The 72,089-nt window shown below is 38.6% G+C and overlaps 1 long non-coding RNA gene across 2 annotated transcripts; it reads left to right on the top strand.

The window, feature by feature from the left end:
• Window positions 1–51,176: 51,176 nt before the first annotated feature.
• LOC129619738 (uncharacterized) lies at window positions 51,177–56,622 on the top strand. 2 transcript variants are annotated; one of them, XR_008698071.1, is made up of 4 exons: window positions 51,177–51,307; window positions 52,071–52,172; window positions 55,560–55,840; window positions 56,075–56,622. It is a non-coding gene; the product is annotated as an uncharacterized LOC129619738 (long non-coding RNA). The 2 variants fall into 2 exon arrangements; XR_008698072.1 differs by lacking the exon at window positions 55,560–55,840.
• The last annotated feature ends 15,467 nt before the right edge of the window (window positions 56,623–72,089 follow it).

The following is a 72,089-nucleotide window of genomic DNA, read 5'->3' as shown; positions in this document are numbered from 1 at the left end:
CAAAATTGTGTAAAACAATTGCTTCAAAAATTTAAATCATTTCCTAAATGGTAAATTACAAGACAAATGTGAAAGAGATCATAATATTCGCATGAGAAGGGTTTTCCCCAAATTTAGGATGTAAATCTAGAATTGAGCAGCAATAAGCTGTGACATTTTCAAAAGCTCAGAAATATGAGCTGGCCCCCAATAAAGGACACCATCTGGCTATGTCTTTGTTAGAGGTTTTCTTTTCGATTACATTTTCTGTCATTTTTGCATAAAAATGCTTCTCTCAGTGCATTTCACGCACATGTTTGGAAGGTTCTATGTTGGGTTGCATTCAGCCCGTTTAGCTGTATTGTGCAGGCATTTAGCTCTAAGCTTTAGGCATTTAGGCAGGTGTGTTTTCAACTTAAATACTGACAGGGAAGAGGTAATATGGAGTTAGGAGTTCAGGGACTACACAGGCAGGTTGATTATCATGACCTAAGACCTGGAACACATCCCTGGAAACAGAATGCTGTCGGACATTAGAAAATGTCTTTTTTACTGTCCTTCTTTGGCTAGCTGATTGCTTGCATGAATGTGCAATCAGATATGTCAATTCCTTTTCTGAAAAATCTAGTTTGGCTTTTGTAAGATGTATTTAAGTTGTAATATTTTTGCCATGAGGATCTGAATTCATTGCCAAGCTAACAATACATAAATGTGTTTCTTTTCCTTTCAATATTTGACATTTTTTTTGCACTACTCATTAAGAGAATTGAAGCCATGCAGAAGTTGTTCATAAAGATAGGGGAAAATAATTTTGGCCAAAATTCTAGCAAGACTGTCACTCATTTTGAGTCAGGAAAGCACTTATTTTACAACCTCGGAGTATATGATGAATATATGCAGGATTTTTCCACAGCAGAGTTCGTTATGTGGAAGTCATTATTTTAAAGTTACGAAACTCCTCTATTTTTTGGATTGCGCAAATATGACAAGCTCCATGGAATTCACTCTGGGGTTGTTGATGGCTTTTCTATGTGACTGTTATATGGTTTCTAATGCTTTTCTATAATATAATCAGGAATCTTCTCTTCACTCCCTTTTCTCACATAATCTAGTCATAAGTGCAACAATCCATCGATCAATAGTGCAGGGAGCTCAGCTTGGTGCTCTGTGTTGACCTGGAGGGGTGGGATGGGGTGGGTGGGATGGAGGTCCTAGAGGGAGGGGATTTATGTATACATATAGCTGATTCACTTTGTTGTACTGCAGACATTAACACAACACTGTAAAGCAACTATACCCCAATTTAAAAAATTGCAGAAATAACTTTTTGCATTTGTAGTCATACTAACCTTTTATGTAGGTTTCCATTATTACAACAGCTAAGGCCAAATATCTGTTGACAGGCACTATAATACTTAACTCGACTCAACTAGGTCCACAGGGCATTTTATGTCAGTAATCTGTTTTCATCATTCTTTTTGGGGAAGATGAGAAAAAAATTGATTTGTAAGAGAAAAGGAAGGGGTGCATCGACGGTAATTGGGCAGAAATGTAAAGAATTAGTTTGTAAAGCAAACTTCAGGCAACATTTTGATTAGATTCATCATTGTCAAAGAGTTTCTGTCAATTACCTTCAAATGGAGCCAGGCATTTGGGTAGAAATATATTAGCTCTTATTTTTGATGTTGTAGCCTTTTGTCAACCCATTACTGGCATCAAGTGGCAGGGCCTTGTCTATTTAAATAGACTAAGAAAGGTCCGTCTAGTCAAGGCTATGGTTTTTCCAGTGGTCATGTATGGTTGTGAGAGTGGGACTGTGAAGAAAGCTGAGCACCAAAGAATTGATGCTTTTGAACTGTGGTGTTGGAGAAGACTCTTGAGAGTCCCTCGGACTGCAAGGAGATCCAACCAGTCCATTCTGAAGGAGATCAGCCCTGGGATTTCTTTGGAAGGAATGATGCTAAAGCTGAAACTCCAGTACTTTGACCACCTCATGCGAAGAGCTGACTCATTGGAAAAGACTCTGATGCTGGGAGGGATTGGGGTTAGGAGGAGAAGGGGATGACAGAGGATGAGATGGCTGGATGGCATCACTGGGTCGATGGACGTGAGTCTGAGTGAACTCCGGGAGTTGGTGATGGATAGGGAGGCCTGGCGTGCTGCGATTCATGGGGTCACAAAGAGTCGGACACGACTGAGCGACTGAACTGAACTGAACTGAAGAAGGCATTTGTTAGAGATAACATTTTAACACATTTTCAGGATATATTTGGATTATAACAGGGTATATGGAATAAGAATACAAATAATCTTAATACTAATAAATTGCTACCTGCCTTGTAATCAATCATGCCATATGTGTAGGGATAGACAGAGAAAAACTTAAATTGTAGTCAGTGTCAACCTTCCAGCCTATTTTGTTTCACTTAGATGTAAACTCAGAACACTCTAGGAGACCTCCCAAGTTCTGTTACTCCCACTGGACATTAACTGTGACTTAAGTTTCATTCTGTTTTTATTATATTTGTTACTGAATGATTGTTTGCAGAAAGTAGGAAGAAAAAAATGATAGAAAAATATACTGCCTTTGCCACCCCTGCAGTGCTTTTCTTTTCTTTTTCTTTCTTTCTTTTTTTTTTTTTTAAGGAAGCACTTAAAAAGGGTATTTTAAGTAATTAATTTGTTTATTTTTGGCTGTGCAGGGTCTTTGTTGCTGTGCACAGTTTCTCTAGTTGCAGAGAACAGGGCCTACTCTTTGTCGTGTGCACGGGCTTCTCGTGGTGGCTTCTTAGTGGGCTTCAGTAGTTGTGGCCAATGGGCTCAGTTGCCATGTTGGATATTCCCAGACCAGGTATCAAACTGGTGTCCCTTGCCTTTCAAGGCAGACTCTTAGCCACAGGACCACCAGGGAAGCCCCCTTTTCCTTTCCCTGTAAGCCCAGGAAACTGCTTTGCCAGTGTCTTTGTCTCTTTCTTTGCTCAATAAGTACATCTAAAGAGTATCTACCTCAAAAACTCTCTCTCTCATTATCTCTCTTTCCCTTTCTTTAACATGATTTATTCATTTCACACTCCCCAAACACTGTTGCATTTTTTAACAGTCATTTTATATTCTGTATTTCAAAATGTAGGACCGTATTTGAAGAATAAGTAAAATGGCCAGTTTTTTCTTTGGAAAGACATAAGACATTTACTACATGCTATCTGTATTAACATAGAAGCAAACATTTTCACTACAGTATTTGAAAGATTAGATATGCATACCCTGAAATGATGTTGTCCTATTTTCAATTTAAATTGTTTGATCCATACAGAGAAGATGGGGATGGAAGTGGGCGAGGGGGCTAGAATGGAAGGAGGATATTTAACACATTTCTAATTTCTTTCTTGGTGAATGCAGAACAAGTTGGCGTTCTCCTCATAATTATACTTTCTATATTCAACAGCAAGTCACCTTGCAGTCGATTATTCTCTAGTTTAAATAATTCCAATTCAATTAGGTTTTCCATGTGAAGGCTATTGTTTAACTATTACATGGCCTTCCCTTTTCCCTCTTTAAAATTTATATTTTTCTCTATGACTTTAAAGGATAGGCATTATGCTATATACTATTAAGTATATGGAAAATTTGTAATACATTGTTAATTATGGATTATAGGTTATATATGGGCTTTTATTGTTAATCTAAAAATGAAAAGGTAGGCCTTGGATAAGAACATGACTACTTAATTTGACTTTTCACTTTTGAATTTCCGCTAGAAATAGCTAGAAGCATATAATTGAATGCAAGTCTACTAGGAAGGTCATTTCATATCATTCACAGGGGAAGACATAGCTGAAAAATGACCTTAGGATTATTCATTGCATTAGGCAAATGCTCTCAGTGTTTAAGCAGTCTTCTGATATCTCTTCACAGTACTGTATTCTTTATTTTACTGATTGCTGCTGGATTACTTAATAAATGTCATTGCTTCTATTCACTAAATGACTTATGAAATATGCTAGTACAGATTCCAGAACTGAGACATATAATCCAGGAGAGGAGTTTATGCTTTAGGAGAATCTGATGCCACTTTATCAAACAATTCACTAATTCAGCTTTTCTTAAAAAAACAAACAAACAAAAAAAAAAACCAACTTCTATGGCATGGTTTGACATTGCAAAAAAAAAAAAAAATCCTGAATTTCATGGTTTTGACATGAACTTTATGTTTGCATGATAGATATTAGGCTCAGTTAAGATACACAATCTCCTTACATTTAGATAAAAAACTGGCAGGGACTAAACTTGTTTCAAATTAAGAAGGCACTCTGAAATAAAATTATGTATGAATTATATCACAAGAGAATAACCACTGGCTAACTGCTCATCATAGCCAGAGAAAAGTAGATCTGATAACCTTTTTTTTTGGCAAGATATGCAGTATCCCAATGTAAGTAAGAAGGGAAATCCAAAATGTGTCTAATTATACTTTGTGTAAGAGAAGATTGACAGACTAGCTTCATTGGGATTCTGAAATGTGATGAATAAAATACTTTCAAGAGAGGCTTGTCAAGGCCTCAACAGGAAGTCCTGTTGCAGAATTTGAACAAATACATGAACAAATATATATTAGATGAATGCTGCTGCTACTGCTGCTGCTAAGTCGCTTCAGTCGTGTCTGACTCTGTGCAACCCCATAGACAGCAGCCCCCTAGGCTCCTCTGTCCCTGGGATTCTCCAGGCAAGAACACTGGAGTGGGTTGCCATTTCCTCCTCCAATGCATGATAGTGAAAAGTGAAAGTGAAGTCGTGTCCGACTCTTAGCGACCCCATGGACTGCAGCCTACCGGGCTCCTCCATCCATGGGATTTTCCAGGCAAGAGTACTGGAGTGGGGTGCCATTGCTTTCTCCTATTAGATGAATAAAGGTATTTTATTCTGACCTGATTGGAATTTAAGAGATTGCTTTTTAATGAAAGAGGCAAATTACATTGAAAATTCCTCAGTAAACTATCTTTGTTGGCAAGGTAAAAGCCCTCATACTATGTTCTTCTGAAAAGGTTTTCAATATGATGCCTAGGTTTAAGGATGAAAAGTATTTGCAAGGTGAAGGGGAAAGACTTCCAGGTGTAGACCCCAAAAGTTTTAGTTCTCTAAAAGGGATAAAAATTTTTGTGATTGTTCTGCAAATACGCACAGGAGTTTCATCTTCTTATGTCATAATACTAATTTGAGAAATATAAAATACCACATTCAGTTTCCTGCCCTACATATTTTATAACTTTTATATTGGTAAGCATTAAATTCTTCCCTAGAGTCCTTGTGCATATGTTTTATTTAGTTTCAATATTTTCTGATTGCCTACAATGATAGAAAGTGTAACAGGCCATTTACTAATGATAAGTTTCAAGTAATTACCTTTAATTTGACATATTTACTTAGACTCGAACTTTTACTGACTGACAAAAGAGCTCCAAGAATGATATGTCATACTCAGTAATGACCAAGATGCTGAAGAGACCACTAGAAAATAAAATCTGAACGTCAAATGTATTAGGACAATGTAATGATTTTTGAGGGACTCCACTTATGGCCTGTTACACAGACATTTTTTCTCTAGAAATATTCACCTTGAAATGTGTTAGTTTCATGTTTAATCCTTCAACTTGTACATCATGATTTTCTCTTGATATGAGGAGAACATAGAATGGAATTTTAAATTTCAAAATATTATCTACATTATGTCATACCATGTTATTTAAAAAATACTATAAATCTATATATTTATTTAAAATATACTTCTGAAAAGCTGTAACAATAGTATATATAAAGAGCTTACATTCTTGTATAAAAGAACTTTCTAGAGCCATGAACTTATAATAGGGAATGGGAAGTACTAAGTAACAATTTAGATGTTTAGGATCTTTAATTAATCTGAATTTTCACAGGTGGGTTTCATTTTATAAATGTCTAGATGACACCAGAGGTAAAGAACCCACCTTCCAATGCAGGAGACCTAAGAGAAGGTTAGATCCCTGCTTTGGGAAGATACGCTGGAGGAGACAATGGCAACCCCTCTAGTATCACCTGGAGAATCCCATGGACAGAGGCGCCTGGGTGGGCTGTGGTCCATAGGGTCACAAAGAGTAGACCACGACTGAGTGACTTGGCACAGAACAAACTGCCTTTAGTTCATCAAAGCAATAGTACATAAATATGAACTTTGAAAGAATACTTTTGTAAAGTTAGTTAGAAATACTTTTTAATTTATTATACTTGAAATTAGATAATAAAAAGTGATACAGTATGGTTTATGCTGCTGCTAAGTCGCTTCAGTCGTGTCTGACTCTGTGTGACCCCATAGATGGCAGCCTGCCAGGCTCCCCCGTCCCTGGGATTCTCCAGGCAAGAACACTGGAGTGGGTTGCCATTTCCTTCTCCAATGCATGAAAGTGAAAAGTGAAAGTGAAGTCACTCAGGTTGTCTACTTGAAAGTTATACAGTCGTGTCTGACTCCTAGCGACCCCATGGACTGCAGTCTACCAGGCTCCTCTGTCCATGGGATTTTCCAGGCAAGAGTACTGGATTGGGGTGCCATTGCCTTCTCCGAATATGGTTTATATACATTATTATTGATTTTTATTGAAAAGATCAAGGTCTACCCCACTCTATAAATAAATGCTACATTTAGCATTAAATACAAATTCTAGGACTGGGTCAGGAAATATATAATGACCCTAGAAGATTTTATGGTGTCAAGAGGTAAGAAAGTGGTAAAAACAAAAATTCAGCAATTATGTGGTTTTATTAAACAGATACTCAAACCAGCCAACAGCAATTTCAATGGCCAACGCAGGAAAAATTTGATCTAATGTAGGATAGGATTATAATCCAAAATACGAAATATTTATGAGTTCACATTGATACAAATAAATGACTTAATAAGTTAAGTAAATAAATATCACATTTCCCTTGTAGATGAATTCAAAATAATTTATGTAGATACTTCATCTCAAGAAGATGGAACTCTTCATTTCTTAAGTGCTGGTTGCACAAAGTGGATTTTTTCCACAGAGTTTACTATGGAAAGGGAGAAAAAAAAAATACGGTGGAGAAATCTGATAAACCCTGCATCAGCCAAGTGACTAAGGTCAATACTAGCAAGGATAAGTCATGTTGATAGTGTGTGTAACCTCGATTTTTGGGAGAAAAATGGTACTTTACTTCTGTGGTCTTTCTCACAAAACCCATAATCCCAGCAAAATCATCAGTAAAATATCAGAAAAAATATCTATTGAGAGATTTTTCTTTTCTTTCTTTCTTTCTTTTTTTTTTTTTTTTTAACAAAAATCTGACTTGTAATCCTCAAAACTGTCAAGGTCATCAAAAATGAAGTCAGAGAATCTATCACAGTCAAGAAGGCATGGTGAATGAATACCATGTAGAATTTCAATGGGATCCTGGGTGCGGGGCGGGGGTGGGTAAGATACATACCTACCTGCTATAATTTGAGCATGATAGTATGAAAAATACTAAGCTCAATTAAGATACAGTACTCTACATTTCATGATCTGAGCCACAGTCAGCTCCTGGTCTTGTTTTTGCTGACTGTATACAGCTTCTCCATCTTTGGCTGCAAAGAATATAATCAGTCTGATTTCGGAGTTGACCATCTGGTGATGTCCATGTGTAGAGTCTTCTCTTGTGTTGTTGGAAGAGGGTGTTTGCTATGACCAGTGCATTCTTTTGGCAAAACTGTATTAATAGCCTTTGCCCTGCTTCATTCTGTACTCCAAGGCCAAATTTGCCAATTATTCGAGGTGTTTCTTGACTTCCTACTTTTGCATTCCAGTCCCCGATAATGAAAAGGACATCTTTTTTGGGTGTTATTTCTAAAAGGTCGTGTAGGTCTTCATAGAACCGTTCAACTTCAGCTTCTTTGGTGTTACTGGTGGGGGCATAAGCTTGGATTACTGTAGTATTGAATGGTTTGCCTTGGAAATGAACAGATCATTCTGTCGTTTTTGAGAACTCCTTATTGCCAAATTCAGACTTAAATTGAAGAAAGTAGGGAAAACCACTAGACCATTCAGGTATGACCTAAATCAAATCCCTTATCATTATACAGTGGAAGTGAGAAATAGATTTAAGGGACTATATCTGATAGACAGAGTGCCTGATGAACTATGGACGGAGGTTTGTGACATTGTACAGGAGACAGGGATCAAGACCATCCCCATGGAAAAGAAATGCAAAAAAGCAAAATGGCTGTCTGAGGAGGCCTTACAAATAGCTGTGAAAAAAAAAGAAGCAAAAAGCAAAGGAGAAAAGGAAAGATATAAGTATCTGAATGCAGAGTTCCAAAGAATAGCAAGAGGAGATAAGAAAGCCTTCCTCAGCGATCAGTACAAAGAAATAGAGGAAAACAATAGAATGGGAAAGACTAGAGATCTCTTCAAGAAAATTAGAGATAGCAAGGGAACATTTCATGCAAAGATGGGCTTGAGAAAGGAAATAAATGGTATGGAACTAACAGAAGCAGAAGATATTAAGAAGAGGTGTAACAGGAATAGAAGGAACATACCTCAACATAATAAAAGCTATATATGACAAACCCGCAGCAAACATTATCCTCAGTGGTGAAAAATTGAAAGCATTTCCCTTAAAGTCAGGAAAAAGACAAGGGTGCCCACTTTCACCATTACTATTCAACATAGTTTTGGAAGTTTTGCCACAGCAATCAGAGCAGAAAAAGAAATAAAAGGAATCCAAATTGGAAAAGAAGAAGTAAAACTCGCACTGTTTGCAGATGACATGATCCTCTACATAGAAAACCCTAAAGACTCCACCAGAAAATTACTATAACTAATCAATGATTATAGTAAAGTTGCAGGATATAAAATCAACACACAGAAATCCCTTGCATTCCTATACACTAATAATGAGAAAACAGAGAAATTAAGGAAACAATTCCATTCACCATTGCAACGGAAAGAATAAAATACTTAGGAATATATCTACCTAAAGAAACTAAAGACCTATATATAGAAAACTATAAAACACTGGTGAAAGAAATCAAAGAGGACACTAAATAGATGGAGAAATATACCATGTTCATGGATTGGAAGACTCAATATAGTGAAAATGAGTATACTACCCAAAGCAATTTATAGATTCAATGCAATCCCTATCAAGCTACCAACGGTATTCTTCACAGAGCTAGAACACATAATTTCACAATTTGTATGGAAATACAAATAACCTCGAATAGCCAAAGCGATCTTGAGAAAGAAGAAGGGAACTGGAGGAATCAACCTGCCTGACTTCAGGCTGTACTACAAAGCCACAGTCATCAAGACAGTATGGTACTGGCACAAAGACAGAAATATAGATCAATGGAACAAAATAGAAAGCCCAGAGATAAATCCACGCACATATGGACACCTTTGACAAAGGAGGCAAGAATACAAAAAGACAATCTCTTTAACAAGTGGTGCTGGGAAACCTGGTCAACCACTTTTAAAAGAATGAAACTAGAGTACTTTCTAACACCATACACAAAAATAAACTCAAAATGGATTAAAGATCTCAACGTAAGACCAGAAACTATAAAACTCCTAGAGGAGAACATAGGCAAAACACTCTCTGACATACATCACAGCAGGATCCTCTATGACCCACCTCACAGAATATTGGAAATCAAATCAAAAATAAACAAATGGGACCTAATTAACCTTAAAAGCTTCTGCACAAGAAAGGAAACTATAAGCAAGGTGAAAAGACAGCCTTCAAAATGGGAGAAAATAATAGCAAATGAAGCAACTGACAAACAACTAATCTCAAAAATATACAAGCAACTCCTATAGCTCAATTCCAGAAAAATAAATGACCCAATCAAAAAATGGGCCAAAGAACTAAATAGACATTTCTCCAAAGAAGACATACAGATGGCTAACAAACACATGAAAAGATGTTCAACATCACTCATTATCAGAGAAATGCAAATCAAAACCTCTATGAGGTACCATTTCACGCCAGTCAGAATGACTGTAATCCGAAAGTGTACAAGCAATAAATGCTGGAGAGGGTGTGGAGAAAAGGGAACCCTCTTACACTGTTGGTGGGAATGCAAACTAGTACAGCCACTATGGAGAACAGTGTGGAGATTCCTTAAAAAACTGGAACTAGAACTGCCTTATGATCCAGCAATCCCACTGCTGGGCATACACACTGAGGAAACCAGAATTGAAAGAGACACATGAACCCCAATGTTCATCGCAACACTGTTTATAATAGCCAGGACATGGAAGCAACCTAGATGTCCATCAGCAGGTGAATGGATAAGAAAGCAGTGGTACATATACACAATGGAGTATTACTCAGCCATTAAAAAGAATACATTTGAATCAGTTCTAATGAGGTGGATGAAACTGGAGCCTGTTATACAGAGTGAAGTAAGCCAGAAAGAAAAACACCGATACAGTATACTAACGCATATATATGGAATTTAGAAAGATGGTAACAATAACCCTGTGTACGAGACAGCAAAAGAGACACAGATGTATAGAACAGTCTTTTGGACTCTGTGGGAGAGGGAGAGGGTGGGATGATTTGGGAGAATGGCATTGAGATATGTATAATATCATATATGCAACGAATCACCAGTCCAGGTTCGATGCACGATACTGGATGCTTGGGGCTGGTGTACTGGGAAGACCCAGAGGGATGGAATGGGGAGGGAGGAGGGAGGAGGGTTCAGGATGGGGAACACATGTATACCTGTGGCGGATTCATTTCGATATTTGGCAAAACCAATACAATATTGTAAAGTTTAAAAATAAAATTAAAAAAAGAAAAGGTGGAAAGAATACACAGGAGAACTGTATAAAAAAGATCTTCATGACCCAGATAATCACGATGGTGTGATCACTCACCTAGAGCCAGATATCCTGGAATGTGAAGTCAAGTGGGCCTTAGAAAGCATCACTACGAACAAAGCTAGTGGAGGTGATGGATTCCAGCTGAGCTATTTCAAATCCTGAAAGATTATGCTGTGAAAGTGCTGCACTCACTATGACAGCAAATTTGGAAAACTCAGCAGTGGCCACAGGGCTGGGAAATGTCAGTTTTCATTTCAATCCCAAAGAAAGGCAATGCCAAAGAATGCTCAAACTACGGCACTATTGCACTCATCTCACACACTAGTAAAGTAATGCTCAAAATTCTCCAAGCCAGCCTTCAGCAATACGTGAACCATGAACTTCCAGATGTTCAAGCTGGATTTAGAAAATGCAGAGGAACCAGAGATCAAATTGGCAACATCTGCTGGATCATGGAAAAAGCAAGAGAGTTTCAGAAAAACATCTATTTCTGCTTTATTGACTATGCCGAAGCCTTTGACTGTGTGGATCACAAGAAACTGTGGAAAATTCTTCAAGAGATGGGAATACCAGACCACCTGACCTGCCTCTTGAGAAATGTGTTTGCAGGTCAGGAAGCAACAGTTAGAACTGGACATGGAACAACAGACTGGTTCAAAATAGGAAAAGGAGTTCCTCAAGGCTGTATATTGTCACCCTGTTTATTTAACTTATATATAGAGTACATCATGAGAAATGCTGGGCTGGAAGAAGCAGAAGCTGAAATCAAGATTGCTGGGAGAAATATCAATAACCTCAGATATGCAGATAACACCACCCTTATGGCAGAAAGTGAAGAGGAACTCAAAAGCCTCTTGATGAAAGTGAAAGAGGAGATTGACAAAGTTGTCTTAAAGTTCAACATTCAGAAAACGAAGATCATGGCATCTGGTCCCATTACTTCATGGGAAATAGATGGGGAAACAGTGGAAACAGTGTCAGACTTTATTTTTTTGGGCTCCAAAATCACTGCAAATGGTGTTGCAGCTATGAAATTAAAAAATGCTTACTCCTTGGAAGGAAAGTTATGACCAACCTAGACAGCATATTAAAAAACAGAGATATTACTTTGTCAACAAACGTCTGTCTAGTCAAGACTATGGTTTTTCCAGTGGTCACGTATGGATGTGAGAGTTGGACTGTGAAGAAAGCTGAGCACCAAAGAATGGATGCCTTTGAACTGTGGTGTTGGAGAAGACTCTTGAGAGTCCCTTGGACTGCAAGGAGATCCAACCAGACCATCCTAAAGGAGATCAGTCCTGGGTGTTCATTTTAGGACTGATATTGAAGCTGAAACTCCAATACTTTGGCCACCTCTTTTGAAGATTTGACTTATTGGAAAAGACTCTGATGCTGGGAGGGATTGGGGGCAGGAGGAGGAGGGGAGGACAGAGGATGAGGTGGCTGGATGGCAGCACTGACTCGATGGACATGAGTTTGAGTGAACTCCGGAGTTGGTGGGCAGGGAGGCCTGCCGTGCTGCGATTCAGGGGGTTGCAAATAGTCGGACGTGACTGAACTGAACTCTACATTTAAATAACAATGTGGCAAGGAACATCCAACAGAGATATTACAAGCCAAGAATACTATAACAAGTTCCCATCACAAAGATGAAATACTCCATATTAAAATACTAGCATTTCAAATCCAAAAAATACAAAAAAGATAATACATTGATAATGCATCAAGTATTGTTTTTCCCTAAAATGTAATATTGGTTTAACTTTCAAAATTTTAATTAACATAATTTACGTCATCAACAGAATAGAAAATGATGTAATCATTTAAATAGATGTAGAAAAGGCATTAGACAAATTTTAAAGAGCACTCATAATAAAACCTCTTGGTTAAAAAAATGACATTTTCTCAACCTGATACATTTCATGTAATAAAAACCTATAGTAAATATCATATTAAATACTGAAAGAAAAATGCTTTTCCTCTAAGGTCAAAACTGAGACTATAGTATTGATCTTATCAGTTAGAGCCAATGTTTTACTATAAGTTCCAGCCAGTGCAATAAGTAATACAAGAAAAATAAATACTAAAAGCAGATTAGTGGTAACATGCTAATCTATATGAACTATATAAAAGAGTCTATTTAAAACTACTCAAAGTAATAGCACCCCACTCCAGTACTCTTGCCTGGAAAATCCCATGGATGGAGGAGCCTGGTGGGCTGCAGTCCATGGGGTCGCTAAGAGTCGGACACGACTGAGCCACTTCCCTTTCACTTTTCACTTTCACGTACTGGAGTAGGAAATGGCAACCCACTCCAGTGTTCTTGCCTGGAGAATCCCAGGGACGGCGGAGCCTGGTGGGCTGCTGTCTATGGGGTCGCACAGAGTTGGACACGACTGAAGCGACTTAGCAGCAGCAGCAGCAGCATATTTATAAGTAAACTTGGTAACATTGTACAATATATGGTCAATATATATTATAACTATGTATGCTGCTACCGCTAAGTCGCTTCAGTCGTGTCGGACTCTGTGCAACCCCACAGACGGCAGTCCACCAGGCTCCCCTGTCCCTGGGATTCTCCAGGCAAGAATGCTGGAGTGGGTTTCCATTTCCTTCTCCAATGCATGAAAGTGTAAAGTGAAAGTGAAGTCGCTCAGTCATGTTGACTCTTAGCGATCCCATGGAATGCAGCCTACCAGGCTCCTCCATCCATGGGACCCTCAAGGCAAGAGTACTGGAGTGGGGTGCCATTGCCTTCTCCTTCAGTTCAGTCGCTCAGTCATGTCTGACTCTTTGCGACCCCATGAATCGCAGCACGCCAGGCCTCACTGTCCATCACCAACTCCCGGAGTTCACTCAGACTCAGCGTCCATCGAGTCAGTGATGCCATCCAGCCATCTCATCCTCTATCGTCCCCTTCTCCTCCTTCCCCCAATCCCTCCCAGCATCAGAGTCTTTTCCACTGTGTCAGCTCTTTTCATGAGGTGGCCAAAGTACTGGAGTTTCAGCTTTAGCATCATTCCTTCCAAAGAAATCCCAGGGCTGATCTTCAGAATGGACTGGTTGGATCTCCTTGCAGTCCAAGGGACTCTCAAGAGTCTTCTCCAACACCACAGTTCCAAAGCATCAATTCTTTGGCGCTCAGTTTTCTTCACAGTCCAGCTCTCTTACTGCTGCTGCTGCTAAGTCGCTTCAGTCGTGTCCAACTCTGTGCGACCCCATAGACGGCAGCCCACCAGGCTCCCCCGTCCCTGGGATTCTCCAGGCAAGAACACTGGAGTGGGTTGCCATTTCCCTCTCCAATGCATGAAAGGAAAAGTGAAAGTGAAGTCACTGGGTCATGTCCGACTCTGTGCGACCCCATGGACTGCAGCCTACCAAGCTCCTCCGTCCATGGGATTTTCCAGGGGAAAGTACTAGAGTGGGGTTGCCATTGCCAACTCTTTTAACTATGTTTAAATAGTTGGAAATTGAAAATAAGTATCATTTATAAAATTATCAATAAACAGTAAACCTTTACAGATAAATAAAAACAAATGTGCTATACTAGTGAAGTAAAAAGTATAAAAATTGATCATAAAAATTAAGGAAAATTTAAATAAAGTGTAGAAACATTCCATGTTTATGGATTGGAACACTTACTATCAATGCAAACTGATCTACAGATATAATGCATTTCTAATAAATATTTTATCAGAGTATTTTGTAGAAATAGCCAAGCTTCAGTGAAATAAAGTTCAGAAAAAAAGCCAATGTACAGATGGTAATTGATTTGGAATAAAGTGCCATGGAGATAACATTTGAAAAAAAGTCTTTCCAACAAATGCTGCAATCCTTGGAATTCTGTGATAAAAAATTTTGTCATACAGTTTTCAAATTTATCTCATATGATGTACAGAAGTCACCTTGAAACTAATCAGAGTTTTATTTTAGAAAACAGTTTTTACATAGAACACAAGCATAAACAACAAAATAGATAAATTATACTTAATCAAAAAATTTCTAAAGTCATAGTTAGAAATATGAAAATGTAATACAAAGATTAGAAGAATATATTTGTATTACACTGACAAGTTGATAAAAGTATGCTTAACATCATTATTTACTGAAAATGTAAATTAAATCACAATGAAATATTATATATACTCATTAGACTGGCCACAGTTTAAAGAACTGCCGTGAATAGGTGTTGTTGAGATGGCAGAGCAAGTGGAAATCTCATTACATATTTTTGGTGGAAATGTGGAATGGTATAACCACTTTGGCACATAAATCAGCAGTTTCATATAAAATTAACCATGAACTAACTCATTGGTTATTTCACTCTTTCTACACAAGCACAGTATGTAATTTTTTAATAGCAGTTTCATCCATAATATAAAAGTCTTAAAACAACTGAAATATTTGTCAACTGGTAAATTAAAAAATGACCAACTCTCAAGTCTATACAAGAATACTGAAAAAAACCGGTTTTGACTATATGGACCTCTGTTGGCACAGTGATATCTTTGCTTTTTAATACATTTTCTAGGTTTGTCATGATGCCTCCAAAGGTCCACATGATTTCACATTCCAGGATGTCTGGCTCTAGGTGAGTGACCACACCATCGTTGGTTACCCAGGTCATTAAGACCTTTTTTGTATGGTTCTGTGTATTCTTGTTACCCCTTCTTAATACCTTCTGCTTCTGGTAGGTCCATATAATTTCTGTCCTTTATTGTGCCCATCTTTGCATGAAACGTTCCCTTGGTGTGTCTATTTTTCTTGAAGAGATCTCTAGTCTTTCCCATTCTATTATTTTGCTGTTTATTTTCATTAATCACTTAGGCAGGCTTTCTTATCTCTCCTTGATATTTGGAATGCATTCAAATGAGTATATCTTGCCTTTTCTTTTTTTGCCTTTCACTTCTCTTCTTTTTTCAGCTATTTCTAAGGACTCCTCAGACAGCCATTTTCCTTTTTATGTTTCTTTTTCTTGGGGATGGTTTTATCACAACCTCCTGTACAATGCATGAACCTCCATCCATAGTTCTTCAGGCACTCTGTCTATCAGATCTAATCCCTTGAATCTATTTCTCACTTCCACTGTATAATCATAAGGGATTTGATTTAGGTCATACCTGAATGATCTAGTGGTTTTCCCTACTTTCTTCAATTTAAGTCTGAATTTGGCAACAAGGAGTCATGATCTGAGCCACAGTCACCTCCTGGTCTTGTTTTTTGCTGACTGTAAAGAGTTTCACCATCTTCGGCTGCAAAGAATATAATCAGACTGATTTTGGTATTGAACATCTGGTGATGTCCATGTGTAGAGTCTTCTCTTGTGTTGTTGGAAGAGGGTGTTTGTTATGACCCAGTGCATTCTCTTTGCCAAACTCTATTAGCCTTTGCCCTTCTTCATTTTGTACTTGAAGGCCAAATTTGCCTGTTACTCCAGGTATCTCTTCCTACTTTTGCATTCCAGTCCCCTATGATAAAAAGGACGTCTTTTTTGGTGTTATTTCAGAATGTTCTTGTAGGTCTTCATAGAACCGTTCAACTTCAGCTTCTTTGGCATTAGTGGTTGGGGCATAGACTTTGGATTACTGTGATATTTACTTATTTGCCTTGGAAACGAATTGAGAGCTTTCTGTCATTTTTGAGATTGCACCCAAGTTCTATATTTGGAGTCTTTTGTTGACTATGATGGCTACTCCATTGCATCTAAGGGATTCTTGCTTACAGTAGTAGATGTAATGGTCATCTGAATTAAATTCGCCCATTCCAGTCCATTTTAGTTCACTGATTCTTAAAATGTTGATGTTCACTCTTGCCATCTCCTGTTTGACCACTTCCAATTTACCTTGATTCATGGATCTAATATTCCAAGTTCCTAAGCAATATTGTTCTTTAAAGCACGGGGCTCTGCTTCCATCACCAGTCACATCAACAAATGGGCGTTGTTTTCCCTTTGGCTCTGTCTCTTTACTGTTTCTGGAGTTATTTCTCCTCTCTTCTCCAGTAGCATATTGGACACAAACCAACCTGGTGGTGGTGGTGGTTTAGTTGCTAAGTCGTGTCCAACTCCTGCAAACCCATGGACAGAGGAGCCTGGCAGGCTACAGTCCATGGGATTCTCCAGGCAAGAATACTGGAGTGGGTTGCCATTTCCTTCTCCAGGGGATCTTCCCAACCCAGGAATTGAACCCAGGTCTCCTGCATTGTAGGCAGATTCTTTACCAACGGAGCTACAAGGGAAGCCCAACCAACCTGGAGAGTTCATCTTTGAGCATCATATCTTTTTGCTTTTCATGCTCTTCAGGGGTTCTCTAGGCAAGAATACTGAAGTGGTTTGTCATTCCCTTCCCCAGTGGACCACATTTTGTCAGAACTCTCCACCGTGACCTATCCATCTACAAGGCATGGCTCATAGTTTCATTGAGTTAGACAAGACTGTGATCCATATAATCAGTTTGGTTAGTTTTCTGTGATCCTTTTCATTCTTTCTACCCTCTTGTGGATAAAAGGCTTATAGAAGCTTCCTGATGGGAGGGGCCACTGTGGGGGAATCTGTCTTGTTCTGATGGGCAGGGCCATGCTCAGTAAATCTTTAATCCAATTTTCTATTGATGGGTGGAGCTGTGTTCCCTCCCTGTTGTTTGGTCTGAGGTCAAACTATGGTATGGTGAAAGAAAGAAAAGTGAAGTCATTCAGTCCTGTCCAACTCTTTATGACCCCTTGGACTGTAGCCTACCAGGCTCCTCTGTCCATGGAATTTTCCAGGCAAGAGTATTGGAGTGGGTTGCCATTTCCTTCTCCAGGAGATCTTCCTGATCCAGGGATCGAACCCAGGACTCCCACATTGCAGGCAGACACTCTACCATCTGAGCCACCAGGGAAGCCCATGGTATGGTAGACCTCCTTCAAAAGGATTTATGCCTGCACTGTTGTATTCGGTGCCCCTGGCCCCGCAGCAGGCCATGTCAACCCACACCTCTGCTGAAGACTGCTGGACATTCACAGGCAAGTCTGGCTCAGTCTCTTGTAGGATCATTGCTCCTTTCTTTTGTAACAGTGCAAGAACTTCTTTGATATGATCATTCTCCAGTTTGTGGGTCATCTGCTCGGTGGTTCTTTGGTGGGGTTAATGGCAACCTCCTCCAAGAGGACTTCTGCCCGCATGTGGTGCCTCCCAGGTCTTCTGCAGCCAAAACCCCGGGCCCCATGGCAGGCCACTGCTGACCCATGCCTCCATAGGAGACACTCAAAAAGGCAGGTCTAGCTCAGTCTCTTTGGGGTCTCTGGGCCCTGGTGTGCACAAGGTTTTGTTTGAGCCTTCCGAGCATCTCTGGTGGGTATGGGGTTTGATTCTAAATGTGTTTTCCCCCTTCCTATTATCTTGTTGGGCTTCTCCTTTGGCCTTGGACACGGGGTATCTTTTTCTTGGGGGGATCCAACATTCTCCTGTCAGTGGTTGTTTAGCAGCGAGTTGCAATTTTGAAGTTCTCACAGAAGATGAGGGCAGGTCCTTCTACTCCACCATCTTACATCTTACAAATGTAAGACTATATGCAAAATTATATGCAAAACTATAAAACTCCTAGCAAATAACATATAGAAGAAAATCTATATGACCTTGGGTTTGGCTGTGACTTTTTAGATATGATATCAAAGGCAAGACCTATGATAGAAATAACTGAGTGTCTGGAAGTCACTAAAATTAAAAATTTCTGCTCTGTGAAAGATGCTGTCAAGGGAATGAGAAGACAGCCACATCTGGGAGAAAATATTTATAAAATGCATATCTGATAAAGGATTATTTTTCAAAACATACATGAAACTCTTAAAATTGAATGACAGGAATATGAACAACATTAAATTAGGCCAAAGATCTTAATAGATGGCTTGCCAAAGAAGATATACAAATGACAAATAAGCATATGAAACTATGTTCAACTCATATGGTTAAACAATAATGTGATGCCTTTGTGCATCTATTGGAGTGGCAAAAATCCAAAACACTGACAGTAACAAATGCTGAAAAGGATGGGGAAACTCAGGAACTCTTATCATTGCTGGTAGGAATAGGTGGTGCTAGAGGTAAAGAACCCACCTGGTAATGCAGGAGTCATAAGAGACTCAGGTTCGATCCCTGGTTCAGAAGGATTTCCTGGTAGGCATGAAAGCCCACTCCAGTGTTCTTGTGTGGAGAATCCCATGGACACAGGAGCCTGGTGGGCTACAGGCTACTGGATCACAAAGAGTCAGACACAATTGAAGTGACTTAGCATGCATGAATGCAGGGTTGCAAAATATTACAGTCACTTTGTAGAACAGTTTGGCTCTTTCTTAGAAAACTAAAAATACTTGTGTCACATGATCCAGTAGTTATACTCCTTGGTATTTTCCCCAACTATCTGAAATCTTATGTCCCAACATAAACATAAAGCATTCTGTATTGATGTTTATATCAGCTTTATTTGTATTGCCTAAACTCTGAAGCAACCAAGATTCATAATTGTCAATACTTGAAAATAACTTCCTGAGTGAATGGATAAATAAATTGTGGTAGATCTGGACAGTAGAATATGATGAAAAGAAATAAGCTATCTAGCCATGAAAATACATGATGGAGAAGAAGTAAAACTCTCACTGTTTGCAGATGACACGATCCTCTACATAGAAAACCCTAAAGACTCCACCAGAAAATTACTAGAGCTAATCAATGAATATAGTGAAGTTGCAGGATATAAAATCAACACACAGAAATCCCTTGCATTCCTATACACTAATAATGAGAAAATAGAGAAATTAAGGAAACAATTCCATTCACCAATGCAATGAAAAGAATAAAATACTTAGGAACATATCTACCTAAAGAAACCAAAGACCTATATATAGAAACCTATAAAACACTGGTGAAAGAAATCAAAGAGGACACTAAATAAATGGAGAAATATACCATATTCATGGATCGGAAGACTCAATATAGTGAAAATGAGTATACTACCCAAAGCAATCTATAGATTCAATGCAATCCCTATCAAGCTACCAACGGTATTCTTCACAGAGCTAGAACACATAATTTCACAATTTGTATGGAAATACAAAAAACCTCAAATAGCCAAAGCAATCTTGAGAAAGAAGAATGGAACTGGAGGAATCAACCTGCCTGACTTCAGGCTCTACTACAAAGCCACAGTCATCAAGACAGTATGGTACTGGCACAAAGACAGAAATATAGATCAATGGAACAAAATAGAAAGCCCAGAGATAAATCCATGCACCTATGGACGCCTTAACTTTGACAAAGGAGGCAAGAATATACAATGGAGATAAGACAATCTCTTTAACAAGTGGTGTTGGGAAAACTGGTCAACCATTTGTAAAAGAATGAAACTAGACACTTGCTAACACCATACACAAAAATAAACTCAAAATGGATTAAAGATCTAAATGTAAGATGAGAAACTATAAAACTCTTAGAGGAGAACATAGGCAAAACACTCTCCGACATACATCACAGCAGGATCCTCTATGACCCACCTCCCAGAATATTGGAAATCAAAGCAAAAATAAACAAATGGGACCTAATTAAAATTAAAGGCTTTTCCACAACAAAGGAAGCTGTAAGCAAGGTGAAAAGACAGCTTTCAGAATGGGAGAACATAATAGCAAATGAAGCAATTGACAAAGAACTAATCTCAAAAATATACGAGCAACTCCTACAGCTCAATTCCAGAAAAATAAATGATCCAATCAAAAAATGGGCCAAAGAACTAAACAGACATTTCTCCAAAGACATACAGATGGCTAACAAACACATGAAAAGATGCTCAACATCACTCAGTATCAGAGAAATGCAAATCAAAACCACAATGAGGTACCATTTCACACCAGTCAGAATGGCTGCGATCCAAAAGTCTACAAGCAATAAATGCTGGAGAGGGTGTGGAGAAAAGGGAACCTTCTTACACTGTTGGTGGGAATGCAAACTAGTACAGCCACTATGGAGAAGAGTGTGGAGATTCCTTAAAAAACTGGAAATAGAACTGCCATAAGACCCAGCAATCCCATTGCTGGGCATACACACTGAGGAAACCAGAATTGAAAGAGACACGTGTACCTCAGTGTTCATTGCAGCACTGTTTGTAATAGCCAGGACATTGAAGCAACCTAGATGTCCATCAGCAGATGAATGGATAAGAAAGTTGTGGTACATATATGCAATGGAGTATTACTCAGCCATTAAAGAGAATACATTTGAATCTAATGAGGTGGATGAAACTGGAGCCTATTATACAGAGTGAAGTAAGCCAAAAAGAAGAACACCAATACAGTATACTAACGCATATATATGTAATTTAGAAAGATGGTAACGATAACCCTGTATGCAAGACAGCAAAAGAGACACAGATGTATAGAACAGTCTTTTGTACTCTGTGGGAGAGGGAGAGGGTGGGATGATTTGGGGGTATGTCATGGAAAATGTATACTATCATGTAAGAAATGAAATGCCAGTCCAGGTTCAATACAGGATCCTTGGGGCTGGTACACTGGGATGACCCAGAGGGATGGTACGGGGAGGGAGGTAGGAGATGGGGTTCAGGATGCGGAACATGTGTACACCCGTGGCGGATTCATGCTGATGTATGGCAGAACCAATACAATATTGTAAAGTAATTAGCCTCCAATTAAATAAATTTAAATTAAAAGAAATTAAAAAAAAAAAGAAAATACATGATGGAAACGTAAATGTATATTCACTGAGTAAATGGAACCAATCTGAAAAGTGATATACTGTATGGAAACTGGAGACTGTAGTCCATTCCATCATGTTATCTTCCAGAACTCAGTAATATCTGTTAAACTGTTAAATAATTTTCAAATCTAAAATAAATAAATGCTTCAGCATTAAGTGATCTTTAATTTTGTGAATTTGACAGAGCTGAAGTAATAAATGACACAGTAAGTTGACCAAAAAAATAATTTTCAAAAAATCATAAGATCATTTAGAACATGAAATAGAATCATAAGGGGTGCAAAAATATGGTTCTTGGTTTATTTTTACTGCCATTTTATATGATTCACTATTATATTACTGAACATCATTCTTTGTTTTTCTTAATCTCAACTGGCACAGGGAAATTTTCTGTGAAACTGGCTCTTTTTTTTGTAACTCTGGGTTAAGTCTATCTTACTAGCTTTATCCTTAGAATATATACAGACTGGAATATGTTGTAAAACATGAAGTCTACTTCTAAGATATGACTAAATTAACTTCAAATTTTAACATTCAGCTTCGACAGTCAGAAAATAATATGTGACAGAGATGGTTCATTATTTCTCTCTACTACTTGCTTTTTCCCTTTACAGAAACAGAATTCTTCAGATACTCAGATATACATGTATACATAAATGCACATATACACACAGGAAGTTTTAGGGTTCTGTATCTTGACATTTAATTTCCCAGCTTCCTCTGCAATTTGGTGTGGCCCTTTGACTGTGACATGCAAATAGAAGTGATATGTACTATTGTCAGGGCAATGAATGCTGATTTTCCTTCAGTTCCCTCTTTTGCTCTTCTAATGTAGACAATTATAAAGATTGGACCAGTCAGTGATCTTAGGCCTTGAGAGAAAAAACAGAAAGACACCTAGTAAGGATGACAGGGCCAACCTAAGTCTCTGGATATGTTGGTTGAGCATACTTGCTTACCTGCCCTGGATTACTCACTTCCTCTGGATTATTTTGTGGAATCAAAAAACACCTGTCTTGATTGAGCTGTAATATTTTGGAGTCTTAACAGATGGTTCAGGGGTAGAGAATCTACCTGTAAAGGAGGTACAATCCCTGGGTTGGGAAGAGTCCCTGGAGAAGGAAATGGCAACCCACTCCAGTATTCTTGCCTGGGAAATCCCATGGACAGAGGAGCCTAATGGGCTACAGTCCATGGGGTTGCAAAAGAGTCAGACATAACTTAGCAACTAAACAGTAATAACAAGGCTTATACATAACTAATTTGTAGACAGATGTGGAATGTGATAATACATATGAGACTTAAAATTGGTTAATTGGATAAAATCTACCAAATGGTCAAAAACTGGTAGCAGTGGATTTTGGCAACTGACTACCTATTTTACTTTTCCATCAGTTTCATTGGATCTATATGCCTTTTGATGGCCTCTTGGGAGTCTGAAAGTGAAAATATTAGTTGCTCAGTCATGTCCAACTCTTTGCAACCCCATGCACTATAGCCTGCCAGGCTCTTGTGTCCATGGGATTTCTCAGACAAGAATACTGGAGTGGGTTGCCATTTCCTTCTCCAGGGGATCTTCCCAACCCAGGGATCAAACCCAAGTCTCATGCATTGCAGGCAGATTCTTTACCATCTGAGCGACCAGGGAAGTCTCACCCAGGTCAGAAATATCACACACAGATTTAATCAAATATTCTCAAAATGAAGTGATTTCCAAAGCTAAAGATTATATTTCTTTAATTATGAAACAGAAACTTGAATTAATTTCTTTGACTTTTACCCAAATCCTTGGTGGTTCAGGTTGATCACTCTTGCCTCCAAAAAAGGCTCTTGACCTCAAATCTAATTTTCCCAGACTTTCCCATTATTGTATATGTGGTATATTAGTCATTGTTCCTAATATAGGGTACTCATAAAAATGTTAAGCAAATAGGAATTCCTGAAAATAAGAAACATGCACTGATTTGACAAGGTCAGAGACACTTGGTCTTACGTACTAGCCAGGGAACATCATCCATTGTTGCTATACAAAGTCAGTGTCCCAGCATTCCATTTTCTACGTTCTATGAGATCTAAGAGTGAGAATTCTGCCTTTGAATTACTACAGAATTTATTTCTCATAATAATTCTTCAGTGAATTTTTATGAACCTGTTTATTTATATATTGATTCTTCTTTCCCTTTCTTGTTGTTCAGTCACTCAGTCATGTTTGACTCTTTGCCCGCCCATGGACTGCAGCACACCAGGCTTCCCTGTCCTTCACCATCTCCTGGAGCTTGCTCAAACTCATGTCCATCGAGTTGGTGATGCCATCCAAACATCTCGTCCTCTGTTGTCCCCTTCTCCCTGCTGCTTTCAATCTTTCCCAGCATCAGAGTCTTTTCTAGAAAATCAGTCAACTCTTTGTGTCAGGTGGTCAAAGTATTGGAGCTTCAGCATCAGTCCTTCCAAAGAATATTCAGGACTGATTTCCTTTAGGATTGACTGGTTTGATCTCCTTGCAGTCCAAGGGACTCTCAAGAGTCTTCTCTGGGTCATATACAAACATTCAATCATTATGTTATACACTTGATGGTCAGTGTCAGTGAAGTGAAGTGAAAGTGTGAGTCAGTCATGTCCAACTCTTTGCAACTACTTTAAGGCTTCCCTGGTGGCTCAGAAGGCAAAGAATCTGCCCATGGGCTGTAGCCCACTAGTCTCCACTGGCTATGGAATATTCCATACAAGAATACTGGAGTGGGTTGACGTTTCTTTCTCCAGGGGTTCTTCCCAACCCAGAGATTGAACCCAAGTCTATAGCACTGCAGGCAGATTCTTTACTGACTGAGCCACCAAGGAAGCCTGTTGAATGTCAGTTATACTCAATTAAAAAAAAATAGTCTTATCAGTTTAGGAGGAAATATATTCACTTTCATTTCCAAAGTAGGGTCTGCTACTACAGCTTTCAAGTCAGATCTCAGGTAAGACTTCTACAGAAAAAAAATTTTTTTAATAGCAGAAAAAAGGAAATGAAACTTGTGTTTCATCATTCCTGAAGTTTCTTTGACCTTTAAAGGAAGTAAATGGCACTGAGAGAAGTTGAATGAACAATGGCTCCAGTGTTGTGACATTTCTATTACCTCATTGTTTGATAATTTCTCTCTACCGTGCTCAAATGATGTCTGTAGTTTGCTTTTTCCATTTTTCACCTTGTGATTTATCCCATGTTATTGAGGACTCAGTCTGTTTACAGTAACTGTGTTTTTATTATTCTTGTCTAAGGATGACTTTATGATTATGAGTTCCCTCTGAGTCTGCTCTAAATTCTTTGTTGCTAGCATTCTACAGTGTTACTTTAACTCATAATGTCTTATGGTACACTACTGAATATATTGTTGAACAAACGCTGCACAAATTTATTTCTTTCCCTTCTCAGATTTTAATTCAGCAATCAACTGTCTTGGGAAGTGGTTTACTTAGTACAGTAAATGAAAGAGGTATAACCAAATATGGCTGGTGAGAAAATTCCTCAGAAACAGGAATATTATATATTCACAGCTTTTCTGTACTAGTAAACTCCTAGAATTTTCATTTATTTTGTAAATGTAAAGATAAACCCGAAGGCTATCTTAAAATATGTTGCACCATGGACACCTTAATGGGATGTGAAGGTGGAACTGTCAAGTTATGCTTACAAATAATGTTGTTTTCTAGACAATTTTATTTTAGGGATTTAAGCACATTTTTATTCCTGAGCAAATATGTGGATTAAGCCAAGATATGTCAATAAAAGTGCTGGGGAAATGTCTTATGGATATGAACACATTATCTGATAAAAATTCATATGCAGCTGTTTGCTCACAGCTGAAGATATAGGTAAGGCAAAGATCATCGAAGAGGAAATAAATCCTATGCATTTGGATTGCTCACCATAGTGAGCACATACCTAATACAACAAAATAGCACAGTATAGATTTTTTAAAAAATCTATGATTGTTTATTATCAGTGAGAACTATGTTCATATATAAATAATTGTTTACCTTAAAAGAACTATGGTGCTCATCTACTTGCCATTGTGGTGCTGCCTGAAAAAAGGTCCATTCACCTCTTCTTGCCTTACAAGTATTTATAAACTGGGGTGTTTAGAGAGCTATTGCAAATCAAAGTATGCTGACCTAGAATATTCCTGATGACCTTCCTTAAACCTATACTTTGATAGGGGGCTGCCTAGGACAGTGTTTAAAAGCATATCCTCTGAGGTCAGACAGCTGAGGGTTTAAATATTGGCTGTGTCAAACACTCAGTTATGTATGACCTTGGGAATTTTTTCAGAAGAGAATGGGGATAAAAATGAAATCTGTATCATTGATGTTGTATAAAGCATTTAGCCCTTGTTAGAGGAGGCATTTTGGACTCTTTTGTTGACCATGATGGCTACTCCATTTCTTCTGAGGGATTCCTGCCTGCAGTAGTAGATATAATGGTCATCTGAGTTAAATTCACCCATTCCAGTCCATTTCAGTTCGCTGATTCCTAGAATGTCGACATTCACTCTTGCCATCTCTTGTTTGACCACTTCCAATTTGCCTTGATTCATGGACCTGACATTCCAGGTTCCTATGCAACACTGCTCCCTACAGCATCAGACCCTGCTTCCATCACCAGTCACATCCACAGCTGGGTATTCTTTTTGTTTTGGCTCCATCCCTTCATTCTTTCTGGAGTTACTTCTCCACTGATCTCCAGTAGCATATTGGGCACCCACTGATCTGGGGAGTTTCTCTTTCAGTATCCTATCATTTTGCCTTTTCATCCTGTTCATGGGGTTCTCAAGGCAAGAATACTGAAGTGGTTTGCCGTTCCCTTCGCCAGTGGACCACATTCTGTCAGATCTCTCCACCCTGACCTGCCCATCTTGGGTTGCCCCACGGGCATGGCTTAGTTTCATTGAGTTAGACAAGGCTGTGGTCCTAGTGTGATTAGATTGACTAGTTTTCTGTGAGTATGGTTTCAGTATGTTTGCCCTCTGATGCCCTCTTGCAACACCTACCATCTTACTTGGGTTTCTCTTACCTTGGGCGTGGGGTATCTCTTCACAGCTGCTCCAGCAAAGCACAGCCACTCGATGGACATGAGTCTCAGTGAACTCCGGGAGTTGGTATTGGACAGGAAGGCCTGGTGTGCTGCGATTCATGGGGTGGCAAAGAGTCGGACATGACTGAGTGACTGATCTGATCTGAGAGGAGGCATGATAATGCCTGGAAAATGGTTGCAATGGTTTCTTATCTAGGGAAGAAACACATTGCTGCTTCCCTATACCCTAGCATACATCCAGAGTTGTTGAAATACCATTGACAAAATAGTATTGTTTTCTTTTTACATTTGGGTGTATTTGCTGTACATATAGCCAGTGTGGACTCTCTGTATTGGTTGGTCAAGAGACTGGTGGCCCAGTATTTACTCACCTCAAGGCCTATGTACCTTTCAGATTTGTTAACAATAGGCATTAATTATAGATTGACAAAAAAACTTTATTTCATAAACTTTAGATAAGTAAAAAATCATTTACTTAGTATCCAGGAGGAGAAGCGTGATTAAAAATAATGAATAGTATAATCTCATACAACTAGCTTGAAAAATGAATTTTTCAAATAATAATTGTGAATCAAAGCAGAATGTACATATTGCAAATAAATTATTAGAAAATACTGTAAAAGAAAGCCATTTACAGCAACATACATGGACAGAGATTATAATACAAAGTAAAATAAGTTAGACAAAGACAAATATATATGATATCACTTACATGTGGTATCTAAAAAAAAACGACAAAAATGTATTTACAAAACAGATGCAAACTCACAGACTTTGAAAAAAATCTTATGGTTACCAAAGGAGAAAGGTGGGGGGAGGGGGGAGATAAATTAGGAGTTTAGGATCAACAGATGCACATTGCTGTATATAAAATAGATAATCAATAACAACCTACTGTATAACACAGGGAACTCTATTCAGTACTCTGTAATAACCCATATGGAAAAGAATTAAAAAAAAATGGATGTGTGTATATATATATATATATAGCTATCACTTTGCTGTACACGTGAAACTAATACAGCATTGTTAACCAACTATAAGATAAAAATTAAATTAAAAAAGGAAATACTATAAGGAGAAAATAAGTAATATGTAACAAACATTTACATTTCCTTTTTCATTTATTAAATCTCATTTATATTTTTTAAAAGGTATAGAGCTTCTAAAGCAGATACAAAATCCACCTCAGCAAAGATGATAATTAACCTAATAAACAAATATGGTTTCATTTTTCAACTCAGGCTCCAAGTTTTCAAATTAATCTATGAAGAATTGAAACTATGATTTTATAACTATCAAAAGAAATGTATAAAGTTACTTGAGAGAGTATCTAAGGGAGTTAGTAGTTGAAATGTTGGAGAGACTCAGATTAATAATGTATACTAAGTGGTCTCTATTTAATTAGTGAACAAAATGATGTTTCAAGTTGCTCTTATCTCATGAGAAAATCTCTTTATCCAAACATAGTGGTAGTAATGCTCTTTATTGTTAAAGATACAGAAACTATTATTCACTTTTAACAAATAATTGAATAATACATCCACAGTGTACAAAATGTAAAAATCTACCAAAGTAATGCAAGTCTCTTCATAACCTCGTGTACCCATTTACTCCCAAAGAAAACCTGGTTCCAGTTTTGCTTCACCTAGTCCGGTGGATGGATACACTTTAGCTCCTCCCCTAGTGAAATACTGAGCTTGGGGGTCCAAGATTTATAATTTCAGCTATGTGATATTTGATACTGGAATCAGGATTTTTCATATCAACATTCGTTGTTAGGGAAGTAGAGACTGTCTCCTTGCCTTTTAGGTATGGGGTAAGACTTGGGATCCACCAGAACAGATTGCCTTAGTAACTGAGCAATAGCCAATTGGTCAGGGGAGGCCAGCCTGCAAGTTATAAATCCTGAATTGGTTAACTCTTATCTCTCAGAGTCTGTGCTTTGATATTATTTTCTATTGTGATACTTCCTCTTCATTTTCCTATTTAGTAAATTGTCAGTAATCACTCTGGGCCTGAACTAAAATACCATAAACTTTGTTTCCTGTGAAACTCAGTAGTAAGCAACACTCAAATATGTAATTATAGTACATCATAGATTACCCGCCACTTACACAAAATATACCTATTTATACTCTACCCACTGTATTGATATATTTATATATACTCCCTTCACAGTCTCATCCATCCTCTTGGTTTTAAATTCTAGCTATATTCTATTGCCTCCCAAATGTATATCTCTAGTCCAGTACTGTTCTTTGAAACCCAGACCTGTGTATCTAATGGTGTACTTGATTTATCCACTTTAAAATTAGAACTACCTTTCTGAATCTGAAACCTGACTTATTTATTATGGCTTTTATCAACAGAGAGGCTTGTTGCACCCCCAGAGAAACTCTAGACATCACTAAGTTTTAACAAGTCTGCTGAGGACTTACAGTTATTAATTTAGTCTTAACTCTTTTTGAATGAAATTATTTTTCTGGATACTGCTCATTTGTTAGTTCAATATGTCTTTCAGTTCACTTCAGTCGCTCAGTTGTGTCCGACTCTTTGCGACCCCATGAATCGCAGCACGCCAGGCCTCCCTGTCCATCACCAACTCCCGGAGTTCACTCAAACTCATGTCCATCGAGTCAGTGATGCCATCCAGCCATCTCATCCTCTGTCGTCCCCTTCTCCTCCTGCCCCCAATCCCTCCCAGCATCAGAGTCTTTTCCAATGAGTCAACTCTTCGCATGAGGTGGCCAAAGTACTGGAGTTTCAGCTTCAGCATCATTCCTTCCAAAGAACACCCAGGACTGATCTCCTTTAGAATGTCTTTATATTATGTTTAAATTACTAGATTGAGTTACAAATTTGCCCCTTTCTAGTAACATTAGACATACATAGTTTATGTTGATTTTAGTTGTGCCATTCAAGAATTCATGGAGTTTAGTAATACCTAAACCAATATTTGTTTTCCAAATGCAAAAGTTTAGATATTTTCATTCTCTTATCATAAGATGAAACTGTTTTCAATTCTCATTCCTATTTCTGGAAGTCTTTATTAATGTTTTCATGAAATATTTCCATCTCAGACTATAGTTAAAAATTATTTCCCAGATTGAGATGCTTTTAAAATAAAGGAATAAGAATAAATGATATATTCTCCTTTGGTTCATCTTGTTTTTTTTTTTTAATTTATTTTTAATTGAAGGATAATTGCTTTACAGCATTGTGTTCAGTCGCTCAGCCGTGTCTGACTCAGTCATTTGCAACCCCATGGACCGCAGCACACTAGGCTTCTCTGTTCATCACCAACTCCTGGAGCTTGCTCAAACTCATGTCCATCGAGTCAGTGATGCCACCCAACTATCTCATCCTCTGTCATCCCTTTCTTTATTTCTGTCATACATCAATGTGAATCGGCCATAGGCATATATATGTCCCCTTCCTCTTGAAACTCTCCCCCACTTCTCACCATATCCCACCGCTCTAGGTTGTCACAGAGCACCAGCTTTGTGCTCCCTGCATCGTACAGCAAACTCCCACTAGCTGGTTCATGTTGTTTTAATGATATCTAACAGTTTGTATTTTTACTGGTCTCAGCTCATTCCAGGAGAAATATAACACAGAAACATCTGTAGCTGAGTTTCCTCAATAGTGCCTCCTGACTCACTCTTTAAAAAAAAAACTGAATAGAACAGCTTTATTGAGATATAATTCACATATATCTATAATTAACCCACTTAAAGTGTACAATTCTATAGCTTTTACTATATTCACAGAGTTATGTAAATACTAGCATCAATTTCACCACCACTACAAAAATAAATCTTGGCAACCTTTAGAAGTCTTTTCCCATTTTCTCCCAAAGCCCCTTTGCCTAAGTTCTAGACATCCATTAATCTATTTCTATCTCTATTTCCCTAGTGTGGAAAGTTCATCTAAATGGAAGAATGCATTTTATGGCTCTCTCTGACTGGCTTCTTTCATTAACATAATACTTTCAAGGTTCATTCCTGTTTTAGTCTGTAGCAGTACTTTAGATTTGTTATTGCTAAATAATATTCTATCATGTGAATACATCATATTTCATTTATTCATTCTTGGGTTTTATATTGTTTCTACAATTCAGATATTACCAATAATGCTTCTATACACATTCCTGTACAAAATTTTCATGAACATATATCTTAATTTATTTACTGTAATGTCTATAAGAGTAAATTGCATCATCATGCATTAACTTCATGTCAAACTTTGGAAAAATTGTCAGACTGTTTTCTAAAGTGGCTGTATCATATTCCACAGCAGAGTACCAGGGTTCCAATTACTTCACATTTCTTCCCAGGGCATTTCATTGTCTCTCTTTTTGATAATATCCATCCTAGTGAGTATGAAGTGTTATCTCATTGGAGTGTTAATTTGCATTTCCCTGATGGCCAATAATTTTGAGCATATCCTCGTGTGCTTTTTGGCCATTTGTGTATCTTTTGTGGAGAAATGTCTATTTAAATACTTTCCCCATTTTTAAATTGGACTATTTATCTTTTTTCACTAAATTTAGTATTTATTAAATCTAGATGAAAATTCCTTATTAGATAAATAAATCATTTTTTTCATTTTTTTTATTGGTATTGTTTGAAACACAGAAGTTTGTCATTTTAAAAAGTCCCATTTGTATACTTTTTCATTTGTCACTTTTGGTTTTGGTGTCATAATAAGAGTGTTTTGATAATTCAAGGCCATGAAGATGTACTTCTATAATTCTTCTAAGATTTTGTAAATATTTTAAGTTTATTTTTGTGTGTGTTGTGAGGAATAAGTCCAATTTCATCCTCTTATGTGTTGATATCCAGTTGTCCAGCACCATTTGCTGGAAGGACTCACTTTCCTCTTTCCTATTTACTTTATCAGATCTTTCTCATAGTTTATCTGTGACTATAAATAAGAATTTTAACCATTCATATTTTATTCTAGGTTTTTAAACTCATCATATAGTTATCCTAATAACTCTTTTATATTAAAATACATATTAATGAAATTTAAGTACTTCACTAAGAGTCACATATCAATGATTTTTAATCAAAAGTAATAATTGTACAGGTGGTTTATCCACATTATATCATTTATGGTAACAAAAAACACTTTTAGGTGTATGTTGTCTTTATCATTGTATCAATGAGTAAAATACCAGCCTTTATAAGATAACACTATATTTGTACTTAATGCTTCTAATTAAGACACAGTTTTCCCCTCAGTCACTCTCACCCATCAGGAAGCTTCCATAAGCCTCTTATCCCTCTCCATCAGAGGGCAGACAGACTGAGAACCACAGTCACAGAAAACTAACCAATCTGATCACATGGACCACAGCCTTGTCTAACTCAATGAAACTAGGAGCCATGTCGTGTATGGCCACCCAAGACATACGGTTCATGGTGGAGAGTTCTGACAAAACGTGGTCCACTGGAGAAGAGAATGGCAAACCGCTTCAGTATTCTTGCCTTGAGAACCCCATGAACAGTATGAAAAGATAAGATAGGACACTGAAAGATGAACTCCCCAGGTCAGTAGGTGCCCAATATGCTACTGGAGATCAGTGGGGAAATAACTCCAGAAAGGGTGAAGAGACCGAGCCAAAGCAAAACAGCACCCAGTTGTGGATGTTTCTGGTAATGGAAGTAAAGTCCAATGCTGTAAAGAGCTATATTGCATAGAAACCTGGAATGTTAGGCCCATGAATCAAGGCTAATTGGAAGTGGTCAAACAGGAGATGGCAAGAGTGAAGGCTGACATTTTAGGAATCAGCGAACTAAAATGGACTGAAATGGGTGAATTTAACTCAGATGACAATATATCTACTACTGTGGGCAAGAAACCCTTAGAAGAAATGGAGTAGCCATCATAGTCAACAAATGAGTATGAAATGCAGTACTTGGATGCAATCTCAAAAACGACAGAATGATCTCTTGTTTGTTTTCAAGGCAAACCATTCAATATCACAGTAATCCAAGTCTATGCCCCAATCAGTAATGCTGAAGAAGCTGAAGTTGAATGGTTCTATGAAGACCTACAAGACCTTCTAGAACTAACACCAAAAAATATGTCCTTTTCATTATAGGGGACTGGAATGTGAAAGTAGGAAGTCAAGAAATACCTGGGGTAACAGGCAAATTTGGCCTTGGAATACAGAATGAAGCAGGGCAAAGGCTAATAGATTCTGTTAAGAGAACACATTGGTATAACAAACACCCTCTTCCAACAACACAAGAGAAGACTCTACACATGGACATCACCAGATGGTCAACACCAAAATCAGATTGATTATATTCTTTGCAGCCAAAGATGGAGAAGCTCTATACAGTCAGCAAAAACAAGACCAGGAGCTGACTGTGGCTCAGACCATAAACTCCTTATTGCCAAATTCAGACTTAAATTGAAGAAAGTAGGGAAAACGACTAGACTATTCAGGTATGACCTAAATCAAATCCCTTACCATTATACAGTGGAAGTGAGAAATAGGTTCAAGGGGTTAGATGTGATAGACAGAATTCCTGAAGAACTATGGATGGACGTTCGTGACGTTGTACAGGAGGCAGTGATCAAGACCATCTCCAAAACAAAGAAATGCAAGAAAGCAAAATGGCTGTCTGAGGAGGCCTTACAAATAGCTGTGAAAAGAAGAAAAGCAAAAGGCAAAGGAGAAAAGGAAAGATATACCCATTTGAATGCAGATTTCCAAAGAATAGCAAGAAGAGATGAGAAAGCCTTCCTTAGTGATCAGTGCAAAGAGAGGCAAAGAATAGAATGGGAAAGACTAGAAATCTCTTCAAGAAAATTAGAAATACCAAGGAAATATTTCATGTAAAGATGGGCAAAATAAAGGACAGAAATGGTATGGACCTAACAGAAGCAGAAGATATTAAGAAGAGGTGGCAAGAATACACAGAAGGACTACACAAAAAAGATCTTCATGACCCAGATAATCACAATGGTGTGATCAGTCACCTAGAGCCAGAAATCCTAGAATGCGAGGTCAAGTGGGCCTTAGGAAGCAGCACTGTGAGCAAAGCTAGTGGAGGTGATGGAATTCCAGTTGAGCTATTTCAAATCCTGAAAGATGATGCTGTTAAAGTGGTGCACTCAATATGCCAACAAATTTGGAATGCTCAGCAGTGGCCACAAGACTGGAAAAGGTCATTTTTCATTCCAATCCTGAAGAAATGCTCAAAGAATGTTCAAATTCCTGCACAATTGCACTCATCTCTCATGCTAGTAAAGTAATGCTCAAAATTCTCCAAGCCAAGCTCTAGATGTTCAAGCTGGATTTGGAAAACGCAGAGGAACCAGAGATCAAATTGCCAACATCCGCTGGATCATGGAAAAAGCAAGAGAGTTCCAGAAAAACATCTACTTCTGCTTTATTGACTATGCCAAAACTTTTGACTGTGTGGATCATAACAAACTGTCCATGTCTTCAAGAGATGGAATACCAGACCATCTGACCTGCCTCTTGAGAAATCTGTATGCAGGTCAGGAAGCAACAGTTAGAACTGGACATGGAACAGCAGGCCTCCCTGTCCATCACCAACTCCCAGGGTTTACTCAACTCATGGCCATTGAGTCAGTGATACCATCCAACCATCTCATCCTCTGTCGGGCCCTTTTCCTTCTGCCTTCAATCTTTGCCAGCATGAGTGTGTTCTCTTGGCAAAACTCTATTAGCCTTTGCCCTGCTTCATTCTGTATTCCAAGGCCAAATTTGCCTGTTACCCCAGGTATTTCTTGACTTCCTACTTTCGCATTCCAGTCCCCTATAATGAAAAGGACATATTTTTTGGTGTTAGTTCTAGAAGGTCTTGTAGGTCTTCATAGAACCATTCAACTTCACTTCTTCAGCATTACTGATTGGGGCATAGACTTGGATTACTGTGATATTGAATGGTGATTTTGGAGCCCCCCAAAATAAAGTCTGTCACTGATTCCATTGTTTCCATTCTATCTGCCATGAAGTGATGGGACCAGATGCCATGATCTTAGTTTTCAGAATTCTGAGATTTAAGCTATCTTTTTCACTCTCCTCTTTCATTTTCATCAAGAGGCTCCTTAGTTCTTCTTTGCTTTCTGCCATAAGGGTGCTGTTATCTGCATATCTGAGGTTATTGATATTTCTCCCAGCAATCTTGATTTCAGCTTGTGCTTCATCCAGCCCAGCATGATGTACTCTGAATGTAAGTTAAATAAGCATAGTGACAGTATACAGCCTTGACATACTCCTTTTCCTATTCGGAACCAGTCTGTTGTTCCATGTCCACAGCCTGCTGTGCTGCAGTCCATGGCATCACAAAGAATTGAACGTGACTGAGTGACTGAACTGAACTGAATGCTACTAATATACAGTATAGGTGGTATTTACTAGAATCCATTGATTCCCTTTTGGTTCTAAACAAGACAAGAAAAGCAAATATGTTAATCATGTATTCCCTATTTGTCCTATTACCCGTTATTTTCTCTCATCTTTTACCTCAAGACTTTTGTGTTTCATCTGTCATTTATAATTGCCTTAGGCAGCTTGAGATATATAGAATAAATCATGTGGGCTTATAAACATTTTGAGTTTGCTTCATTTTCTGGGTGGAGTTAATCTTCCTTCCAAGGAACATATCTGCTCTGACTTTTAATTTATAACATGGAGTACTTTGATAGTGATTAGATTTTCCCACTGAACAAGTAACAGGTATCATCACTGATATTGCTTCAGGGCAAGTAGTAGATATAAATTTATGACATTAATGTAAGGCAAAGCAAAGCACAAATATACATGAATTCCGCAAGCCTGGCTATAGGTATTAATTACTCAATGTTTTCAGATAACTAATATAGGAAAAACTATTATTTACTATTATTTACCCTATTGCTAATGTAACCATTGCTAAATGGTTACAATTAGATTTGTCAATAGATGAGTGAAGGAAAGAGATGTTGTTATTTTGTGTGAGTCTGTGTTAGCATTGTGAATTTTTAAGCAGAAAAATACATTACTATCATTCTCTGAAGAGAAAGAAATGCTTCCCAGAAGAGTAAAAATATGTTATTCCATCATCCACATTGATTAAACAAGGATCCACTAGTATCTAGGAAGTAATGTTTAGAAAGCTCAAAGATCTCTTCAAAGGATTTTAGGCACAATAGGGACCAAATTCAGGGTAAAAGTAATGATCATGTTAAATTTATTGGAAAAAAATATGCTCTATATACTCAGTAATTTTGATTTCAGTCAAATAGTTTTAATATTAGAAGCAAATGATTGAGTTTTTAATGCTGATTTGCTATATAAATTTGGAATTTATCCATAAGAAGTTGCTCTGCATGATAGACTTTATCTTAACATGTAACTGCTTTAAGGGTCCATGTGCTGCTACGTTGCTTCAGTCACATGCAACTCTTTGCAGCCCCGTGGACTGTAGCCTGCCAGGTTTCTGTCCATGTGATTCCCTAGGGGAGAATGCTGGAATGGCTTGCCGTTTCCTTCTCCCAGGATCTTCCAGACCCAGGGACAGAACCCACATCTCTTATGTCTCTTGCATTGGCAGGTGGGTTCTTTACCACTGCTGCTGCTGCTGCTAAGTCGCTTCAGTCGTGTCTGACTCTCTGCGACCCCATAGACGGCAGCCCACCAGGCTCCCCCATCCCTGGGATTCTCCAGGCAAGAACACTGGAGTGGGTTGCCATTTCCTTCTCCAATGCATGAAAGTGAAAAGTGAAAGTGAAGTCACTCAGTCGTGTCTGACTCTTTGCGACCCCATGGACTGCAGCTTACCAGGCTCCTCCGTCCCTGGGATTTTCCAGGCAAGAGTATTGGAGTGGGGTGCCATTGCCTTCTCCGTCTTTACCACTAGCGCCACTTAAATGGTACATGCTTAGTCTTAACTTTTCAACCATTAGTAATAAATTAACAGCAACAAAACACTATTCTTTTCAATATGTGTAGTTACTTTGGTAGCAGTCTATGTATTCTTAAAGCTTCCCCTCAATTCATACGTTTGAATTTGGTGAGAACAAAAAACAACTGTGACCATGAATTTTATCACCCTGTATGCTTTGGGTGAAAACATGGTGCTATGGCTGCCATCAACGGGAATCTCGAGGCAGAGGACAGCATATGCAGTAAAAGGTTAAGCGTTGTGATAGATGATGAGAGAGAGCATCTCAAACGTCTTCAGCTAGCGGAGGCATTGTATTCACAAAGAGAATTTCTATTACATTTCTGTGCTTTATCTGTTCTGTAAGATTTAGCTCAAGTTCCCCCTTTTCCTGGAAAACTGTCTTGAGTCCTTCTATCTAGGATACTTGTTCTTCCTCTTCTCTATAGCACCTTGAGTTTATAATGATCTTAGCATTTAACCTACTACAATTCCCCATTTCCTTGTTTTGTCTGTTTGACTAAACTGTAAACTTCCTAAGGGACAGGACTGTGTTGGATTGATTTTAAATCTCCAAAGCCTAGAATGGCGTCTAGCCTCTATGAGACATTTAAAAGTATTTTTGGGTGAATAAACAAATGGATGAACCAAATCTCTAAAACCTTCTATATTTTTAATTAAAAAAGTCAATTAGAAGTTACTTTCAAAACCAATAATATGGTTTCTTTTTTTTCCAAACTTCAAACTTTTTATTTTGTAATATATTTGTATCCATTCTCCCACAACCCCCCTCCTATCCAAGCTGTCACATAACATTGAGTAGAGTTCCATGTATTATAAGAGCAATTAAGTCAACTTGGAAGCCAAAATGTTTTTAGGTAATAGACATACAATTTTGGAGGAAGAGATATATGAAGAAAGGCTTGTCCCTGATACATTGATAGGAATTTTAGATATGTGATCTGACACAATATATGTTTAAGACATTACTTTACTAATGAAAAGAACTGTGATGTTGGCGAAAACTCTTGAGAGTCCCTTGGACTTCAAGGAGATCAAACCAGTCGATCCTAAAGGAAATCAATCTTGAATATTCATTGGAAGGACTGATTGCTAAGGCTGAAAGTCCAATACTTTGGCCACCTGATGCGAAGAACCAAATCATTGGAAAAAAGCCTGATGCTGGGAAAGGTTGAAGGCAGGTGGAGAAGGGGATGACAGAGGATGAGATGGTTGGATGGCATCACCAACTTGATGGACATGAGTTTGAACAAATTCCGGGAGTTGGTGAGAGACAGGGAAGCCTGGTGTGCTGCAGTCTATGGTGTTGCAAAGAATCGGACATGACTGAGTGACTAAATTGAATGAAAAGAAACTTCTCCGTGTATCTAATAAATGTTAAATTCCTGGGAACAAGTGGAGGCAGACTTCAGCCAAGATTTGTTTTTCAGATGTTCAGCTCTGACTGTGAAGTGAGACATGCCTTAGGGCAACTGAAATTCACGGAAAAGAAAAGGCTGTTTGCTGGATTTTATACCACATTAGTTGTCACTCAGCTGTTGTTACCTTTCACTTATGACTTAAATGTCTTTAATTACATCTCCACCTCACCATATGAGCATAAAGAGTAAAACCATTTTTAGTGCACACAATTTCCTGATTAGCCTCCAAAGACTTAGTTGGGTGCTTTCTCAAATTGTGAGGCCTAAAAAGCCTTCCAGATTATGTGTTCCTGGGGCATTTTGCCTACATCTTCTGAATTGAAATGAAAGATCATGGTGTTGCAGAAACCAGTACTTGAGAAACCAAGCACCACACTTGGAGAGTTGGAGAACTCAGGTTTATTACGCGGGACAGGCCCAGAAGAGTTAACACTCCAAGCTCTGAGCCACAAACAAAAGGTTACAGAGTTTTTATACATGGACAGGCATGATTAAGTGGGTTTGCAGGGGCTGGGCAATTGCAAAGAGCAGGAAAGGGTGAGTGAGATAAACTCCAGTTCCTAGCATTGTGAGTCCCCACTTTCTGAGACTACATGACCTATGTGATCCAGACTTTGCAAGGAACAAGCTGAGTTACAGAGGCAGAAGGAGCAGGAGGTTATGTAAAATTGTAACTTTTCCTCTTCATTCTCCCCTCTTGATGCTTCTATCATTGTAGAAAGCATCATCTCATGTTTTGGTAGGATATTCAGAGCTCCCCATCGTTTAGGGGGCTATATTGAGCTATTACCATTCATAAGTTTATAGATTCAATTCGAGAGGTTATGAACTGGGTAATAGTATTGAGAATACAAGGGCCAATCAAGAGCACTGCAAAGAACATTAAGAGAGGACTGGTTAAAGGGAGAAGCCACCATGCCCAGATCCAGATATTGTTCCAATTACCCCAGGAATTTGCTAGTTCCTCTCTCCTTTTTATGATTTGTTCCTTTAGCTGTTGGGCCATGTCCCTGACTATTCCTGTTTGGTTTACATAAAAGCAACATTCTTCATTCAAGAAGAGGCAGAGTCCTCCCTTTTCAGTAGGTCTAGCCCTTTCCTATTCTGTAAAATCACCTCAACCAGGGAATCTAGTTGGTCCTGTAAGGCCACTAAAGATTTGACTACCCTCTCAATGTCATCTGTGAAGTCCTTGGATAGTGTATGACAGAAGGTGGTTGATGAAGCAATTCCTCCTATTCCCATACCATTCCCAGGCATAATTCCCAATCAAATAGTAGGGGTATAATTTGGATGGCTCTTTTTGACCACGTATGTGCTGCCAGAGGTACGGTGAGAGTCTGGTTGTTAGGGACAATATTCACTTGGGGAGTGAGGAAAGCTAAGGTGCAGATACCCATCCAGTTGACTGGTAGACATAAGTAAGCATCTGTCCCGCAAACAAAGAAAAGGCCTTGATGGGGGCAACACCATATTGTGTTTGTGGGAGGATGAGTGGGCCACTCACCTTTTAAAGTTTAAATATATTCGTCCCTGGTTAAATTGCCTATAAGTTGAGTTCTTCCATCATTTGTAAAGCGTTTTGGAGCCTTTTGAGTTAACTCAATTGTCCTTAAGACTGACTCTTGTGAAGGTGATCTATAGGAGTTCCCATGGCTGTTGCATTATTCAATGATTCTGGTGTAGCTAAGTACCATGGAGCTCCTAAGGATAAGCAAAGCCAGCAATCGCTGGCCAGCTGGGGGTTGGTGTCATCAAGAAGGTGATGAGTTGCACTGAGAACCTGGTACAGATGAGGGTTTAAGGGGGAGTTAACTCTATAACCTGGGTCATGCTGCCAACAGGCAGAGCCTGATATTTTAGGGTAGAGTTGGTCCATGATTTTGTCTGTCTACATTGTTGTCACAGTCTAGTAGGTTTTTCCACTTATTTGGCAGAGAGACACCTGTTCTGGGTTGTAACATCTGCTTGGCATTAGGGGGTAGACAGGGCACAGGGGCATGATGGCAATGCCATGGGTTGGGATACTACCTGGGATTTGGATCCTCTGGTGGGAGAAAGGTAGTGGCAGTGGGAGGCATAGCTTGAAAACATCTTTGGCACCCAGGCCCCTGGATATACATCGCATGGTTATGAAGGCAGTAGCTGATCGGCCTGTAGGATTGGCTATCTATACATTGCTCTAGCTGATGGTTAAGTAAGTGATTTTCCAAGAGTTGGCTGTAATGTTGACAGGTGCATGATGGATAAGGAACGTCACCATCTGTAACAGCAAGGGACACCAAAAGCCTGCAAGGCAGCCTGCACATAACAGATAACTGAACACTAGCAAAAGGTTTTCTCCCCATCTTTGGGCTGTCATGGCTGTAGCAACTGAGTCTATCATGAAGGGGGTTCAGCTATACTGTGAGCAATTTAGTTAGTAGGGAAAATCTATCATAAGAGACATCTAATAAGAATGAGCTTCCCACTACTGTGAGATAACAGCTAACTGCAGCTTCTGACCCAAATCCCAGTCCTGGGGTGTGACTGAAGCTAGTACTATAGCGAAGAGCACAGCAATAATACCAATCAGGGCTGACAGTAAAAATCCATTGATATTTTGACAGCCAGATCCTCAGGCTTCTGCTGTGCATTGACCAGCCATTTGCTGGAGTGTGGCTGGAGGAAGGCTGAAGAAACATCAAGCTTCTGCTGTGCATTGACTAGTCAGCTTCTGGAGTGACTAGAGCAGGGCTCAGCATCCTTCATGGGTGAGGACCATTGTTTTTGGAACCAGACCTTAGGGGGTTTTCGGGGTCCCGAACTGTTTTCCAAGTGTCCTCATCACAGAAAGCTGCTGCCTTCTTGACTCTGGTGTGGTGGATCCAAGGGATGACACCTATAACTTTAACAGCAGTAGGGGTTGCCAGGATGACCATGTGAGGGCCTGTCCAAACTGGCTAAAGTGGTTCCTTTTTTCAATCTTTTACCCATACCTCATCTCCTGGCTGATAGGGACGAACTCAATTGCCCAAAGGAATGAGTGCCCTTTCTAAGGTTTCTTGGGTGATATGATGAAAGACTTTTCCCAGGGCCTGGAGGTGTCAAGACATCTCCAGGTCAGCTAGTTATTGGGGGTTTCCCTTAAGTTTTTTCCTATCACTGGAGATGTTCTCCCATATAAGATCTCAAAGGGAGAATAGCCTGAGGACCTCGGGTGTATCTAACTCGCAGTAAGGCTAGGGGTAACATGTCGACCCAAGATAACTGGGTCTACTGACAGAGTTTAGCTAATGAAGTCTTGAGGGTCCAATTCATGCGTTCAGTTTTCTCTGAGCTCTGTGACCCGTAAGCAGTGTGAAGCTTTCATTTGATTCCCAGTGTCCTGAATAAAGCTTGGATTATCTCAGACACAAAAGCTGGCCCACTGTCAGACCCTATGGAGAGAGGAAGCCCATATCTCAGGCAGCCCATGTCTCTTAGTAGGGCCTTGGTCACTTCTTGTGCCCATTCAGTGCGCATGGGGTAGGCTACAATCCATCCCGAGTAGGTGCAGACTACCACAAGTAAATACTTATAGACCCTATAGAGCTTGACTTCAGTAAAGTACACTTCTAGATCTTCAAAGGGCAGTGTCCCAACTGTCTGCACCCCTGGGTTGGTCTTGGCCCCTGGCTGGCATTGTTTTGTGCACAAGTCACACATCTAGCACTGATCTGGGCACACAGGGTTGGGAGCTTAGGAATGAAACAGTAGCAGCTCAGTAAGCTCTCCAGTTCACTTTTTCCTAAATGAGCTGTCTCATGATGTTGTTTTACCAGCTGGACTGCTATATTGCTGGGGACAAAGAGTCTTCGGTCTGGGAGCTTCCACCAGCCCTCCTTTTCTTTTATTCCTCCCTCATTGAGAGCCCATTGATCTTCTTCCTTGGTATATCTCAGGGATGGAGGCAATTCTGGTGCCAAGACGACCTTAAAGATTGACTCAGGGCCCACTGTGGGGCTCGGTTGGGTCACCGCCTCCTTGGCTGCCTGGTTAGCCAACTGATTTCCTTTGCTGATTGGATCAGTTCCTTGCTAATGGCCTTTACAATGGATGACTGCCACTTGGGAAGGCTTCCAGACTGCTTCTAACAGCGGAAGTATTTATTTTTTATCTCCTTTCCCCTCTGTCAGTAGTCCCCTTTCTTGATAAATGGCTCCATGAACCATTAGCAAAGTAGCAAAGGCATACCTTGAACCGGTATGGACGTTGAGTCGTTTCCCTTTGGCATGCCTTAGCACCTGGGTGAGTGCCCATAGCTCAGCCCGTTATGCTGACCATCTTTGTGGCAAGGTCTCAGCCTTCACTATCTTGTCAGTTGTTGTTATGGCAGAGCTTGCTTTGCGCTGCCCATCGTGGATAAAACTCCTTCTGTAGGTGAACAGTTCTAGCTCTGGAGGGGAATGCCCATCAGGTCTGGCCTGCTCAAGTAAATTTCATCTATGACCTCCTCACAGTTATGATCGGGGGTTCCCGCTTGTGTAAGTAAAACAGTGGTGGAGTTCAGCATCCGCACAGTCTCAAGTTGGACCTGTGGGTTTTCACAAGGCAGTCCTTGATAGTGAATCATCCTGGAGTTGGTCAGCCACTTATGCCCCTGGCTGTTCATCAGGGCAGTAGTAGCTTGGGGAACTTTTACGTTTTGTCCTAGAGTAAGCTTATCTGCTTCTCTGACCAAAACCACAGTGGCAGCTAATGCCCAGAGGCATGGTGGCCATCCTGTGGCCACTGGATCCTGTCGTTTGGACAGGTGTGTGACCAGGCACTGCCACGGCCCCACTGTTAGTGTGAGGACCCCCAGTGTGGTGCAGTTTCTCTCATGTACAAAGAGGTTAAAGTCCCGTGTCACATCTGGCAGCCCTAATGCTGGAGCACTGGTCAAGAGTCTCTTTATCTCCTTGAAGGCCTTTTCCCGTTCAGGTCCCCACTCCAGGGGGTCCTTACCAGACCCTGCTGTGGCTTTAAACAAAGGCTTGGCATTTTCACAGAAACCTGGTGTCCAGATCCGGCAGCATCTGGCAGCCCCGAGGAACTCACAGACTTCTTTCTTGGTGTTTGGTCAAGGATTGAACAGATGGCTTGCTTCCTCTCATGTCCGAGTGCCCAATGCCCTTTTGACATGACAAAACCAAGGTACTTGACCTCCTGTCTGCAGATCTGAGCCTTTTTCCATGACACCTTGTACCCTGTGGTGGAGAGTAGAGCCAACAGGGCTATGGTGCCTCTCCAGCAGTCCCATTGGGTGGACTATTGGTAGCAACAGGTCATCCATGTACTGGAGTAGGGTGCAGTTGAAAGTTTCTCCAGGAAAGGCACCAAGGTGTGCAGACAGGGCTTCGCCAAACAGGGTGGATGAGTTTTTGAAGCCTTGTGGCAGTTGGGTCCAAGTCAGCTGTGTCTTTCTCCCAGTGTGTGGGTCTTTGCATTCAAAGGTAAACAAGGGCTGGCTGGCTAGTGACAGCTGGGGGCAGAAGAATGTGTCCTTGAGATTGAGGCAGGTGAACCAGCTTGCCTGAGTGGGTAAGAGACTCAGGAGAGTGTAGGGATTTGGGATCACTGGACGGATGGTGATCACTGCACTGTTGATGGTGTGGAGGTCCTGGATGGGATGGTAGTCACTCCCTCCAGACTTTTTGACTGGTAAGAGCAGAGTGTTCCAGGGAGACTGACATTCAATTAGGATCTCGGCATCTCATAAGCACTGGATGTGGTCCCAAATTCCCAGGTGTACCTCTCATGGTACTGGATATGGTTTCTGTCTAACAGGAGTAGCTACTGGCCTCAGGTCCACTACAATGGGGGCATGTTTTTTGGCCAAACCTGGGGGCCCCTTCTCTGCTCAGACATCAGGGAATTCTTTTAGATGTCTGGAGGGATTTATTTATTCCCTCTGTGAGGAATAGAGATGCCATTAATCTTCCCTGGACATGGTCATGGCCATCATCAGAGCTGATTGGCTTCCCAGGGTGAGGCTCACAGGTTTTCTGGGAGCAAAGGTGATTTGTTCCCCCCAGCTTTGCCAGTAAGTCTCTACCCAGCAGGGGAATGGGGCATTCCGGTAAGTAGAGAAATTCATGAGTCACCAGATGGCCCCCTAGCTGACACGAACGGGCCTTGCAAAATGAGTGAGCTGCCATGTCCCCTGTAGCCCCAACAATAGTTGCTGTTCGGCCTTTGAGGAGAGTCACAGGTGTGGTTACCACGGAGTGTTCAGCTGTGGTATCTACCATAAAAGTCATTGATTGGCCCCCTGCTTTCATCGTGACTGTGGGCTCCCGGGGGCCCATGATGAGGGAGCCCGGTCTTCCCTGGTCTGATTCTGCTCCTGCCAGGCTGATAAGGCTTTGGATGGCCAGCTCACACTGGTATCTTTCTTTATTGGGTCCACTGAACTTCTTCGACCCTTTAGCTGTCCTTCTGCGATGGGGGCACTCATTCCTCAAGTGTCCAGTCTCTCTGCAATAGGCACACTGGTCATGGCGTAGTGGTGGTCTCTTCTTAGTTTCCCATTGCCATGAGGGAACAGTCTGTTTCACTTGATCTGAGCTCCTCAATGCTGCTGCTAGCAGGGCTGCTTTCTGTTTCTTTCTTTCTTTCTTTCTTTCTTTTTTTTTTAATGTTTCTTGTTGGGCTTCATGGTCTCGGTTCACAAAGACTTTATTTGCTACCTCCAGGAGCTATGTGGCATTCTTCCCAGTGAAGCCTTCCAGCTTTTGGAGGTTTCGTTGGATGTCTGCACAGGATCGAGCCACAAAGGCAGTGTTAATCATCCACTGATTCTCGGGTGTCTCAGGGTTGAATGGGGTATATGTCCAGGACACGTCACACAGTCTTTCATAGAAATCAGTGGGAGTCTTATCTGGTTTTTGGATATCATTGTAATTTTGGACATATTGGTGGACTTTTTGACTCCCACTCATAGTCCATGTAGAAGGGGATCACGGTTAGTGACCCAGGGTTTCTTATCCTTCTCTGGTATCGAAACCCCAGTTAGGTCTCGTCTCTGGCATTGCTTCTTGTGCCCATCCTTCTACTACTAAGACCTCTGTGGGGGCTTGTCCTTGGAGCCATTTTTGGGCTTCTGTCAAGATGTGTCTCCTTTCTTCAGTGGTGAAGAGAGACATAAGCCCCAGCACAGGAGCTGGTGACAGTCGTCCCATGTGGGCTGATTGGTGTGGAAAATGGACTCTAGGAGGTCAACCATAGCCTGTGGTTTATCAGAGTATGCTGGGTTATGGTGTTTCCAGTTTAGCAGATCAGTAGTGCTGAAGGGCTGGTAATAGAGGATGGAGTTGACCAGGCTGGACTGAGCCATCCTCATTCACTTGTTGAGGACCTTGAGGTTTTGCAGTGGCATCTCACAGGCTGTGGCCAGCTGGTTAGATTGTTTGGCTGAGCGGAGCCACTTCCCTACTGGCTCAAGGCTGGAGTCTTGATTATGAGTTGGTGCGGGGGACATGAAGGGAGGTGGACTGTCTGGCGCTGGCTGTGCTGGGGCTTGTGAAGACGGGAATGTATGGCAGGGGCAGCAGGGGTCTTCCACTAGATCTCCCTGGAATATAGGTTTTTTCTCTTCTTTCTTTTTTCTGAGTGGTTGGACCACAAATACCCTACTCTGTCCCTGCTCATTCATGCAAAATCTTTCCTATGGGGGCAGGGTCTGTGCTATCAGAAGCCAGGAATCTATGTGTGGAAACTGATCTGGATGCCTTGGAGTCCCAGTGACTACCTGGTGCATTGCTTGGACAGTGGGCAGGTTGAGCGTGCCCTCTGGCAGCCATCCAACATTAAAGGATGGCCAGTCAAGCTCACATAAGTTATGAAGCTTTCTAACGGTCATCTTGACTCCATAATCTCCTAAAAAGCCCTTCTTAAAGTTCTTTATCATGCAATCTAAAACTGTTGGCTTAGAGGAACTTCCACCCGTGTTGACAAATATAATCTACCTGGCAGGGTTTTGGGGAAAACATAATCTCTTAGATGTCAGCTCAAGGAGTCAGTCAACAGAAGAATAACCAGTAACCAATAATTTCTCCCTCCCTGTGTATCCTGCCGTGAGTCAATGGCATAAAGACAAACAAGCGTGGGTGCCCCCTCAAAAGAGGGGACCATCCAGTTGCCTGCTTGGCCACGTCCCTGAGGGAGGGGTGGAATTTAGGTGCCTCAGCATTGGCAGATTAGTATAAACCCCTGATCCGGATCTGTCTCGTAGAGAGGGACTGGGTCCCCCAGAGGCAGGCACCACCTTGAGCCATATGAGTTCACCATGGAACTGCATTTACGGCCCACTTGGACTCCATAGCCATGAAGGCTGTGAAACCATACAATCGAGCCTGAAGCACTAGTGAATCAGGCTGCACACTCTTTCACATTTATTTTTTGTCTGCCTGGTGACTCTCGCAAGGGAGATTTAAGATGCCTCTTAGCATTGGCAGGTCGGTATAAACCCCCAATCCAGACCAGACCTGCAGGGAGGGATCAAATCCCCCAGAGACCGGCACCACCTTTCAGCCTTATGGAGTCGTCATGGAGCCACAGGTTTTGGACCCTCTCAGGCTCTATAGTCCGAGGACTGTGAAGCTCACCTTCACTTCCATCAATCAATGATCATGCATACATAATCACTCAGAGGTTATCACAGTACCTCCCTTTTCCTAAGTCCTCAGGTCCTATCTGATACTCCCTTCCTGGGAGCCCGAAGGAGGTGATCAGTCTCCTCTTCTACCTGTTGGGATAGGATCTGACTGGGGACTGGCCCCAGGGCCTTACCTGATCCTGTGGCCATTCCTGGTGTGTTGGTCCATCCCTTCAATGAGTCCGGTCAGGGCTGAGCCATCCAGAGTCAGAACACCAGTCTGAAAGAGAACCTGGAATACTGCCAGGTGGCATGCCTCCTCATTCATCTCGGGGCTCCTCCGCTCCGACCCAGCTGAACCACCAGTCCAGTGGCTCAAGGGGCCGGCATGGTTGGAATCTCACTGGGGCCTCCAGAAATGTTGCAGAAACCAGTACTCGAAAAACCAAGCACCACACTTGGAGACTTGGAGAACTCAGTTTATTACACTGGTGGGCCCAGAAGAGTTAACACTCCAAGCTCTGAGTCACGAACAAAGGGTTACAGAGTTTTTATACACTGACAGGCATGATTAAGTGGGTTTGCAGAGGTTGGGCGATTGCAAAGAGCAGGACAAGGGTGAGTGAGATAAACTCCAGTTCCTAATATTGTGAGTCCCCACTTTCTGAGACTACATGACCTACATGATCCAGACTTTGCAAGGAACAAGCTGAGTTACAGAGGCGGAAGGAACAGGAGGTTATGTAAAATTTTAACTTTTCCTCTTCAATGGAAATTACAACAGTGAGAGTCCTTTTTTTTTTTTTTTTGCTCTTAGGATAAAGAAATAGAATGGATGTTAGAAAAATCATAGCAGAGAAACTAAATTTTAAAACTTTATTTTCTAGGAATGCAAGTGTTGTATAGACATTCTTCAAATATATAAAAATGGCCAGTGAACACATGAAAAGATGGTCTACCTTATTAATTATTAGAGAAATCCAAGTCAGATTCACAATGAGGTACCATTTCATACCCACTAAGATTTAGGGTATATATTTAAAAACACACATACCACAAAAGAACAGCAACAATAACAACAACAACAAAAGAAAAACAACAAATGCTGGTGGAAATGTGGAGGAATTAGAATCCTTATATATAGCTGTTGGGAAGGGTTCAGCCTACATGTAAAAGAGATTGGTGATTCCTCAAAAAGTTCAATGTAGGATTACCATGTGACCCTACAATTCCACTCCTAGGTATATACCAAAAAGAATTTTGTTAACAGGCATTCAGACAGGAACATATAGGTGGAAACAGCCCAAATGTCAATCAACAGATGAATGGATGAATTAATTATGGTGTGTATATATATATATATTTATATATATAATAGAAGTTATTCTGATATAAAAGTAGATGAAGCACTGATGTATGCTACAATATAGAAAACCTCTGAGATGAAAGAACTTGACACAGAAGATCCTATATTGTATGACTCCATTTATATAAAATATCCAGAAAAGATGAGTCCATAGAGACAGAATACAGATTTGTGGTTGCCTGAGGATGAGGGCAATGGGGAGAAACTTGCCTGAAGGATAATGGATTTTGCTTGGGAATGACGAGATGTTTTGAAACTAGATAAAGGTAGTAGTTTAGTACATTAAAAATGCTCTAAATGACTGAATTACTTTAAAGGGATTAATTTTGTCTTGTGTGACTTTCACTACCATGTTATTTAAAAAATATAAATATGACAAACATTTATATATAAATGCAAATGAATTTAAAGAGAGGGATGTTGGCAGAGTTTGGATTCGAGATCTTAAACTTATTTATAAGACTAAGTTGGTTTATTTTTTCAACCAGTTACTGAGTCTTAGGAACTGTGATTGTAGGATTTGAAAATGGGCTAAACCACTCTAAATATAAAGAACAATGCCAAAGGCATTTAACTTGAATTATAATAACAATAAAAGTAATAAACATCTGGAGAATACATCATCAAGAGTCCAATTCCATTAACAACGACCAAAACAAAATGTTTGTTCCTGTTTCCTGTACATCTCCTCAAAACTGCTTTGGAAAGGGCTTCTAGTTCTAAATTTTCTCTTAATAAACAACTGCTGAATTGCTAAAGTCAAAATGATGTTTCTCTATAAAAGAAATCATTTTCTTGCTACTTTTTTCTAAATTTACTTTTTATACAAGCCCAGAAACAACATATTTTATTCTAATCTGCCAGCTTCCTCTCTATTATAAGGCTATCATGATAATAACCCTCAAGGAATGATTTAACTTCATAATTATAAGGACTCAAAGAATGATTAGAACAATATTTTCCTTCTCTCTCATTTCCTCCTGTTAATTCTCTAGCTGCAATCCGCTCCACTCTTCCTTTAATGTTCACTGTTGGGCCAATAATGCCCCCTGGTAGAAGCAGGATGAGGAGTTTATTCACTCCTGAGTGATGAATGTCTCTGCACAGCAGTGGGATTCACAAGCATATTGAATTGATTGCTGGCTTGCTTTCCCCATTTCCTTTTAAAATTTGTGTTTTAAAGACCTGTAGTAACAAATACTAACTTTGACTTTTTGGAAAATATCAAGTTATTTTTAGAGATGTCTTATAGACCAATAATGACTGAACGAACATATTTAATGTTTAGATATCTTGAATTTATGTAATTGGGTATAACTGCACATTCTAGTTTTAGGCCATGTAAACTTCTTGACATTGTATCACGGGGACTGAATTGGAAATAACAGATTGTGCAGTTGTGTCTGTTGTCTTTTCTTTATTACAAGTGCTACTTAATTTTAGACAAATGTTTTCTTATAGCTTGACTAATAAAATAAGGCACAAATAAGAATACAATTAATGAAATGTAAGTACATTATTAAGATGGACTCAAAGCAAGCTAAAGAAAAATGAGATTTTAAAGGGATTATAACAGAAGACAAAACATAAACTATTAAATGCTTTTGGAAAAGCTAGCTAGCTATTTGTATCAAAAAATAATGTGATACCTCTGGATAATACCATATTAGAAGTTAAAGATGTTCAAATAAATGTGGTAAAAGTGTCCACACACTACATTTGAAAAGAAAATTGTTTCATAATTAGTGACAAGATAGTCTTTCTATTTCAACTTAAGTAGAATAAGTCAATAAGTATCCGGAAAAAATGTTCCATCTCATTGAAAATCAGTTAAAGGCAAAATAATTCACATCTGTGAATACCATTTATTGCATATCATGTTAAAAAAAAAAAAGGACTGATGATATCTAGTAATGAATATGAATGGTAATATATATTTTCATACATTTCTGAAAGAAATATAAACTAAGCTTTTTTAAGGTCTATTTAAGAATAACTATTAAAATTTTAAATGCACATACCTTGGACTAGAAACCCTTGTAGAAACATTCAAACTACAGAAATATTTGTGTTTGTGCTCAGCTCCTTCTGTTTAAGAATATCCAGAGGAATATTTTAAGAGGAATTTTTAAAAGCAACATATACAAGCATCTCTAGGAAATGTTTGTATAAATATTAGTACATCTGTAGTATAGAATACTCTGCCCCCTTTAAAAAAGAATGAGGTAGACTTGTGATAACGTGAAAATATATTCATGATTTTTTGCTCCGTGAGGGAATTTTTAATTTGTAAAAATAATCTGTATTATGTATGATCTCATTTTTATTTAAAAAATCCATACTGCTACTGTATAAATGTGTGTACAACTGCATAGGAAAAAGACCAAGATGGTTATTCAAATATTATCTCTGAGAAACAGAAAAGAATGATTGGGGACTGGTGAAACAGGACATGTGAGCTTTACCTAATATACCCACGTATTGTTTGACAATTTTATAAGTGAATGATATTTTTAATTAGTTTAAATTTGATGCTTTTGAACTGTGGTGTTGGAGAAGACTCTTGAGAGTCCCTTGGTCTGCCAGGAGGTCCAACCAGTCCATTCTGAAGGAGATCAGTCCTGGGATTTCTTTGGAAGGACTGATGCTAAAGCTGAAACTCCAGTACTTTGGCCACCTCATGTGAAGAGTTGACTCATTGGAAAAGACTCTGATGCTGGGAGGGATTGGGGGCAGGAGGAGAAGAGGACGACAGAGAATGAAATGGCTGGATGGCATCACTGACTTGATGGACGTGAGTCTGGGTGAACTCTGGGAGTTGGTGATGGACAGGGAGGCCTGACATGCTGCAATTCATGGGGTCGCAAAGAGTCGAACACGACTGAGCAACTGAACTGAGAGAGTAGAGAAAAACAATAGAGACATTTGTTTTACCTTTTGCATGATTTTTAAATTGAGATTTCTTATAAATTAGTTGTTTAAGAAAAACTCTCCAAAGTACTGGTTGGTCTAATATCTAAAGCAATTAAAATGAATTCATTATTTAAAATAACCTTTTGATGACATTACAGGTTGAAATAAGATGAGTGTATTCTAACAGGGCTTTAGGCATTTTCTCTGCATGTGTATTTCTATGAAACAGCCAAAAAGTGTGAGGTGTCTAAATCAGAATGTCCATGAGGGAATATGTACCTCACATCCTCTGAAGTGTTAGAGAAATTACAAAACCAAACAGAAATTATTCACCTTGTGAAAAAGTAATCTTCAAGTGTTACAGATTTCCTTGGATCTGGAATATAACTTCGTGGCCTTTTCACCTTGCCTGAACTTGTAAGTCACAACTTGCACGCCTTTCTTTCTGACTACACAAACTACTCCCTAATGTAGTTTAATATTATTTGCTTTAAATAGTATTTAATAATAAAGCTAATAATATATTTGCTTTAAATATGTTATTATATATATAGTATTAAATATATAGTATATATATACTATATAGTATTAAAATATTAAATACTCTTTAATAATAAAGCAAATAATACTATTTGCTTTAAATATTAAAACAAACATTAATACTAAGTATTAAAGCAAAGCTTTGATATTTGTACTTGATTTTCATATATGTATTTATGGTACTATGTATACTATTATAAAGGAATTGTTTGTTTAGTCACCCTTTGTACATTTTCTAGCATATTATAGCACATACTCAAAGTAACTTTTACAAAAATAGTTATATACAGAATTAGAGAATACACTTTCCTAACATTATATGAAGAGCAACTTTAAATCCTTTTTATAGTTTACAATTACTGTTTTTAGATGTATTTTTAAAGACGTATGTTTGTTTTAATGTATACCTTTTATTTTCTTTATGATTAGTTGATCACTATTTTATAAAAATAATCTCAATTATTGTGAATGTCATAGTAGTAATATAATAATCATGGAAACTTACTGGCTACACAGTATGTGACTTGCCAGGATATAAATATACTTGGACATTCTCTATTAGAGAATAGAAATCTCTAGGGGATTCTCAATTAAAGGGGCCACTTGGATAATGTACTTTTGCTTGCTGGTTTATTCACAGGTTTATATCTCCATGAATTTGAGAAAATTAAGAATAGAAGATTCACTGATTACGGAAAATCATCCCAAGAGGATGCTCCCTTTTGACCAGTACAAAAGAGAGGTAGGAATGATACTTTTCAAAAATTATTTACTTGGGCATGTTGGTCATGGTGTTGTTTTAAGGATGCAAAAGTTTGTTGAAACATGAAAATTATAGTGAGAGATATCCTCTTTATTCGTCTCACTTTGCACTCTTTTTGTTTTCTTCTATCCCTTAGAATTCTTTCCTCTCATTCAAGAAATGTAGTTGTTTATTCTAATTTAGTTTCTGTTACTAAGAAATTTCCATGGGTCTAACATATATGTATATTTTTGCACATAAGAGTTATACAATAGTCTGTTTTTGGCAGAATTGCTGCTGTTGCTGCTGCTAAGTTGCTTCAGTCGTGTCCGACTCTGTGCGACCCCATAGATGGCAGCCCACCAGGCTACCCCAGTATTCAATATCCCATTAATCTCTATGAAACCTTGTGGGAAAATGTGAATGGAATAACATTGCAGATAACATTCTATATCAGTCAACTATAGAAGTTGTTCTTTAGCATACTGCATTTAGTTTATAGTAGTCGTACTCTTGTCCTTATCAGCTTGCTTTCTGGTTTTCAGGGTGCTATTGTAAGTTTGTCCCTGTACTGTTCCAGGTGTCTTCTTGAGCTACTAAAATATTAGTGAGTTGAACTTGGTGTAAAGTAATTTACTGGGAACGCATGTTGCCATCATTTGGGATTAAATAATATCCACTGTTGCCAATTTATGGAACACATAAATGATGCAGTTGTGATCTGCTTTTCTGAACTAAGGAGTAAGTGAAAGTGGTTATAGAGTCATTTTGTAAATAAGAGACAGGAGATTGGCAAGGTGTATATTCTGACCTACATTCAGTTTCTTTCAGTGAACTTGTAGCCATGGTGCAGGCATACTAACATGAAACTTGTCAATTTTGTTTTCTTACCAAATATCCCTCACAAGTTCATTTTTATGGTTAATATCTTTATTAATGGGCTTCCCTAGTAGTTTAGATGGTAAAGAATCTGCCTATGGTGCGGGAGAGCCAGGTTTGATCCTTGTGTTGGGAAGATCCCTTGGAGAAAGGAATGGTTACCGACTCCAGAATTCTTGCCTGGAGAATTTCATGGACAGAAGGGCCTGGCAGGCTACAGTCCATGGGATCACAGAGTTGAGCATGACTGAGTGACTAACACTTTCATTTTTCACACTAATACTTCAGAGAAAAACTTTATGAACAAAGAAACAACAGACCAGAAAACCTATATTGTGTCTTTTAATAAGTATTTAAAGTAAGAAATAATACATATTTGGCATTTTATATGACTAGGAAAAGTTCCATTAGGACTTTTAAAACTTTAAGGAAAAAAAACCATGGCTTTTCAAAATCTGTTTTTATATTACTTTACATAAGTCTATTTAAACATTTTTGTCATTGTATGTATATTATGGTCTCTAAAGTATTTACCAAAATAGCTGCTTTTTTTCTTTTAGAAAAATAATATTCATTCAGAAATAATTTCAGGTAGATTCTTTGTTGGAGATTGTTTTAGAAAAAGATATGGTCAATATTGAGGATAAAATTTAAGATATATCAGGACTTTGTCAGATTATTGCATAATGATTGACTTATATTATAAAATTTAAGGTAAATTATCAATTGCAATTAGGTAAACTAAACTTTGGGAATATAAAAAAAAATAAAATTTCTAGCCTAAGCTCTTTAAAGATACTTGCAATTTTTTTTTCTTTACTCCTAAGTAGATAATCATTTGTTTCTAATGACTGAGGCTTTGAAACAATTAAGTCCATATTAATATACTAAGTGTCTTATTCAAGTAACCAGGGAAGAAGAAAACATGTTTAGGTGGTGAATCTATCATGTCTTCTCAATTAAATTCCAATTCCATACATGCATGGTTAATATAATTTAATGCTATTTTTATTACTCAGCCACAAATTATTGGTCATTATTTTCCAATCTCAAACTACCATACTTAGTGCACTCTTTCCATACACATATATATACATACACATTCATATATACATACACATTCATATATATGTATTTGTATATCATGCAAAATAGTTTCACTCTTCTATGAAAATAAAAAATCCTCTGTGCTCCACTTGTGCATCCCTTCTGAACCCCTAATCATTGGAAATCTCTTATATTTTTAGTGCTTCCATAGTTTTACCACTTTTAGAACACTGTATAGTTGAAATCATACAGGATGTAGCTTTTCCAGATTGGCTTTTTCACTTAGTAATATGCATTTAATTTTCTTAAAGAATATTGTATCTGCTTCCAAGTTGGCTTTCCAGATTGGCTTTTTCACTTAGTAATATGCATTTAATTTTATTAATATCCTTTTGTGGCTTGATAGTTCATTTCTTTTTAGTTCTAAACAATATTCCATTGTCTGAATGTACCACCATTTATTTTCCATTTGTGTACTGAAGAATATTGTATCTGCTTCCAAGTTTTGCTAATTAAGAATGAAGCTGCTATAAACTTCTGTGTACATATTTTTCTGTAGGCATAAGGTTTCAACTCCTTTGGGTAAATAACAAGGAATAACAAGGATTAATAACAGTTATTGGATTGTATGGCAAGAGAAACGCTTAGTTTTGTTGAAAGAGCCAAACTACCTTCCAAAGTGGCTGTACCACTTTGTGTTCCCATCAGCAATCAATGAGAGTTTCTGTTGCTTCCCAGTCTCATCAGCATTTGGTGTTGCCAGTGGATTTTGATCATTCCAAGTGTGCTGTAGTATTTCATTGTTTTAATTTGTATTTTCCTGATGACGTGTGACAAGGAATTTCTTTTCTTATGATTATGTACTATTAATATATTTTCTTTGTGAAGTGTCTTTTAAGGTCTTTGGTCCATTTTTAAATTGAGTTGTTTTCTTATTGTTGACAGAAGAGTTTTTGTTTTTGTTTTTAATATTTTTGGATAACAGGCATTGATAAGATTTGTCTTTTGCAAATATTTTCTCCCACCCTGTAGCTTGTCTTTTTACTGACAGTGTCTTCACAGGGCAGAAGTTTTTAACTGTAATGAAGTCCAGCTAACCAATTCTTTATTATATGAATCATGTCTTTGATATTATATCTAAAAAGTCATCACCAAACCCAAGTTCTAGATTTTCTCCTGTGTCATATTCTGAGAATATTAGAGTTTTGAATCTCACATTTTGGTCAAAGTTCCATTTTGGGTTAATTTTTGTGAAGGGTGTAAAATTTGTTTATAGATTAATTTTTTGCATGTGGATGTCCAATTTTTCCAACACCATTTGCTTTATTGTATTGCTTTTGCTCCTTTGTCAAAGAGCAGTTGACTATATTTACATGGGTCTATTTCTGGAGTCTGTTCTATTGATCTGTTTGTTTATTCTTTTGCCAATACCTCACTGTCTTAATTATTGTATCTTTCTAGTGAATCTTGAAGAAAGCAATGGCAACCCACTCCAGTACTCTTGCCTGGAAAATCCCGTGGACGGAGGAGCCTGGTAGGCTGCAGTCCATGGGGTCGCTAGGAGTCTGACACGACTGAGCGACTTCACTTTCACTTTTCTCTTTCATGCATTGGAGAAAGAAATGGTAACCCACTCCAGTGTTCTTGCCTGGAGAATCCCAGGGATGGGGGAGCCCAGTGGGCTGCCGTCTATGGGGTCACACAGAGTTGGACACAACTGAAGCGACTTAGCATCAGCAGCAGTGAGTCTTGAAGTCAAGTAGTATTAGTTCTAATTTTTTCTTCTCCCTCAATATCATGTTGATTATCCTGGGTCTTTTGACTCTCTATATAAATTTTAGAATCATTTTATTGACATTAGGAAATAACTTGCTGGCATTTTCATTGGGATTTTATTGAATCTGTATATTAGGTTGGGATGACTGACATCTTGACAACATTGAGTATTTCTAACTCTGAATATGGTATTTCCTCAGACACTGAAGAAACTGCCTGCAATGTGGGAGACCTGGGTTCCATCCCTGGGTCAGGAAGATCCCCTGGAGAAGGGAATGGCCACCCACTCCAGAATTCTTGGCTGGAGAATTCCATGGACAGAGGAGCCTGGTGGGCTACAGTCCATGGGGTATCAAAGAGTTGGACACAACTGAGTGATTAACTTTCACTTCACTTTGCTTCACTTTCAACCCTGAATATAGAATATCTTTCCATTTATTTAACTTTTTTTTGACTTCTTTCCTCAAGCATTTTATCATTTTCATCATATAGATCAAGCACATATTTTGTTAGATTCTATCTTAATTTTTTTTTGGGTGCTAATATAAATAGTATTGTACTTTTAATTTCAAATTCCACTTGTTCATTATTGGTATACATAAAAGTGATTGACTTTTGTATATTAACCATATATCCTGCAACCTTATTATAATTGTTTTTCACTTCCAGGAATCCTTTGTCATGGTTTTCTTTCAGATTTTAAACATAGATTAACATGTAATCTGTGAATAAAGACAGTTTTCTTTCTTTCTTCCTAATCAGTATACTTCTTTTTTGTTGTTTGTTTGTTTTATTGAATTAGCTAGGATGTCCAGTATGAAGTTGAAAAACAGTGATAAAAGGAAATATCCTTGTTTTTTTTTTTTTTTTTCTCCTTATTTTAGTGGGGAAGCTTTTACGTTTTTTTTTTTTTTTTTTTTTTTTGGTAAGTATAATATTAGTTGTAAGTTATTTGCAGATAGTTTTTAACAAACTGAGAATTTCTTCCCTATGCCTAGTTTACTGAGAGTTTTTGTAATATGTGTGTGGAGTTTGTCAACAGCTTTTCTGTTTTCATTGACATGGTCTGTGGCTTTTCTTCTTTAGCCTGTTGATGTGGTAGATTACATTAATTGATTTCACAGGCTTCTTTTAAAGCACTAATTTACATTTTCCTATAGTTTAAGGCAGAGGATATGCCTTTCCGTTGTTAGGTGTAGGACACATAGGTAAGGCTCAATTAATAATTTTTTACTTTTTTTTGAATTTTAAATATATGTATTATTGAAGTATAGTTGACTTACAATGTTTTAGGTGTACAGCAAGGTGATTCAGTTACACAAATACACATATATTATTTTTGAAATTATTTTCCATCATAGGTTAATACAAGATATTAACTATAGTTCCCTGTGCTACACAGTAAACCTTTGTTGCATATCTTTTTTTAAATTAGAAATCTAGCATTCTATTCACACTAAGTCAAACAAGTGGAATGAAAATGTCATAATTTTTTAGTTTGGCAAAAATTCTTAAGTTTTCATATATATATATACACACACATATGAAGTAAAGTGAAAGTCACTCAGTCTTGTCCGACCCTTTGCAACCCCATGGACTATACAGTCCATGGAATTCTCCAGGCCAGAATACAGGAGTGGATAGCCTTTCACTTCTCCACGGAATCTTCCCAACCCAGGAATTGGACCCAGGTCTCCCGCATTGCAGGTGGATTCTTTACCAGCTGAGCCACAAGTGAAGCCCTATATATATATTTCTCAAGCCTTTATCAAGTGTTTTTTCTATTACACTTGATAAAGGCTTAAGAAATAAAATTAAAAAAATGAGATGGAGAAATTGGAGACCATAAACTAAATGAATTGGGAGCAGTGAATATGAAATAGAAAAAGTGAAATGAACTAAATCAAAGTAAAAGATCATCATACAGTCCAGTTGTTTTTAAACATGACTGCTCATTAGAAACATATCTGGAGCTCTGGAGAAAACAACAACAACAACAAAAATACCTGGGCATTTGTATTTTTCAAAAAAATGTCAAGATAATGCTGATATGCATCTGGATTTTAAAAAGTGATTACAGGATTACAGATTTTTTTATTAGATCGTAATTTTGGTGATACAGAATTCTATTTTTCTGTTGACCAATCTTGGTATTAAGTGAGTAATAGTTACATGATCACAATAGTAAAAGATGTTTATCAGTTTTCACAATCAACAGCCAGACAAAAAATAAAAGACAATTGCAAGCCATAATGGAAACATGATTAACTCAACAATATAAAATAATTGCATACAATTTGGGGAAGGGGTCAAGCCGAGTGATGTGATTTAAGTGGAAATGCATACATGCACATGTTTTCATCTACCAGCAAGTCTATGTCTTTTGGTTGGTGCATTTAATCCATTTACATTTAAGGTAATTATTGATATGATCATATGATATGATCCTGTTACCATTTTCTTAATTATTTTGGGTTTATTTTCTATAGGTCTTTTCCTTCTCTTGTGTTTCCTACCTAGAGAAGTTCCTGTAGCATTTGTTGTAAAGCTGGTTTGGTGGTGCTGAATTCTCTTAACTTCTTCTTGTCTGGAAAGCTTTTGATTTCTCCATCAAATTTGAAGGGGAGGAGTCTTTCTGGGTGGAGTATTCTTGGTTGCAGGGTCTTCCCCTTCAATCACTTTAAATGTATCATGGCTTCCCTTCTGGCTTGTAGAGTTTCTGTTAAAAAATGAGCTGATAGCTTGATGGGAGTTCCTGTGTATATTATTTGTTGTTTTTCCCTTGTTGCTTTTAATAATTTATGTCTGTCTTTAATTTTTGTCTGTTTGATTATTCTGTATCTTGGTTTGTTCCTCCTTGGGTTTATCCTTCCTGGGACTCTCTGTGATTCCTGGACTTGGTTGACCATTTCCTTTCCCATGTTCACGAATTTTTCAGCTATTATTTCTTCAAAGATTTTCTCAGGTTCTTCCTCTCTCTCTTCTCCTTCTGGGACCCCTATAATGAAAATGTTGGTGCATTTAATATTGTCCTAGAGATCTCTTAAGGCTGTCTTCATTTCTTTTCATCCTTCTTTCTGTATTCTTTTCTGTGGCAGTGATTTCCACCCGTCTGTCCTCCAGGTAATTTATCTGTTCTGCCTTAGTTATTTTGCCGTTGATTCCTTTTATTTTTTTTTAATTTTATTTTATTTTTAAACTTTACATAATTGTATTAGTTTTGCCAAATATCAAAATGAATCCGCCACAGGTATACATGTGTTCCTCATCCTGAACCCTCCTCCCTCCTCCCTCCCAATTCCATCCCTCTGGGTCGTCCCAGTGCACCAGCCCCAAGCATCCAGTATCGTGCATCGAACCTGGACTGGCAACTCATTTCATACATGATATTTTACATGTTTCAATGCCATTCTCCCAAATCTTCCCACCCTCTCCCTCTCCCACAGAGTCCATAAGACTGTTCTATACATCAGTGTCTCTTTTGCTGTCTCGTACACAGGGTTATTGTTACCATCTTTCTAAATTCCATATATATGCGTTAGTATACTGTATTGGTGTTTTTCTTTCTGGCTTACTTCACTCTGTATAATAGGTTCCAGTTTCATCCACCTCATTAGAACTGATTCAAATGTATTCTTTTTAATGGCTGAGTAATACTCCATTGTGTATATGTACCAAGGCTTTCTTATCCATTCATCTGCTGATGGACATCTAGGTTGCTTCCATGTCCTGGCTATTATAAACAGTGCTGCGATGAACATTGGGGTACACATGTCTCTTTCCCTTCTGGTTTCCTCAGTGTGTATGCCCAGCAGTGGGATTGCTGGATCATAAGGCAGTTCTATTTCCAGTTTTTTAAGGAATCTCCACACTGTTCTCCATAGTGGCTGTACTAGTTTGCATTCCCACCAACAGTGTAAGAGGGTTCCCTTTTCTCCACACCCTCTCCAGCATTTATTGCTTGTAGACTTTTGGATCGCAGCCATTCTGACTGGTGTGAAATGGTACCTCATAGAGGTTTTGATTTGCATTTCTCTGATACTGAGTGATGTTGAGGATCTTTTCATGTGTTTGTTAGCCATCTGTATGTCTTCTTTGGAGAAATGTCTATTTAGTTCTTTGGCCCATTTTTTGATTGGGTCATTTATTTTTCTGGAGTTGAGCTGTAGGAGTTGCTTGTATATTCTCGAGATTAGTTGTTTGTCAGTTGCTTCATTTGCTATTATCTTCTCCCATTCTGAAGGCTGTCTTTTCACCTTGCTAATAGTTTCCTTTGATGTACAGAAGCTTTTAAGGTTAATTAGGTCCCATTTGTTTATTTTTGCTTTGATTTCCAATATTCTGGGAGGTGGGTCATAGAGGATCCTGCTGTGATGTATGTCAGAGAGTGTTTTGCCTATGTTCCCCTCTAGGAGTTTTATAGTTTCTGGTCTTACGTTGAGATCTTTAATCCATTTTGAGTTTATTTTTGTGTATGGTGTTAGAAAGTGTTCTAGTTTCATTCTTTTACAAGTGGTTGACCAGGTTTCCCAGCACCACTTGTTAAAGAGATTGTCTTTAATCCATTGTATATTCTTGCCTCCTTTGTCAAAGATAAGGTGTCCATATGTGCGTGGATTAATCTCTGGGCTTTCTATTTTGTTCCATTGATCTATATTTCTGTCTTTATGCCAGTACCATACTGTCTTGATAACTGTGGCTTTGTAGTAGAGCCTGAAGTCAGGTAGGTTGATTCCTCCAGTTCCATTCTTCTTTCTCAAGATCACTTTTTTAGTGTATCATTCATCTCTGTTTGTTTGTTATTCAGTTCTTCTGGGTCTTTGATAAACATTTCTTGCATCTTCTTAATCTTTACCTCCATTCTTTTCCCAAGATCCTGGATCATCTTCACTATCATTATTCTGACTTCTTTTTTTCTGGAAGGTTGCCTATCTCCACTTCATTTAGTTGTTTTTCTGGGATTTTATCTTATTCCTTCATCTGGGACATAACTTTCTGCTTTTTTATCGTGATTAACTTCCTGTAATATGGTTTGTGTTTTAGCCACTGTGAGATTTTCTGGCTTCATCTGTCTGCCCTCTGATGGATAAGGCTAAGAGGCTTGTGTAAGCTTCTTGATGGGAGGCACTGGCATGGGAAGAACTGATGGGCAGGGCTTTGCTCAGTAAAGCTTTAATCCAGCTATCTGTTGATGAGTGGGGTTGCACTACCTCCCTGGTAGTTGTTTGGCCTCAAGAAACCCAGTCCTGGGGCCTACAGGCTCTATGGTAGGATGAATGAAGAACTCCAAGAGGGTTTAAGCCAAGGGGGACCTTCCAGTGCCCCCATCCCTGTTGTGGGCCCCAGCTGACCCATTCCTCCACAGGAGCCCCTCCAACACTGGCAGGTAGTTTTGGTTCAGTCTTCTGTGGGGTCACTGCCCCTCTCCTCTGGGTCTTTGTGAATGCAAAAGTTTTTTCTGTTTCCAAGACTGGAGTCTGTTTCCCTCTCCACTGGAAGACCTATAATCAAATCCTGCTGGCCCTCAAGGCCAGATTCCCTGGGATTTCCAGTCCCTTTGTCAGATCCCCAGGCTGGGAAGCCTGATGTGAGGTTTAGAACCTTCACAATGGTGCGAGAACTTCTTTGGTATTATTGTTCTCCAATCTGTGGGTCACCCACCAGGTGGGTATGGGATTTGATTTTATCATGATTATGCCCCTCCCATCATATTGCTGTGGCTTCTTCTTTGTCTTTGGATGAAGAGTATCTTTTTTGTTTTTTGTGGGTTCCAGCATCTTCCTGCTGAAGGTTGTTCAACAGCTAGTTGCAATTTTGGTGCTCTTGCAGGAGGAGATGAGTGCACATCCTTCTACTCAGTCATCTTAAACCAGAACTCCAATAATTATTTATTTAATCAATTGACAAAGCAAATACTCATGTACAGTTTAAAACAATCATTTAAATACTTGCTGCTAAAGTTTACATGTGCTATAAATTTCTTTTTCACTTCTCCATTACTGCAAATCAGAATGTATGGAATTTTCCCTATGTCTGGAATTTATTAGTGTATTTTTGTTGAAAGAATTTAAAATGCAAATCATTATCTTACTGTTCTCTGTAGCCCCCAAATTCATATAATTTTTTGTTGTTGCTGAAGAATGATAAACTTCCAGTTAATGATTCATATTATTGTTATCCATTTATATAAGATTTACAGGAATATCTCTAGAACTGAATATATACTAGTTTACTGATATCACAGGCTGGATGCTACCTTGGGTTATCCTTATATTATTCTTCCCACTTAAAAGGAAGTCCAGTCAGAATCCTGGTACATTAGTTTATCCACAAAACTGACTTGCACATAAACCTCATTTAATGTTGATTGTACAACCCTTATGGCAGAAAGTGAAGAGGAACTAAAAAGCCTCTTGATGAAAGTGAAAGAGGAGAGTGAAAAAGTTGGTTTAAAGCTCAAGATTCAGAAAATGAAGATCATGGCATCCGGTCCCATCACTTATGGGAAATAGATGCAGAAACAGTGGAAACAGTGTCAGACTTTATTTATTTGGGCTCCAAAATCACTACAGATGGTGACTGCAACCATGAGATTAAAAGACACTTACTCCTTGGAAGGAAAGTTATGACCAACCTAGATAGCATATTCAAAAGCAGAGACATTACTTTTACTTTGCCAACAAAGGTTCGTCTAGTTAAGACTATGGTTTTTCAAGACTGTGGTCATGTATGGATGTAAGAGTTGGACTGTGAAGAAGGCTGAGTGCCGAAGAATTGATGCTTTTGAACTGTGGTGTTGGAGAAGACTCTTGAGAGTCCCTTGGACTGCAAGGACATCCAACCAGTCCCTCCTGAAGGAGATCAGCCCTGGGATTTCTTTGGAAGGAATGATGCTAAAGCTGAAACTCCAGTACTTTGGCCACCTCATGCAAAGAGTTGACTCATTGGAAAAGACTCTGATGCTGGGAGGGATTAAGGGCAAGAGGAGAAGGGGACGACAGAGGATGAGATGGCTGGATGGCATCACTGACTCGATGGACATGAGTCTGAGTGAACTCCGGGAGTTGGTAATGGACAGGCAGGCCTGGCGTGCTGCAATTCATGGGGTCGCAAAGAGTCAGATACGACTGAGCAACTGAATTGTACATATAATTCTTTCATTTTGACATACTCATTTGAAATTATTTTGTTTATCATTTTTTATTGTATCTGGTATTCATTAAAGTTTTCTTTGAGAGTCTAGTCAATGCCAGGTGTTATTTTAGGCACAAGGAATATAACAACAAACATACTTTCCCTGCCCTAAAGGACATTACATTTTAGGAGGAATGGGGTGGGAGACAAGGGAAAAATATTTGGTATGTAATACAAAGGATGGTGAAAAGCAATAGAGTCTATTCAATAGGATGAGTGGGTGAAGAATATAAGTGGGATGTTCATTTAAGGTAGTCTGCAGAAGTCTCTGTGACATGGTGTTACTTAAGGATCTAAAGAAAGTGAAGATGCTTCTATGGATATCTGAGATTAAATCATCACCTGCAGAGGGAATTAAGTAGCAGTTCAGTGTATTCAGAGAACAGCATGGAATCTAATGTAGTTGGAGTAAAATGAGCAAAAGAGAAAGAAGTGCGAGATAAGATCAGAGAAAAAAATCAAGGTCGTGGGTCCTACAGACTTTGCTAAATCATCGAAAAGATTGTGTTTTCATCACACACTGTTGGAGAACTTTGAGGAGAAGGGTTTTACTTCATGACTGTGACTCTGTTTTGAGGATGAAGAGTAGGGAAAACATAGAAGCAAAACTATGATCCAGGTTAAGCCTAGTGCTGTCTTGGACCAGGGTGCTGCTGCTGCTGCTGCTAAGTCGCTTCAGTCGTGTCCGACTCTGTGTGACCCCATAGACGGCAGCCCATCAGGCTCCACCGCCCCTGGGATTCTCCAGGCAAGAACACTGGAGTGGGTTGCCATTTCCTTCTCCAATGCATGAAAGTGAAAAGTGAAAGTGAAATCGCTCAGTCATGTCCGACGCTTAGTGACCCCATGGACTGCAGCCTACCAAGGCTCCTCCATCTATGGGATTTTCCAGGCAAGAGTACTGGAGTGGGTTGCCATTGCTTTCTCTGTGGACCAGGGTAGCCATGGTTAAAATGATACTAAATTGTTACATTTTTAATATATTTAGAAAGTGCATTGTCAAGATCTGTTTGTGAATTGTACTTAGAGTCTGAAAGGGAAGAGTCAACGTGATGTTTAAATTTTTGTTCTCAGTCAATGGAAATTTGGTGTTTCCATTTATTTAGATGAAGGAGACTAAGGGAAGAAGCGGTTTGAGGAGAAAAAATAATTTGATTTTGGACATGTTAAATAGCAAGTTTTAATTTGTTAAACATGTGAAGTATGAAATACAGTGAGAACTGTCAGCTTAAAAGGTAAATTTCAAACTCATCAGCATAGATGTAGTATCTTAAAACTTTGTAGGAGTGGATAATAGAATGTGAGTGACTGAACATGCATGCGATAGAATGTGGGAGGTGAGTGACCTAGATGTGGAAATAAGTCTAAGGACTAAACCCTTGAACAGTACAACCAAGGAAACTAAGAAAGTTAGCAACTGGTAGTAAAGAAGGACAACCAGTTGTTATCCTGGGAATCAAGTGAATATAATGTTTCAGAGTGAGTTCTCTCCTGGGTCAAAAGATGCAGATATATCAAGCACTGCTTATAGCTTGGATAGGACATTACTTTTGAAAGGTTTTACTTATTTATTTATTTTAATTTTGTAAGCTCACGGCGAGAGAGAAGCCAATGCTATATTCTGGGCTAGCTGGATGTTGTGTCTGGATTCACTTAACTTAAATTTTGATACAGCCAATCAAAGTAATACAGCATTTTTCATCTCTCCTGTCCCCTGATCTTGCTACCATAGGGACAGCTTGTTTCCTATAAACATCTATTTTCTGGGTGATTTCATGTTTACTCCTGATTTTTTCGTTTCTTACAGAACCAGATGGGTCCAAGGAAGTTTTGCAAATAAGAATTTTGCCTTCCTGTGTGGGAAAATGAACCTTTCTGGCTCATTCCCAAATATGCAGCCACAGGAGTTTTCTCTGCTTCATCCAGTTCTCTGGATGCAGATCAATCTCCATGTTTGGCATAGGTCAGATTTTGAGTTCTTATTTTGAGTTCAGCTTTATTTCATTGAAAAATGACATTGGAAGGTACATTGTACTTTTTCCTGATGGTCTATAGAGGAAAACTTTATTACTGGTGACAAAAGAAGTCAATGTTAAGAAATTTATACAATGTTTTTGTATTTTATTTTGATAAAAAGGAAGAAAATAGCTGTAAAATAATGAAACTCAAAATTTTTATGTAATAAATGATTTAAAAAAACTTGATCTTACTTGAGATAGCAAGATTATTAAATTTTAAAGTAAGGGCAATTTATGGATAAACTGATTACTTCATATGACTGCTAACCTCTGGTTCCCTCATAATTCAACACAATGAATCATTATATGATGTAGCTTCTTTATTTGTGGGAAAGTTCTGTCTCCAAATGCTGTCTATGACTCAGAGAACATTTGAGATCCCTTTTGGTAGTTCAAATTTTGTTGTAGTGGTAGGCACATCAAAATGATTGTGAAACATCTTGCTTTTGTAAGTCATTGCAAAATTTGTGAATAATGGTCACAGAAGGGGATGGATACACTTGGAGTATTGCAGATTAGACTTTTTCAGTGTTCAAAATGAATCTTAAAATTATGAAACTGTAGCACTATATCAAGATTAAGGAAACAAATTGTTTATTGAAGAATCAGGAAAACCCACTTATTTGAATGGAACAGAGGACATTGTGTAATTTTTTTCTACTTCATCTTTTCCTACTTCTGTTCTATATGATTTCTACTGGCTTATTTTGGCTTGGCTTCATAATGAATAGAGGAGAACATTCAAGAAAGTGTGATTTACTTCATCTTTTCCAGTGTTACATTGCCAAAACACAGACAGAAAAGGCACTCCTTGCTCCAGTTAAGGTAGATTATACACTCACACACGCTGCATGCTTGCTAAGTTGCTTCAATTGTCTCTGAATCTCTGTGACCCTATGGACTGTAGTCTGCCAGGCTCCTTTGTCCATGGGATTCCCCAGGCAAGAATACTGGAGTAGGTGGCCATGCCCTCCTCCATTGGATCTTCCCGACCCAGGGATTGAGCTTGCATCTAATAGGTTTACCCTCATAGGTTTTAATAATAATATTTAAATGCTTATTTAAAATTAACACAATTCAATAAGGAACTTAGTCCTTTCTAACTAGAATCTCATGAATTATCACATTTTACAGATAAGAAAATTAAGAATTGTAGAGGAGGCATTAATTTTCCATGATTTGAAGCTATTATTGTAATTGCAACTATAAATTTGTGTTTCTGATTTCACAAAGGGAATTGTATCAAATAAATACAACCACCTCATCCTCTACTACATAAATTCAGAAATTTAGTTTTTTTCCTTTTTATGCAATGTTTATTTTTTGAGGTATAGATATATAATAGTTTCAAATGTACACCGTAATGATTCAGTATTTGTACATATTATAAAATGATCACCAAGAAATGTAGTCAACATCCATCACCATACATAATTCTTTATGTTCCGAAAAGGTACTAGACAGTATGTGATGTGACATTCTCAAGTAGAGGAATATTCCACATAGTTCCCAGTTTCATACCAGAGAGACATATATCAGTGATTTTAGAACAAGGTGGAACAACCTTGTTCCTCAACTAGGGGGATCATAATCACATGTAGGAAAGGTACTTAGGCAGGCCCATGGGCTCAGGTGAGGCCTTCTGCGGACAATGACACATGTGCTGACTTTTGAAGGATGTGAAGACAGTGATATGAAGAGTGCCATCTTAGAGTGCCAGGGTAGAAGCTGCCATCCAGTGGTGGTAAAAAAGTGGCTTGCTTTTACTCCTAATCTCTCTATGATGAGGGCAACAATAAGGTAATCATATGAATACTGATCTTGTTGAGTTTGGTTTTTGCTTTAAATTGACCAGAAGGGAAAGACAATCAAATGGCACATAGTTCAGTGTTTTTTGGTTTGTTTTTGGTATTTTGTTTCTTTTGTTCTTCCCAGATCTAAACTTTTCAGTCTGTCTCAATTCAAAGCTTAGTCTAAGAGTTCTAATTATTGTTGAAGAGGCAGCCACTCTTCCCTATATGTCTTTTCAAAGGTGAACTTGTTAATACTTTCTATATTTAATTTTTTTTCTAAATATAACTAGGAACCTTCTTGTTATCGTCACTTTGCATACAGTTTAGTAACTCCAGTATATATCTTTGACTCTTCAAGGGTCCTGTTTTACCTGAGGACTGACAGTTCTGATCTGGATAACTCAGCCATTTGAAAAATCTGTTTTTTGTAAAATGCAAAATGAATTGGAAACAGTTTTGAGGCATTATACTTGCATTGAAAACTAGTGGATGGTTGGTTATTTTTAGTTCAAATTGTAAAGTCAGAATTACTATGGTAAGAGTTTGTTTTGGTTCAAATGAGCTGATTTACTTTATATTTTCTAAACTGGTTGAATTTCACCTTGATTGAAGCTTGGTAAAAGATTAATTCTACTTTGAATCCTTCTTCCATCAAAGAAAACATCTAACAATTTATCTTTGAGTCATAAGAAGTAGGAAAATGATGGGTACTGTTCTTACAGAATGATCATTTTATGACCTCCGAATTGAAAGAGCTCATTTAAGCTAGGAGCAGTGATAGCACATTTTCATTTATCTGATTTCCTCTGCTAAAAATCTCACAGCTAATATTCTCTGGTGGCTGCCTTTACTAATGTGCAAAGATAGTTTAGACTCTTGATTAAATCGTACTGGCCTAAGGATAAAAAGAACCCATGGCCTTTTTCTGAACCATGTTTGCCTATTCATTCATCTCTACTCACACTTTTCTTTAGCAACCCATAAGATATTTGGTAAGCTAAACATCATGTTCATAAGCTGGAACCTCTACTTTAGCTTATTTTCTGAATTCTTATCTGAATAATTGAGTATTATCATCTGAGCTATGCATATAAAGTCATGTCCAGTGAGTCTGAAGAGGGAAATATGCATGGGTGACATGTATTAATAGCATCCTCAAATCAAAATAATTTACTGAGGTAGCAGGCTTTGACTTTTTCCAATGATACACACATTTTATTTTTAGGTATATAGTTCCAAGTTGCCTTCCAGAAAGGAAGCTTTAGTTCACATTCTCACCAGTGATATGCTTTTGTGCTGGCTTCCACAGATTCTCTTCAACAGTGGGTATTCTTAGACTTCTAAAACTTCCAAATCTGATTCATGAACATTTAAGTGTACTATTCTTTTGATATATTTTAAAAACAGTTACTGTGAATAGGATTGTATGTTTCCCATTTTGTTTATTTGATAACATTTCTTTTTTATTGAGGTACAGTTGGCATATAGCATTATATTAGTTTCAGGTGTGTAATATAACAATTTGATATCTGTATAGATTGTGAAATGATCACAATAAGTCTAATTAACATCCTTCACCATACATAGTTACAATTTTTTTCTTATGTGTTGATCATATTTCTTATACAGATGGTTCTTGACTTACAATGGTTCAACTTAACAAATTTTCAACTTTATGAAAATACAAAAGCAACATGCATTCAGTACAAACTGTAACTTCAAATTTTGGTCTTTTACTGGGCCAGTGGCAGTGGCACGTTACTCTGGTGATACTGGGCAACGGCAGTGTTTTGAAACTCCCAGTCAGCCATGTGATCATGAGAAGAAATAACTGACACAATTACAACCCTGGAGTAGGAAATGAACCCACTCCAGTATTCTTGCCTGGAAAATTCCATGGAGAGAGGAGTCTGGTGGGATATATCCATGGGGTCATAGAGTCAGGCATGATTGAGTGTGTGCACGTGTGCACACACACACACACACACACACACACACACACTTAAAACCATCCTGTATCAACACAACCATTGTGTTTTTCACTTTCAGCCAGTCAGTTCAGTCGCTCAGTTGTGTCTGACTCTTTGTGACCCCATGAACTGCAGCACGCCAGGTCTCCCTGTCCATACCAACTCCCAGAGTCCACCCAAACCCATGTCCATTGAGTCAGTGATGCCATCCAACCATCTCATCCTCTGTCGTCCCCTTCTCCTCCTGCCCTCAATCTTTCCCAGCATCAGGGTCTTTTCAAATGAGTCAGCGCTTTGCATCAGGTGGCCAAAGTATTGGAATTTCAGCTTCATTTTCACTTTCAGCATGGTATTTAATAAATTACATGGGATATTCAGCATTTTGTTACAAAAGCTTTGTGTTTGATGATTTTGCCCAACTGTATGCTAATGTAAGTGCTCTGAGCATGTTTAAGATAGACTAGTTTAAGCCATGATGTTTGGTAGGTTAGATGTTATAATGCATTTTTGACTTAGGTATTTTCAACTTACAATAAGTTTATCAGGACTTAACCCCATTGTACAGAGAAGGCAATGGCACCCCACTCCAGTACTTTTGCCTGGAAAATCCCATGGATGGAGGAGCCTGGAAGGCTGCAGTCCGTGGGGTCGCTGAGGGTCGGACACGACTGAGCGACTTCACTTTCACTTTTCACTTTCATGCACTGGAGAAGGAAATGGCAACCCACTCCAGTGTTCTTGCCTGGAGAATCCCAGGGACGGGGGAGCCTGGTGGGCTGCCATCTATGGGGTCGCACAGAGTCAGACACGACTGAAGTGACTTAGTAATAGCAACCCCATTGTAAATCAAGGAAGATCTGCACTGTGGTTTACTTACTTATATTTCTCACTTTTCTTTTCAGGCGTTGGTCTTTTACCTATCCTTATAACAGATGGTTTCTTAGTATTAATAGGTAATAGTGTTTGAGGGCTTATTATATTTTGAGTAGGCTTTGACATTTAAATAAAATATCTTCTGCTAAATATAGCACTGTTTGATTCTTTTAGAACTGTGAACTCTTTGTAAAACTTGAGTATGAAAAATCATTTTTTCAAAATTCTGGCTTGAATTTTTTCCCCCTTCTGTTCAACAAAGGAAATGTCAACCCATTCCAGTATCCTTGCCTGGAGAATCCCATGGAAAGAGGAGCCTGGAGGGCTACAGACCATGGGGTCGCAAGAGTCAAACACAACTTAGCGACTAAACCACCACCATTCAACACAGTAATGTGTGGTTATATGATCTCTAATTGGTCAGGAGATTTAATTACTGTGAAAGAATTTTATTTTATTCTTTTTAATTATTTCTAAATTCAAGTGTACATAATTGGATAGTTTATAATTCTTGGTTCATGATACATTCTCATTATGTGCTCATGTACTCAGCTTTTATTTAGGTAGAAATTTGTCAGTAGTTGTTGATAGTAATATGCTAATATTCATGAACTCACTCCCCTAAATGAATGGTATAACTTGACAATGATATCTGTCTAATTATATATTTCCACTGAATACATCATGTGAAACACTGGGCTGGATGAAGCACAAGCTAGAATCAAGATTGCAGGGAGAACTATCAATAACCTCAGATATGCAGATGACACCACCCTTATGGCAGAAAGCAAAGAAGAACTAAAGAGCCTTTTGATGAAAGTGAAAGAGGAGAGTGAAAAAGTTGGCTGAAAATTCAGTATTCAGAAAACTAAGATCATGGCATCTGGTCCCATCATTCATGGCAAATAGATGGGGATACAGTGGCAACAGTGAGAGACTTTATTTTTTGGGCTCCAGAATCACTGCAGAAGGTGACTGCAGCCATGAAGTTAAAAGACACTTGCTCCTTGGAGAAAAATTATGCCCAACCTAGACAACATATTCAAAAACAGAGACATTACTTTGCCAACAAAGGTCCATCTAGTCAAGGCTATGGTTTATCCAGTGGTCATGTATGGATGTGAGAGTTGGACTATAAAGAAAGCTGAGCACAGAAGAATTGAATCTTTTGAACTGTGATGTTGGAGATGACTCTTGAGAGTCCCTTGGAGTGCAAGGAGATCTAATCAGTCTATCCTAAAGAACATCAGTCTTTAGTGCTCATTGGAAGGACTGATGCTGAAGCTGAACTCCAAACTTTGGCCACCTGATGCGAAGAACTGACTAATTTGAAAAGATCCTGAGGCTAGGAAAGATTGAAGGCAGAAGGAGAAGGGGATGGCAGAGGATGACACAGCTGAATGGCATCACTGACTCGATGGACATGAGTTTGAGTAACTCTGGGAGTTGGTGATGGACAGGGAGGCCTGGCGTTCTGCAGTCCATGGAGTCACAAAGAGTTGTGCATAACTGAGTGGTTGAACGGAACTGAACTTCCATATCAATAATTTGCCTCCAGCTACTCAAGGCTGGGTTGCCCCAAGGGATAGCATGAGGGTCTCTAGAAAAGCTATCAACCTCTATGTATTATTATACAATAACTAGGAACACTTCATGCAGAGATGGGCTCAATAAAGGACAGAAATGGTATGGACCTAACAGAAGCAGAAGATACTAAGAAGAGGTGGCAAGAATACACAGAAGAACTGTACAAAAAAGATATTCATGACCCAGATAATCACAATGGTGTGATCACTCACCTAGAGCCTGACATCCTGGAATGTGAAGTCAACTGGGCCTTAGGAAGCATCACTACAAACAAAGCTAGTGGAGGTGATGGAATTCCAGTTGAACTATTTCAAATCCTAAAAGATGATGTTGTGAAAGTGCTATACTCAATATGCCAGCAAATTTGGAAAACTCAGCAGTGGCCACAGGACTGGAAAAGATCAGTTTTCATTTCAATATCGAAGAAAGGCAATGCCAAAGAATGCTCAAACTACCGCACAGTTGCACTCATCTCACATGCTAGTAAAGTAATGCTCAAAATTCTCCAAGCCAGGTTTCAATAGTACGTGAACCGTGAATGTCCAGATATTCAAGCTGGTTTTAGAAAAGGAAGAGGAACCAGAGATCAAATTACCAACATCTGCTAGATCATCAAAAAAGAAAGATTTCCAGAAAAACATCTATTTCTGCTTTATTGACTATGCCAAAGCTTTTGACTGTGTGGATCACAATAAACTGTGGAAAATTCTGAAAGAGATGAGAATACCAGACCACCTGACATGCCTCTTGAGAAATCTGCATGCAGGTTAGGAAGCAACA

Source organism: Bubalus kerabau, chromosome 9 (genome assembly GCF_029407905.1).
Source record: "Bubalus kerabau isolate K-KA32 ecotype Philippines breed swamp buffalo chromosome 9, PCC_UOA_SB_1v2, whole genome shotgun sequence".
Taxonomy (NCBI): Eukaryota; Metazoa; Chordata; class Mammalia; order Artiodactyla; family Bovidae; genus Bubalus; species Bubalus kerabau.
This window is presented reverse-complemented; position numbering and strand designations above follow the sequence as displayed.